Consider the following 72,089-nt stretch of genomic DNA (forward strand, 5'->3'; position numbering starts at 1 on the left):
TCAGCAGGTATCTGGAACCTCAAAACAGAGCTGATATGCTCCTTCCAAATATTGGGGAGATTAAGGCTTTCAAACAATGTCTTGCAAAGGAGCAGGATGAGGTCATTTGGGGGACTTTGCCATCTTAGCAAATTGGAAATCATACAAAGTTAACTGGAGCTCAGGGACTTTTCATCAAGCAAGTGATGCTTCTGAAGCTCCTTTGTCTCCTTCAGATCCCCCTCTAACCACAATTAATGAACTTCAGTGGCGCGGCATGCCACCATTCTCACATGGGGAGCACACAAACACTGCAATGTAGCCTCTCAACTAAGCTTCAGGCTATTTCTGAAGATATAGAAAGAACCCCAAACTTCACATCCCGTCAGACACAAAGTCCTCACTCTGCTCGGGTGCATGACACGAGCTGTGCCCAGTTTGTATCTCTGCAGCCCTCACCCTTCCAAAAATACGTTAAAAGAGGCCACAGTTCATAAAAAAAAGTTACCAAGCCCTGTTTTAAAGGAAGATTATTCCTTTCTTTTGAGCCTTTCCCTCCTTCTTCAAGACACAACAGGCCTGAATTTGCTGAATCTAAAGCAGGAAATGTGGGTGCAGGATCCCTCATCACACAAGGTACTTTTTCCTTGGTGAATTAAAAGTATCAGATCGACACTACACCTGAGTTTGCCTTTGTTTTATAGAGACAGGGACTTTACAGTAATGGTCTTGTAGCTTCAGAAGTCCCGTTTGATGCTAACTGTTATAGTAGTAGTAGTAGTAGTAGTAGTAATACTTTATTAAAGTTATATATTGCCCAACTCCCAGTGACTCTGAGCAGTTAACAACTTGTTTAAAACACTAAAAGCAAGAGACAAAAATGAAGAGTAGAGATGGCAAGGATGACAAAAACCGGATGGGAACGAAGGAAAGCACCGTTAAGGCCAAAGGCTTGGGCGAAGAACCAGATCTTCACAGCTCTTCTAAACAACAACAAAGTGGGGGCCATTCAAATCTCATGGGGAACCTCATTCCAGAGGGTAGGGGCTGCTACAGAGAAGGTGTGCTTCCAAGGTCCCAATAGATGGCATTATTTAATCAAAGGAACCCAGAGTGCCCCAACCATGCCAGATCAAATCGGCTGGGCATATCTATGGGAGACAGGTGGTCCCTCAAGTAACCCGGCCCTATGCCATGTATGTTAAGTTTTCGATACTCGCTTTTTAAAAAAAGTTTTTGATTTCCATCCACTTTCAGTCATTTCCATTTTGGTTATCGATTCAGAGAACTTAATTCATGTGACTATTTTAAAAGGATTCATTGTGAACTTGGGGCCTGGAAATAATTTAACCACTGTTTTTTTACCAATGGAGACAAAATTATGGAAATGAGGTTGTTTGCTCTATTTGTAGCTGGAATTTTAAGAACTTGCCTAAGAAATAGGGTAAAAGTCCAAGAACATACATCTGAGAGATATGTGTTATGTTCTCTGAGGCAGGGGGCATCTTAAAGCAAAGCATATCTGTCACCAGGATCCAAAAAAAAAAAGAGAATTGCATGCAATGGACAATTTGAGAATGATAAACCAAGTTGAAGTCTAGTAGAGAAGTCAAACTAAAGAGGGTATATTCTGAACATGGACAAGGATGAAGTTCATTTCTGTTTTCTGTTTCCACTGCTGAGAGGTCCTGTAAGAACTTACTTTATTATTACTTCTAAGATTATAGATTACTATGTACCAGCAAATAATATGGGAGAAAAATAAGTTCTGAATAATACTATTTTCTTTCAAAAAGAAAATACGACAAATAGCAAACTTCCCCCATTCAAAACAACTGATGAAGAAGAACTGAACATGCTATTATATTCGATTACATTGCTACCCATACCATTTTCCAGAAATCTTGGCTACCCCAACTGAGACAATCAAGATGAAATTCCTGGCTTTAGTTACTCCTTGACAGCAACTTTTTGGATTTATTTGGGAAGTTCCAAATACATGCCAGTAATGTACGTGGGAGAGGGGAAAAGTGGCTTCGATCTCTTTTGATTTGGAAATTTCTCTTCTGCAGAACTTTTTCCACCTGGGTCTGTGAGAGACAATACCCCACCTCACCCCACATGCGGTTTGAAGGCAGAATAGAACCCGTGCAAAAGAAAGGAAAGTTGGGAGAAACATCTTCCAATGTGGAATTTCAAATAAATAAATTAGTGTGTTTTGCTGGCTGCCAGATTGATCTGGAGTTCTGAAAGAGTTAACAAAGAGAGAATAAAAGAGTTGGGGGGGAGGGAGAGAAATGTTTGAGCTGACACTTCATCTGGGGAGGCGGATCCTCCTGAATCCTGATTGGCCTCAAGTTCCATCCCAAAACTCCACCACCCCCTCTTTTTTCCCTTTTCCTCCCCCCCCCTCCCAATTCTCCTCCTCCTGCTCTCTGCTCCCTTGGGAGGAGAATGCAGAATAGTGAGCGAGATCAAAAATAAACCTCTTATGTCAAAGCAGAGGAAAGAAAGTATAAATACCGAGCTCTTTGCAGCTTGCTCTGGAAGGAGCTACTCAGGGAGAGCAAGACCGCTTCCAAGGAAGAAGAGGGAGGGGAGGTAAACCCAAAGAGAGAATGAGAGAGAGAAATTAGAATCCCCCAAGCCTCTTTCAGCTCTGTGTGCTTTTCCCAACTGGACAACTTGCCTTGCTGGTGCTGCTGTTTCTTGTCTGATCTTGTGACAGCTGGTTTGCAAAGGTCCAAGAGGCCCTGAGGAAGCTGAGTTGCTGAAGAAACCCCACAATCACGGTTAAGGCAGAAAGAGGATTTTTCACCCCTGCTGCCTTTGCACCCTGGGCAACTTTGCTGCTAACTCAGCTGAGCCCATCTCTCCCCCCCCCCGACTAACCTCTTCCTTGTTCTGTCTCTCTCTTTAATTCCAAGTCTTCCTCCTAAGATTAGGTTTTGCAGATTTGCACCCTACTCCAACCCAGCTGGGCATTGGCTTCTCCAGTGAATCTCCATCTCTCTCCCTCAACTTGTCTTCTGCTCCTTCTCCAGCTTCTAGCATCTATGCCACTTCCTCTTCAGCAGCAATCCTTCGCTAGCTGGTTGGCAGCTCTCTTTTCTGTGTTCCCCTTATTGCTGCTTCAAAATGCCTGGACATTCTCTCTCCAGAATAGCGACATTCAGGATGTGGTGCCAGTCTGGAAGGCTATGCCTCTGGGCAGCGAAAGACAGGTTTCCTTCTCCATCATGGCCTTTGGGAAAGTGCTCCTACTGCAGCTGGAACCCGATGCCAGCTTCTTAGCCCCTGGGCTGAAGATTCAGCATGTTGGTAGAAAGGAACCTGTTGGGTTCTTTGCAGAGAAAGATGAGGAGAATGTCAGGCTCAGAAGATGCTTCTACTCAGGGACTGTTAACTCACAGCCAGCCTCCCTAGTGGCTGTCAGCTTGTGTCAGGGCATCCATGGCTCCTTCTTTGTGGATGGAGACAAGTACGTCATCCAGCCCCAAAATCATGGAAGGGGGGATCCTCTGATGCAAGTTCATCAGCTCCAGAAGAGAAGCTGGTCAAAAGAAGCTGCCCAGGACAGACTAGGAGGGGAAGACCAGCTGGAACCAAACAGCACCACCATCAACAGAGCTAAGCGGTTCACCTCCCAGGCTCGTTATGTGGAGACTTTGCTGGTGGCTGATACCTCCATGGTCCAGTTCTATGGGCATGATCTGACGGTAAGATGCTCTTCTACTCCTCCATATCTTTCAAGGCTTAAAACTAATGCATCTCAGGCAGTGCATGGAAACTGTTTAGACCAATAAGCAGGGCATTCTTGTTGCATGATGTAGCAAACTTGATGAAGTGCAGCAGCATGTTAGAGCAGTTGTAAGGACTCCAGCTCCTGGAATGTCCAGTTCAAATCACATTGGTCTTTAATTCACAAGGCAGCTCTGTATGCACTGTCCTCTTTTTTTGTCTTCAGTCTCCCTTCTGCCCTATGGGGGTAATGATCAGTTTGATCCACATTATATAGAGCAATTTTAACAACTGACGAGAGAGCGCCTGTGATTCTCCAAATGCAAAAGTACTATGTAGTAGTACAAAAGAGAAAGGGATAAGAGGACCAGAGCAAAGGTACGGACAGGGTCATTGCAGGACAAATATCATGTCTTTAAGCCTGCCTTTTATAGAAGAGCAGAATTATGTATTAACCAAGACTTGGAGTAGCCACAGAACGATGCCTCCCATGTGCTGTAAAACCTAGCCACATTTTCTTCACAGTATGATGTCATTGCATCCTGCATTCCCCGTCCTCTGATTGACATCCATGGATGAGGCCAAGAGACATTGTAGATAAAGTCACATATGCTCCTACATGTTACAAGAGAGGGCTTAACACCTAGATGTTATTTTTTTGGCAGCAATCCTAGGTCTCCAGTAACACTGAGTTCCAGCCTGGCTTTGGAAATTGGCTACTGTCTCAGCAGGTTGGCAGAGGAAAGAGATCTGCGTTTTAGCCAATCCCTACAGGCATTCTGATTTGGCCTCCTACTCATTGTCCCTGGGGAATGGTCTAATAGAAGTTGAAAGCCAGCGTGTTCTGTAGGAGCAAGATGGGAGTCTCCTTTCTGTGTGTTCTCTAAACCTACTTTAAAAAACAACAACTACCTTTTAATTACTTTCCTTTAAAAACAGGAGGCGTTTTATATTTCTGGAGTCTGTATGATTGCACATTAATATAATACTGTCCAGTAAAATGTAATGTTGAATACTTTGGATTTCCTATGCTCATGGACCTCAAACTCGTAACGGTGCTCTGCACCAAACTGTTGACAAAATAGCTATAAAACAATTTAATACGATAGGCATGAATGTGTCATATTTAATCTTAACTGTCTTCTGAATGATTGCAAGATCTATCATATCGGACAGAAGTTTAGGGTTCTCTTGCTCAGTCCTTGGCGCAATGGCAACATTGCTTAGCTTGTCTGGGAAGCAAGACTGTCTAGCCACCTCACTGTATGATAACTTTCAAGTCCTGGAGAGTATGTTTTGCTCTGTGTGTGTGTGTGTGTGTGTGCGCACGCGCGTGCGTGCGTGTGTGAGAGAGAGAGAGAGAGAGAGAGAGAGAGAAGAAATTATCCTCCTTTTTTCAGCTCCCTGAAGAAAATACTAAAACCTAAGTAATTCCATGCCGGGCTCCATGAAAATTGAACTCAAATTTACTAGTTCTAATTGGAAAGTATTCAGCCTGGAATCTATGTCCAATGAATGCTCTGATTGCTGGGTTTCAGTGGATAAATTAATCTGTTAAGAACATCATATTAGAAGAAAGAGAGAAACAGTTTAGGGCAAAGTCTTCTAAGTGCATTTGTGAAATTTATTTGCTTTGCTTAACTTCAGTTAAAAGATTTCACGATGGAATTAGTTTAGGTGGTGGTGGTGGTGGTGGACATGATTAACTAGCAAAAAGTATAAATAAAAAGACCACCAGAAGGCTATTTGCATTGCCTTTCAGTTTAGCAATGCAAATAGTGTTTGGTGCATTCAAGGGTTTTGTTGTAACTCTGCCCTCCCACTTGACTACTATCTTAGGACATGCATCTTCTTTAGAGAAATCGATTTGTGCACGACCTGGGATGATCAACATATGATCTCAAAACTAAGCATGTATACAGACTGCATGCACAAATCATATAATGGATGAAACAGCATTTTAAGTATGAACATTTATTACACAAAGGCAATGAAACTTGGCCTTTTATGTAGTATTCACATGAGAATTGCTGTACTAAGAACAACTCACTATGGATTTCCCCCCACACCCATCCTTGAATTAGCACAAAACAACGTGACTCTCTCCACTGCCAATTCCCATTCTGCTTTTATTATGTTTGTTTTGAGTCACCACCAAATGTTGGCTTGTTCAACAAACAATGGCCAAATAAACCATTATTTGGCTCAGTGTGTGATGCCCCTTGCTGATTAAACTCAAAGTTCCTTAGCTTCCTCTTAGCTGATGTCATATTCCTTCAGACCATTCAAACTAGCCTATCAAGCAATTTAATTAATCCATTAATTAAGATTACCAAGTCTTTCAGTAGTTATACACACACTGATGCATATTTAAATATTTAAAATATACCTACAAACAATGGATGGAAGCATTCAGATCCATTAAGATATATAAATGCACCCATGTAGAACTCAAGCGGCTGCCATTTTGCACAAGTAAGCAAACAAAATGGACAATTCTTGCCACCCATTTTCAGGTTTCAGATGACCCACAGCCTGAACAGAGACCTCCATTCCACAAAGGGAGAATGATCTTGGGATCTGGAAGCACTCCCATGTGAGTGACCCTCTATAAACCAGTGCATTGGGTAGTTAACAATGCACATTTGAAACTCAAGAGAGTTTTTTTTTTCTCCTGTCTCCGACTCTGAAAACTAAATATGCTCTTCTAGTTATTTGCAACAGGAATACTCAGCATCTGATGCATCCTTGCTAAGAAATTCACTGTTCTTTAGGACAGGCCATTTTCCACTGAAATCCCTGCAGCTCAGCTGAATGTTTCACTACAATGCTGGAAGGTAATTTCTACAGACAGCAACTACAGACAGGTCCCCCCCCCCCCCCGTTTTCTGCCAAACAGCTGTTGACTCCAAGACTGCGACAGCTTTCCATCCTTAATCTGCACATTGACTTTAAGTTTTTTGATGGAAGTAGTGTGCAGTGTGCCTGCAGATGGTTACCTCTTCTCCTTCCCACTTTATGCCTACCCATTGAATACCGCTGGGGACGTGCCTCTCCTTTAGAGAAACAGAGGATCTGCACTTGATCTGGGATGCTGTGTGTATGAGCAAAACACCTTTCTCTCCCCACCTGTGCCACTGCAGCTCTTAAATTTAAAGAGTAGGGTTCCCCCCGCCCAAGTAGCAGTACCAAGCTACTCTGAAAATATAAGCCAATTTTTAAAATTTCCTTCCAGAACCTATGAAACTCTATCTTCTAGACCAGTGTTTCTCAACCTTGGGAAACTGGTTGTCTGGGGAATTCTGGGAGTTGAAGTCTACACATCTTAAAGTTCCCAAGGTTGAGAAACACTGGTCTAGACTGAGAGTTTAATATAGCATTAGAGCTACACTGCTCTGCCAAAAGATCTCTCTTTCCTTTATTCCCATGCATCTTAAGCTGGCTCTTGGGTAAAATGAGACTGAGCAGCAGGATTCATTGCTTCCTTAATTATTTTTTAAAAACGATTTGCTAAGTACATTATCCTAGCTAAGGCTTGGTTGTAAACTCTTGGTGGCCTGCCACATCTTTTCTCTGGCCGCCATTAGACTTTAACAGGTGTCTCAGTCACAGCCAGAAATCCAGCGAGGATTGCTTTCCCCGCTATAGAAATGCAATAATGCAGAAAGTAGCTGTTTCACCTGATATATGCAGTTTCTTATAAGAGAGGTTCTAGAAGCATTCCTGTCCTTTATCAGAAAGTATGCCCCATATCACACAAAAAGGTCTCCCCTCATTTTATCCTTGCAACAACATCCTTATGGTTGGGCAGAGAGAACGAATGACAGGCACTAAGTTCACCCACTAACTTTGCACACTCAGGTGGAGGCTAGGTCCTGGAACATCACAACTCCAGCACCAACTCCTTAATCACAACACCAAACATTTAAATTGAATATTCTTGTCCCCTTTTTTATTTATTTATTTATTATTTGTCATATTTATATAGCTGCCCATCTCACACAAGGTGACAGTTAAAAAGAATAAATACATAAAAACAATTACAAATAAAAAACTGTAAAACACACAAAATAGGAGGGGATAAAATTAATAAGGGAGCCATCGTAAAAAAAAAGTTTTTTGTTTTGTTTTGTTTTAGGTTTTAGTGGTTTTAGTTGCATAGAAAAATGTGAGACTCATTTGGGAGAGGAAAATCAGAGGGAGTCTAATAGCCCCTTTTCTGACATACCAATCTGCAGCTCCCAAAAGCTTATGCCTTTTAATAATATTGGTTTGTTGGAAAAGGAGCTACTGGACTCCCTCTGATTTTTTGCTACATACACTACAGCACAGTTCTGCTGCAGCGTCTATAATAACACACACATGAATGCTTGCTTTAAAGTATTGTATTGATTTATCATGTTTTTTTTTTTCACTTGTTAGATTTATTCCATCTTTTGTTCAGGTGCTCAGGGTGCTGTACTTTGGATTCTCCTTTCCTGTTTTTCCCCAAAACAACAATCCTGTAAGATAGGTTGGACTGAAGAAAAAATAGTGGCCTAAAGCAGGGTTCCTCAACCTTAGCAACTTTAAGATGGGTGGAGGTTCCTTGGATGAGGGTGGACTAGAACCTAGGTTTTCCCAGTCCCCCTAACCATTCTAGCCACAGGTTCTTAGACTGAGATAGAGGGACTGGCCTGAATCCCCAGTAAGTCTCCATGGCTCGGGGGAACACTAACCTGGGTTTCTCTACTCCTATTCCAACACCTTCACCGCTATATCACACTTCCTCAGTTTCTTCCTTTCCTTTCTTCCAAGAGGGTCAAGGCACAGTGTCTTCTTCCTCCACTTTTCCCCCACTCTTCCCTTCATCCTTGCAGCTATCCAAGGGAGATATGAGAAAGTGGCCTGGTTCACATGTTACACTACTCCACTGGCAGGGATTGACACATGGTACTAAGGCATGGTTTATTGACTAAGCCACAATGGACCACATTCTCATAACTCAATAAATCATAAATTGTGATTTCAAAAGATGGTGCCTGGGTTCACACAATACCCTGTTATGGCTGAGTTCACCCATTATTTCAGCCTTAAGCTGGGTGCTTTGTTTTTGACTTAGCGTGTTGCATGAACCTAGACAACTGTGTCTCAGTGCTATGTATATCTTGTTCTACAAGCATGATTTTTAAAAATCCAGGATTAGCATTAGCTGAGAGAGATATGAATCCTGGATTGGGACCTTCTTACCATTATGTCATCCTATCTCGTAAGTGTGCATTTTCCCTACAACATAGCATTATGATCATCCCTTGAGGAAAAGGAACATTCTTATCAAATGTATTATTTCTACAACAGTCCAGCCTTTGCTATGCTTGTCAAATTTCCCAGAGTAACCATTGTCCCTAATAGTTATAGAAGATAAACTGAATGAGCATTCATAGATTTTTCATTCACAAATGTACTAATGGTTTCTATAGAGAAAAATACAGTTTTGTCATTCTCCAGTGACTAAAAATATATACAAGTGAAAGAAACATTGAGTCAGAAGGACCTGTGTTTATTCATGACTTTGTATTATCTTGTAGTCCCATTTTGATTACTAAACATTGAAAAGGCCAAGAGGGACATTGTTTGCAAAATATTTTTCTACCACTGTAATAGAAGAGAGCTGTAAAATGGTTCCATCACTCACAAAGAAGATGATATAAGGAGAATTAGAAGCTGTGGAAGAAAGCAACTGATCCTATTTTGTCCTTGCACAAACATTTTTGACATGAAAATGTATCCACAAGATTCCTTTCCCATGAATAACAGTCTACCATAACTGTTCCCACCACCATAACCACTGAGGACATACTAGCTGCTGATTTTACTGTGCAGGACTAGTCACAGGACGTTTCCCTTATGGACATCAAGAAGAAATGTTTGGCAAATTACCTTTCAGAATAATTTTGTAAATAAATCCATGACTTATGTGTGGAAGTTCCTCTGAAACTTCCAAATACAACAGCTCACTGAACCTAATTGTAAGTAGGCATACATAGGGTTCTGTGATTAGTATTCATATATCTTGCACAGCTGTATTTATAGAAGAGCTGTCACAAGGAATCAGTCCATTTTCTTCTAAAAAAATCAAGATATATGGCAAATAATTAGGGAGAGGGAATTGCTGATCTTAATTTAGATCACAGCTTGAGTCTGACTGCTGTGGAAAATCCTCAGAGATAACCAAAATCAAGAATATCTAGATTCATCCAAGTATTTATTGGCTTGCTTTGTTTGCCAATATCTTGTTGGATGTGAGAGTCACTCTTATTATGTGAGATAGTCATTTCAGATGGCAAAATCTAGGAGGTAGCAGTAGTACAGATTTTTGTTTTGTTTTGTTTTGAGTGCCTTCGAGTCAGTCTTGACTCCTGGCAACTGCCTGGACAAGTCCCTGCAGTTTTCTTGGCAAGGTTTTCAGAAGTGGTTTGCCCTTGCCTCCTTCCTAGGGTTGAGAGAGAGTGACTGGCCCAAGGTCATCCAGCTGGCTTTGTGCCTAAGGCACAGTTAGAACTCACAGTCTCCCAGTTTCTAGCCCACTGCCTTAACCAAACAATGTTGGAGGAAAATGTCATGGGACACACATCCTAGTTTTTCCCCTGTAAGATAGCATACTGATTTAGGAGTGAGAAAGACACTGTCTCAGTTGGCTTTTGTGCAGTGAATGTGGGCAGGCTGCCACCTCACCCATCACAGGCAGAAAAATATCTCATGCACACCCTAGTCGATATTTCTTTTTCCTTCTGAAAGATAATGGCATCTTGAACCTTATTCTGCATTCTTTGAGCAACCAGCTGCTCATAATTAATCCATACATTAAGATGCATAATTTTTACGGACTGACTTCTTCCAGTTCTTGCTTCTCTCCACTGTTAGTCAAAAAGTGAAGCTGCCTCCCCAGAGAGGAAACACATCACCATAAAGAGACAGAAGAGGATATTCAAATTTGGATATACTAATTGAGGTATAGAGCTGAAATATATAAATAATTATGATAATCAAAATGGTTTGTAGGGAATTACCATGTCAGTCTGTTGCAACAAACCCACACTACATCACCCCATAATGGAAAAGTTTACCAGGTGAGCTATGCACATTCTCTTAAAATTGCTGTCCAGGTGCTAAAATCCAACAAGAAGCTTCAACCTCTCAACATTCTTGGCCCTGATTATTCTCTTTGATCAGTAAACTGCCTGAGATTGGACAATCCTTCAAAGCAGAGGGCTGTCCTCTGGAAAATAGGAGACATGGCCACCCAGGACAGGATTCTTCTTAGCTTCCTCTTCTATGGTCTGCCTAATGTTAAACAGCTGCCACCATCTGCCTTTGTAGTGCCTACTGGCAGAGCAACTATTAATTATGAAGCACTCTGGTATGAAAAACACAATTCAGAAATGAGCATTGTTGTTCTGAAGGCCAACCATTAAAAGAAAACTTAGAAGAAATTTCCAAGCACCAGAGAAAAGCAGGCCAGCACAACATTAATTTGTCCTATCATATGTCTTCAACAGCGAAAATTTCAGATATTCTATGAAGATTTATAATACAGGATAACCATTTTTGAGAACCAGTTTTCGTGCCTTAAACACAAAAGCCAGTGGGTGATCTTGGGCCAGTCGCTCCCTCTCAGCCCTAGGGAGAAGGCAATGGAAACTACTTCCAAGAATGTTGCCTAGAAGACCACATGGATTTATCTGAGTAGTTTCCAGGAGTCACTCTGAGTCAAAGGCAAACCTTCCCTTCCCTTCCCTTCCCTTCCCTTCCCTTCCCTTCCCTTCCCTTCCCTTCCCTTCCCTTCCCTTCCCTTCCCTTCCCTTCCCTTATCCACCATTACCCCTTTCCCCCTAATAAGAGTTCAATAGGTTGGCTACATCAAACATTCTTATGGGAAATTTCCCCAGCTAGATTATCATACCAAATCCACATCCACTATAATGTGAAGTCAGCCAATGGGGCCTGAAAAATAGCACCAGCATAACAGGATGGCAAGAGCATCATGTGCAGCATGTGTGAGCCAGATATATGTTGCCACAATGGAGGGAGATGGATGGGATAAGGGCTCAGATTGTTTTTAATTGTTATTCATGTGTCTCACCATTCCTGTGAGGAGCTCAGGTCAGAAGATATGCAGGGTGTCTCTTTCATATCTCCCTCCTAACTATTCTGGCTTAGTCTAGACTCATTGATTAACTTTAAGATCTCAACATGAACTTCATAACAATTATACATGATACCAGTTTTGTACTATCTATACAGCTTTCCCCCAGCTGATGAAATTTTGAAAGTCTCTATTGGAGAAACGTCTTCCCCCCCCCCCCAAGCTTCCATTCTTAAAGTTCTTTGAGGAAAGGAAGTGATTCTCAAACAATTTAAGTCTGTTGTGTAGATAATATGCCCACTGAGTCTTCAGCCCTCATGGAGAACAAAGGACAAAGTCAGTGGGGGCAATACCAGACAGAAAATGATTAAGGGATGAAAATGAAACAGGGAAGAAAAAGAACACTAGAAGAATCAATGGAGAAGACCTTTTTTTTTTTTTTAAGGCAGAGAGAAAAGTGGGGAAGGGACTAAGGAAAATGAAGAAAGTAGGCACAATCTCAGGAAGACAGAGGGCAAGCTGGCTAATGGAGAAAACACTGCAGACCTTCTAAGTGTTTCCTGCTCCAATGCTGTGCTCAAGGAAATTCCTGGCTTGCGCTTCAGACTGCCAGAGGAGGTGCTGCATTTGAGGTGGAAGCCAAGATCTTGCAGGAACTACCTGAACTTTGAGAGATATTTCTGGTAAACAGTACAGGCTGCTTGTGTTCCTCCATACCCTTCCCCAAGACAAGTGACTCGGAAGAAGCCAAAATGTTATTAGCAGCAAGGCAGAGACTGTTCCAGAACTGCAGTTCTACTCAACTTGGGGTGATCACTGTGGTCTGGCTTGACCCCAGGCTCCAGCTGACTAAGGAGCATATCTACCACAAACCATCCACAGAGATTTCACTACTTCCTGTGGCTTGCTTCGCATGTCCTGGTGTTCATTTAAAACATCTTAGTTGTGCTCTTGCAATGAGCCAGTAGTACTTTTTCAAATATACTACATTTATATACAGTATTAAGATACAGGATTTCTTAATATGCCCAGCTGGTACAGCTGTTGAAAATATGTTCTTCTCGTAGACGTACTGCATGTTGCACTTTTATTTCTTTATAATTTTTATTAGAAGTTTTCACAGAAATAAAAGATAAACATGAAATAATATAAAGTAAGATTAAGGAAAAGAAAATGGAAAGTGTGAGGTGAGAAATTAAGAAAAGCGATTCAGAAATACAAATAGAAAATGTTTTTCTGTTATTATTTTAAAAGCAATAAAAATAAATAAAAAAAGAAATGCAAATAGAAAAAAGATATATAAAGAAGTGACTTCCTATCTTTTTTTCAGCAGTTACAAACTTATCCTCTCTCCTCCCTCATTAAAGTTACATCATAATTCACTTCTTCCCATATTCAACTCTTTTTAATCAGCCAATCCATAAATCACCAATTCATTTTTTTCCAATTTCAGCAAAAAGTCCAGAAGAGGTTTCCAGTCTTTAGTAAAAGTACTGGTCTTGTCCCTGACCAAACAGGTCAATTTTACCATTTCTGCAAATTCCATCATCTTCACAATCCATTCCTCTGTTGTGAGAATTTCAGTATTTTCCATTGTTGTGTGACATATATTGTAATTTTGAAGTGTACACTGAAAATGTTTACAGCTTCGATTGATCCTGATTTTTTGGAAATGAATCCTATAGAAATCTGCTTGGGGCTAATCTCCTGGAGCCAACTGCTGAGCAAGAATGGGGCAAGCAGGGGTCAGTGAAAAGAAAACTGCTACCAAATGTCTGAACTGACATCTTGTAGTGGGCTTTTGGGATTAAGTTGAAGTTCATATGAAATTATTCCAAAGGCTGCATAGAAATCTAGGGGTCCAGGCTGTGCATATCTGCTAGTTAATGGATGCGTTTTCAGGCACTGTATCTTCGGCTGCATCAAACGTATAGAAACAAACACTGGCTTTTTCTGATCAGCCAAGATCACCTAGGTTCTGCCCCCTGAGCTTCTGAATTCAACAGACATCTAATCAGATAAACTCCCAAGCCATCTAGGGAGGGGAAATGTAAAACATGGAAGAGAAAATAGTTGCAAATGGAAAATCAGTATTAGATTCAGATTTCCTATTTGCAGTTTCCTGCACCTTATATTTTATATAAAATAAATTATATTTGCCTATTCACAAATCACTTGCAAGTATTTCTAGAACTTCATTGTTTTGTGTTCTTCCTTAAAAAAAATCTAATGACTTCTTAAGTTTAAAAACTGCCTTAGGGGAGCAGTTGGCTTGCTTCTTCAATGTTACAAAAAAGCAGACGCTGTGTGAATGAAGATACGACGCTGCTGGGAAGATTGTACATCTGGGTAACCAATGCAACTGAGCAGCTCTGATTGCAAGTGCTTCTATACCTGATACAGGTCCTTCCCAGCTCTACTACTTGTCTATTCACTGGAGATGCCACCAATTGCCTCTCTCACTTTATGCATGCAAAATATGTCCCTATCACTGAGCTCAAACCACATGCATATTTATATGGAATATTTCAGGGACCTGTCATCAAGCAAGCTCTAAATTTGTTGTGCAGAAGTGCCAAGCGGATTACTCCCACTCTGTTTACAGTGTGGTCCAACCAGATGCCAAGGATATGAGTGTAGTCAGGAAATTATAATTTGTGCAGAATCTCAACATTCAGGTGGAACTGAGTCAGTAGAATATTTTCATTGCTGTTAATACAACTGACATCTAACAATTAGACTATTTTTAATTTGATTACAAGTCTAGATCAAAGAAAATAATGCACACAATGGTGGGGGGGGGCATGTTTCAAGAAAGTGACTATTGTTTTACATTGTTGTCTTTTTTAAAGACCTATCAATGATAGACTGCAATCTAAATGAACATAAGGTTAATTGAAGGAAGCTGGGAAGATATTTCAGCTCAGTCCTAAATCACATTCTTTGGTGATTTAACACAGAAAGTCATAGATTCCAGACCTGCATCTCTAATTAAAGCCAGTGGCGACTGCAAAGACATCCACCAAGGATTTTCATGCCATTGCTGGTCAAACAGCTTCTTTTCCAAGTAGCATTGTTTGTTGTTTAGTCGTTAAGTCGTGTCCGACTCTTCGTGACCCCATGAACCATATTGCGCCAGGCCTTCCTGTCCTTCACTGCCTCCCTGAGTTTGCTCAGTTTCATGCTCATTGCTTCAGTGATGCTATCTAACCATCTCATCCTCTGTCGTCCTCTTCTCCTTTTGCCTTCAATCTTTCCCAGCATCAGGGTCTTCTCCAAAGAGATCTCTCTTCGCATTAGGTGGCCAAAATATCTGAGCTTGAGCTTCATTATCGATCCTTCCAATGAGCAATCAGGGTTGATTTCCTTTAAGATTGACTGGTTTGACCTCCTAGCAGTCCAGGGGACTCTCAAGAGTCTTCTCCAGCACCACAGTTCAAAGGCATCAATTCTTCGGCGCTCGGCCTTTTTATGGTCCAGCTCTCACAGCCATACATTACTACTGGAAAAACCATAGCTTTGACTATGCGGATCTTTGTCGGCAAGGTGACGTCTCTGCTTTTTAATATGCTATCTAGGCTTGCCATAGCTTTCCTCCCAAGGAGCAAGCGTCTTTTAATTTCATGGCTGCAGTCTCCGTCTGCGGTGATCTTGGAGCCCAAATAAATGAAGTCTGTTACTGCTTCCATTTCTACCCCTTCTATTTGCCAGGAATTGATGGGTCCAGATGCCATGATCTTAGTTTTTTTAATGTTGAGTTTCAAGCCAGCTTTTGCACTCTCCTCTTTCACCCTCATCAAGAGGCTCTTTAGTTCTTCTTCACTTTCTGCCATTAGGGTGGTATCGTCCGCATATCTGAGGTTGTTGATGATTCTCCCTGCAATCTTAATTCCGGCTTGTGATTCTTCCAGCCTGGCATTTCTCATGATGTACTCTGCATATAGGTTAAATAAGCAGGGTGACAGTATACAGCCTTGTCGTACACCTTTCCCTATTTTGAACCAATCGGTTGTTCCATGACCGGTTCTAACTGTTGCTTCTTGGCCCGCATACAGATTTCTCAGGAGACAGGTAAGGTGGTCTGGTATTCCCATCTCTTTAAGAATTTGCCACAGTTTGTTGTGATCCACACAATCAAAGGCTTTTGCATAGTCAATGAAGCAGAAGTAGATATTTTTCTGGAACTCTCGTGCTTTCTCCATGATCCAGCGAATGTTGGCGATTTGATCTCTAGTTCCTCTGCCTCTTCGAAACCCAGCTTGTACATCCGGTAGTTCTCGGTTCATATATTGCTGAAGCCTAGCTTGTAGGATTTTGAGCATAACCTTGAGCAAACCAGGTTTTCTCATTGTGAGGTCAGATTAAGTTTTTTGTTTGCCTGGCAAAAGAGCAGAAAAAAGGAGCATAGGCAGATATCAGATGGGCCCCCAAACAAGGCTGGGTTCTCAACCTTCTTTAAGTAGAGGCTTGTTTCTTTCCAGGCCTCCTTTCCATCTTCTTCCATTTCATTTATAGCAGCAGAAAGGGACGAGAAGTTAGAGCATTTCCAGTCAGAAAAGGAGATCAGGAAATGGAAAAAAACAAAAAAAAGATCACCTTCCTTTTCAGTGAGAAAAGAAGGTCAGCTTTGTGACTTGGCTTCCTTCTGCTAGGCTAGGTAGAGGTTTTGGTCAAAGAGAAAAGGAGACAGAATAGCCACTCTGTTGACCTGTGAAGACACTTACCCTTTCTCTGAAGAAGTGTTTCAGTCCTTTATCTCAGGATTTCTTCATATAGTGGCTAAACCACAACCTGGCCAACCACATTTTAGCAAACTATGTTGCATGAACCCATGGCAGTTTGTGGCTCAGTGTATTGTGCAAACCTAGAAAATGGTGTTAACCATGGGTGAGTCATGGAAATACAGTGTTTGGGAAGCTAGCTTGCTGTCGTTTGACAATCAAACTATGCAAGTCAGATGTACAGTATATTGGGTAGTGACTGCATAGACTGTGGACGCTTCCCTTGGTGCCTAGCAGGCTGACTGCCTTACCTAGCTAAAAGACTTTTCCTGAAATTCTTACCATTAATAATAAAATTAACAGAAATCTAATGTGATGGAAAGTGTCAACTTCTAGAATCAGCTTTATTTTCCAGGAAGCTTCCACATAAACTTCACAGGCATTCACAGAAAATGATCGGAAGGTAGTCTCCCTGCCTTCAAAAAAACACTGTGGTGAGTTTAGCATTCCAGGAAAGCTAAAACATGTGACGGGAAGTAACTTTATGAGTTTGCCATCTAATAATTGGGCAGTTTATGATTGATCATGCTCATCATTTTAATGAGAGCCATACTTGTTCTCAAAATTGGTCCCAAAAGAGTCTTTCTTTGGGTAAAGGTGCTAAATTTAGCTGTTTGTGTGAAGCACCAAGAGCCATCTGGTTTGGATCTATTTTTTTTCTTCCCCCAAACATATACCAGGCATGCATGTTCTCTCTCTCTCTCTCTCTCTCTCTCTCTCTCTCTCTCTCTCTCTCTCTCTCTCAATCTTCTCTCAGTTAAAAGATTCCATGTGGTTTGGGTTCTTGGTGACATCTACCAAGAATTATTAGAACGCAATGTTACATGCTAATAACATTACAAGCAGGTCTTGTACAAGCTGGACTTGAATCAAAGCCTCACTTCTTTGAATTCTCCAGGAGCTATGGCTCAGTCTCCAGGTCCATTATGCATCCCTATGGCTCTTGGATACAGGAGAGGACAACAACTATTCAGTCCATAATCTTTCTGGCCAGTCAGGTGATATCCAAGGACCAATCAGCTGCTACTGACTGGTATAAAGTTCCTACTTTTGCTGCTTTCCTTCAGTTTGGGTAGTTGTCAATGAAGGAAGTGCATTGTCTTTTTCATTTTCAGACCACAAGACTATCTGCTTATCACCTGACCAGAATATTCACTTATTTTGTGGGGCTCAGCACAGTGATGCATTTATTTTTGGCCTATATATCATTACAACCCATTTTCAGCTGACAGAGAGTACTGGCCATTCTAGAACAAGAAAGCAATTAAACTGCTTGGTTAATCATACTCTGCTGGATGGGCTGTTTGGCTTTCATAGGCATGGGGTAAGGGTTAAACCAGATAGCAGAGAAGATGGTTTTTATGGCTGCTCTTAAATCTCACCTGTGCAGCTTAATTAAAAAATGATGAAGTGTCAGAGGCACAAAAATCACAACGCAAACTGCCTGACAATAAAGTGGTTGTTTGCTATTTCTCAATACTTTTATCTGTTGTGTAACCAACTGCATTTTTGTCTCATGAACATGGTTCCATGAGCCAGTGCCAAAACAAGCTGGAATTCTGACTCACTGATAAGATGTTCACATCAGCCTTATACATAGTTGAAGTGTCTGACATATGAAGTCATCTCACTTCCATCTTCTTCACCCAATCAAAAGGATCTGGGGTGTAAACCCTTGAGAATTCACGCAAATGTTCTGGACAGAACTGTTCCATTCACAAATACCTCAGGCCGTGTTCCTCCCACACATTGTGCTCGATGCAGTACTTTTTATAGTGTTCTCGATAAGATACTTTGCTGTGATCCTTAGAAATGAGCTGTCCGAAGTCTGTTGCTGATTTGATTTGGGAGATCTGCTCTATGGAAGCCTACAGTATCCAGGATTTATTCCTTCGGACCAAGGACTATTAGGTTATTAATAGAGGGCCAATTTCTGTAACAGTATGTGTGCATGATTAAGAATTTTAAATTGGCCAGCTCTCAGCAAGAATGGAGGTGAAACTGAACACAAACACTTTGGAAACAGGATTGTATTTCATAATGCATTTTATATTCTAAGGGACTGCAAAAGAGTTATTAAAACAAAACAAAATATGGGCAGGTCAGTGTGACATTTGCTTCACTCGGAGAACACATGAGCCCAATTTCCTTACATTATTTATTTTGATTGTTTTTATGATTGTTCCCTCAATCAATTCTGGCTGGGCTTGGTGCTATATAATATGTTTCCAAGCTACAATACAAACAGCTTTGCTTGTGGGATGTTGGTGGCATGGGGACGGGGGGTATTACACTACTTATAGCCTGAGAAATAAAGCTAGGGAGTTCTCTCTCAGTGTAGTGAAACTGATTTAGGGATTATAACATTAATTAAATGATGATTGTCTTATGAAATTATTTAGAGAACAGGCAAAGGGCCAAGAAGGCAATGAGAGATAGAAGTTCCACCTCTGTTTTGTTTGCAGTTTCGGTGGTTATGAAAGTATAGATTTGTTTTCTTACGAAGAAAGAACAACTTAAATTTCTCTGTGTTCACAGCAAATTGGACTGAAAACAAACATTGAGGCAATCAGAACCAGCAACAAAAAATGTGGCTTTTATCACCTCCTACTTTTCCCACAATTATGAGATGTTTGCCATGAGCAAAAGTTCTACACAGAGCAGATACTCTGCTGTATTGCTTGTCACATGATTTCTAAGCACTGCAATACCTCCCATACAGTACAAAAGAAATTCCAATGTAAACATTCTTGAAGGAAATCATAACATTATAATTTTATTTGTTGGAAATACCTCTTGGTTTATTCCCTGCCTCTGTTGGGTTTTTCAGAATCATATCCTCACCTTAATGTCTGTAGCTGCTCAAATCTACAAACACCCCAGCCTGAAGAATTCTATCAACCTCGTGGTGGTGAAGGTATTGGTGGTGGAAAATAAAAAGGATGGACCAGAGGTGTCTGACAATGGAGGCCTGATGCTGCGGAACTTCTGTAACTGGCAACAATTCTTCAACCCTCCGAGTGACCGTCATCCAGAACACTATGACACTGCAATCCTGCTGACGAGACAGGTATATAGATGCACATGGGCTGATTTGTTCTGAGAGGCATTTTGAAGATGAACTGGTGGAAGAATGGAAAACCATTCCTATAAAACTCAACATTCATGTAGTTTCCATCTTACCTTTCTCAATCACAGGATTTCTGTGGTCATCAAACCTGCAGGACCCTTGGAGTGGCTGAGACTGGCACTATGTGTGACCCAAACAAAAGCTGTTCTGTGATAGAAGATGAAGGTCTCCAGGCAGCATACACCTTGGCCCATGAACTAGGTAGCTGCCATGCCTATGTTGATGGGTAGTCCATCATTGTACCAGAATCCACATCTGCCTTGTAGGAAAGTTATCCCTACATATCGTAGGTTGCATTCTCAAGATTGGCCCATAAACAAAGGATGATAGATTAAATAGCCTTCCAAGACGAAAGGTGCAAAAAAAAAATGAAGAACCTGGGGCCACCATTCCAAAATAACCTAAAACCTTGTGTCTGGGTGTCAATACATATATTAAAAAATCAGATGTGGCTGCATAGTAATAGTTATATCTTTCCAAGAAGAATATATGTGTTGTAGCTCCAGCATCATGATTTACAATTTTCTGGGAAAGCAGCTGCGTGTAGCTTTCAAAACCAATATAAATATAAAACTCTTAGTTTTTATTATAATGGCATTTTGCTGCCAGAAGGAAGTGACTGCATGTTTCTGGTGCCCATTCTTGCATGGAAGAACTAGTTTAAGACATTGTACATTACTGTATTTGAATCAGAAACCACCCATTTCTCTTCCTTTTCAGGGCACGTGCTCAGCATGCCCCATGATGACTCCAAGAGCTGTGAGAGGCTCTTTGGGACACTAGGAAAACATCACATGATGGCTCCATTGTTTATTCATTTAAACAAGACTTTGCCTTGGTCCCCCTGCAGTGCCATGTATATCACAGAATTCCTGGATGGAGGGCATGGTACATATCCTTATTTATATAATCATGCTAAGTTATGGCTTGTTTTATAATGTCAGGTAAGTTTCAAACCTTGCAAACAGGATAATGTTCATGCTTCAAAGCACCTTTTTGGAATCAAATTTGAAACACGCAAAGCTGGACTATATTTCTGTAAGTCAGTTTTTTATGAGCGAAGGAACGCATAGCTTTAAGCCTCTGATATATTAAATAAGTTTTTGGCGAAATAGCACTGATTAAAAAATCAGTTGTTTGTTACCTTCATTATAAAATAACCTTTTAACTGTATCTAATGCAAATCAATGCCAACTGTCTTATAATTACATTATTTTCTCTGCTGCAAAATTTCATAGAGGTCTATTTTTAAAGATTCTAAATTAAGTGCAGCATACTTCTTGAAACATGTGTATAGAACTGCAGCATCTGGATACATGTGTACTCAAACAAGGGTCCAGAGTTGCAGATCTTTTACAAACTTAATACATAAACTCTTAAAAAACAAAACAAAAAAAGGTTGGATCTCTTTTACAGTTTTGCTAGCCTGAGCAGATATATTACAATAGTTTACATCAGACTGGAGGCTCCTTGAGATGGAATGGGAGGGAGGGAGGGAGGGAGGGGGAGAGAGAGAGAGAGAGATCTGCTCATCTCACCACAGTAACTCTGAGCAGAGTACAAAGATTAAAACAATAGCTATGACCGATTTCTGATTTATGGACTTCTTTAAAGGCCTATGGAAAGTTGGCTGAGACAGTCTTTCTACTTTTTCTCTTTTACCAGGTAACTGTCTACTTGATGAACCAGCCCAACCTATTGCTCTCCCAACTGACCTTCCAGGCCAAATACCATTGTATAACCTAGACCAGCAGTGTCAGCAAATATTTGGCAAAGAGTTCCAACACTGCCCAAATGCCACACAGGAAGTAATCTGCTCCCAGCTCTGGTGCAAGTTGGAAACTGGGGAGCAACTGTGCCACACCAAAAATGGCAGCTTGCCCTGGGCTGATGGGACACCCTGTGGGTCAGGGAAAATGTGTTTGGATAGCCACTGTGTGGCACAACATACAGTGATGCCCAAGGTAATCTTACAGTGAGATATAGACCACCTATCCCTAATAAGGTAGAAATAGCACATGAAGAGCAATGATAGTGTTTATTTGGTTGGGATTGGGTTTGATAAAAGCATCTGTAATGGACTAAAATCAGATATGAAGAACCAGCAAAGAGAAGATATACAAAACTTGTTTTCTTCTGCTATTTCAAAGTCCTATGCAGTAAGAGACACAACACAAAAATGGGAGGACAGAGGAAAACTATGCCTGTTACTCTCCGGCTGATAGGTTAGGATCAGAACAGTCTTCCAGTTGCTACAAAGTTCTTCATCAAAGGCAGGGAATAGACTCTCTTGGGGATCTTTGGTCTCCTTGCAGTTACCAGAGATGTGTTCTTCTCTCTCTGCGTGTAGTCCTAAGGCAACCACTACAGTAATTGGAGCAAAGCAAAGCATTTTTACTGCTCCTTCACCAGAGGCTGGATGGGATCAGGCTATTTTTCCTGTTGCTTTAATATTTTCCTGGGAGATTAGTGTCTCAGTGATCTCTAAAATAAGCCATAATCCAACCCTTTATGTCTTGCAGCCTGCTGTGGATGGAAATTGGGGTTCCTGGAGCTCATGGGGTCCATGTTCCAGGACATGTGGTGGAGGGGTGCATTTCTCTTACAGAGATTGTGACAACCCAGTGCCTAAAAATGGAGGCAAATACTGTGAAGGACAAAGAGTCCAATATGAGTCTTGCAACAGTGAGGAATGCTCCCCAAATGGTAATCTCCTCTTTTATAGCAACATTTGCTTCCAGCAGGAAGTGTTAGAATTTTTTAATAATATGGGCTTGTGCAGAAATGAATCAATAACCTGGGAACTGGATATCTGGTAGAGCAGTCTGAATTTTTACACCCCTCACCTTGGCACCCAGGGTGACAATGTAGCCATTAATGTTTTTTTTATCACCCATCAAGTTCTCTGTCCTATGTCATTATACTGTTTTAAATTAAAATAATCTAAAACATGAGGAGGAAGCTAGTTCTGTTGCAAAGCAAGTCACCAACCTTAAGCATAGCCAGTATTTCCAACAAAGCCTCTCTGCCCCACATTGACCCCAAAAGCATTTTTAGAAAATAAAAGGGTTGAGGGAGAGGTAGGTGTAGCCTGGAGCTTGGTTTGCCTTGTGATGTATGGCTAGCATTACCATGATTGTCATTTTGTGAGAATACACTAATGTGCTCTGGCCTGAAAGGATTTTGGACCCTTGCTCTATACCATAAACATGTATCAGTTTTATGCAACTTCAGCTGCCATGGTTCCCCTATTTCCTAGTGAATTCTGGGCATTATAGTTTAGAGAGGGCTCAGAGAGGGTCCTTTACAGTTCCTAATGCCACCCCTCCACAAAAACTGCCATTCTTAGTGTTTCCTGGGAAAAGAAACTGGCTATTAGCTACATGGCTCATTTATATCCTTAAAGGTTTTCTATGAACATGACTAAAACAGCTGTTGACACCACGGAAGCCCACATCTGCTCAGCTCCCTCATTTTTTCTTGGAGCTGGGGAAAAGACAAAAGGGAACCCACGTATGCTTAAGCCACAGCTAAAGCATAGATCCAGGCCTCTGCTTTTCTAGTCCTGGGATGGAGCTGCATCAGGTAGCTGTGCAGGCACAATGTCTCATGTGGAAAAGCAGAATTGGGAGGGCTATAGTATGCGACAGCTGTACTCAGCATAGCCTGGGTGTGGGGCATGAATTAAGGGCATACTGCACATCTACACAGTAGAATGAGTTGCACTGGAGCTGTAATGTCCAATAGATGCATTCCCAGGTAGGCAAATAATTTAGGATGGAAATGAACTTATAATAGACCCAACACAAGTTGCAGGCTCTTAAATGGGTACCTGCACTACTTTCAGGTCAGAGAAAAGAAATCAGAACTTCTGCAAATCACTGGCTTGAAACTGAAACATGGAAAACAAGATTCCACATTCTCCATGTTGCCACTTTCATGTGGACTCCTTTTCTTTTCATTGTAGACAAAAGCTTCCGAGAGCAACAGTGTGAAAAATATGACAGGTACAACTTCACCGACTTGAATGGAAATTTGCTAGAATGGGTTCCTATGTATGCTGGAGTGTCTCCTCGAGATCGTTGCAAGCTGATCTGCCGGGCTAAAAGGGGGAATGAATTCAAAGTATTTGAGACCAAAGTAAGAGTTCTGTTTATGCGTCCACACCATTTCCACTGATTTCAAAAGCTCTTGGACACTAAAAGTTTTCCAAATTTCCCTCTGGCTAGTGTGGACATAAATACAACCATATTCTCCTAGCTGGGAAAAAAAACAGTGTTTCCTATAAAATTGGGGAAAATCTATATATGGCTTGAGGCATGGATGAAAAACCCTATCCATCAGAATTATTATATGAATCAACTGCATTTGCACACACTTACCAAACTTACAGAAAAATCTGAATGAATCCACACGTGCCTAAATCCATATGTATGAGAATTTCATAGTGCAAAATGTCCAAAAGTTATCATGTATCAAATGCATATAATGTAATATTGTTGATACAATATTAAAACTCACTTTCCAAAAGCATACAGATTAGGAACAGTAATAACACAAACAATGAATATGATTGAAATGTAAATGAAAATATCCATAAACTGATGTAGAAATAGAAGCATAAAGAAATTATCATTGGTAAAACAAGAATTGACCAGAACTGAAACTGATAAGTTAGCCCATTCTCCAAGTTTGTAAGGAGGTATCTGTAAGAAATATGTTTCTTAACAGAATGTCTTTCCAGCCACCAGAAATACACTAAAGATTAATAGAAGGTAGATTGACAATCAGTCTTCATTTTACTCTTCTTTTCTTTTTATATCAGGTGATTGACGGGACAATATGTGCACCTGATACACTGTCTGTCTGTGTACATGGTCAGTGCATTAAGGCTGGTTGTGATCATATTATTGGGTCTCCCAAGAAACTAGACAAGTGTGGAGTTTGTGGTGGCAACTGCTCAACTTGCAGAAAAATATCTGGCTCACTCAACAAATCCAAGTAAGAGAAGCACAAATGTTTGGCAAAGCTTGGTGCAAGAACATACAGTGCACAACTGTGAATCCAGTTTGAGCCGGGGACAGAGTTCTAATAGACACAAAAAATCCAGAAAATTTTTCAGCAATCTTTGGGATTAGAATCCTGAAGTCCTTCCTACAGCAGAGTGTGACCTTCTCCAAATTGCTATTGACTTTTCAATACTAATCTGGAAAAAGGTGGAAAAAAATAAATAACTAGGATTAATCATAGTAACCATATTTAATTAAACTGTATTCACATGTAATTGAAGTCCATTTTTCATTTTATCTTGGCCCCACCATTTGTGTGACCTGGCCTAATTACTTTTGGACCTGCGGCCCCTAGCATTCCATCAAAAACAAAGTGCCATCCTCAGTCCAAAAACAGTTGCACACTCTGGTAACACAGCAGAATATGATGAATAAGATGGTTTTATTTCACCCTCTTGAGAACTCTGGTATTTAACAATGTAGTGTGAGCATAGAGTATTTTCTCCTACAGTTCCTTAATTCCTGCACATGACTAGAGTCTTTAGGGTTCCCAAGGTCAGTTATAGTTAAAACATTTCAGCCTCTTGTGCTATCCAAGAGGAAATACAGGAACTAGATGCTTCTGGACATGGAGCAATATATGTTGTTCTACAGCAGATCTTTGTTCAAACTGTTGTTTAGCTGAAGTTAACACCCATTTCTCTCATCTCTGTAGGTTTGGGTATAACGACATTGTCACAATTCCTGCAGGGGCAACCAACATTGACATCAAACAACACAGCCGACGAGGAGTGAGGCATGATGGAAATTATTTAGCTCTGCGGACACTGGATGGCAAATACCTACTGAATGGAAACTTCACTGTTTCAGCTATGGAACAAGACATTTTTGTAAAGGGGACTGTCCTAAGGTACAGTGGCTCCCTTACCACCCTGGAACGCCTTCAAAGTTACCAGCGGCTCCCTGAATCCATTGTTGTTCAGGTGCTGACCGTTTCCAGTGAGATGTTCCTCCCCAAGGTATTTCCTTCTCCAAAGGTGAAATACACCTTTTTTATCCCCAAGGACATCCAATTCAGCAAGCAGAAGATCAAGGAGAAAAGTTTGGCCAACATCATCAAACCCTTGCTGACTTCCCAATGGGTTCTGGGAGACTGGTCTGAGTGCTCCAAATCCTGTAGTTCAGGTTGGCAAAGACGAACAGTAGAATGTTTGGATGTGGAAGGGCAGTTTTCATCAACCTGTGACAAGGCCCTCAAGCCTGAGGACATCAAGCCTTGCAGTGATCTTCCTTGCCCAATCTGGCAGATGGGACCATGGTCCCACTGTTCCCAAACATGTGGAGAGGGAGTGCGGACACGAAGTGCCTTGTGTATTGACTACCTAGGTAAACCAATTGCCTTAGAGAAATGCAATTCATCACAGCCCCCAGCAGCAACTACTCCCTGTCTGCTTCAAGAGTGCTGAAGTGAACTGAGGGGTGACATGTGATCTAAGAAGCATCTGTAACTTAGTCTAATTACTAACCTAACTCAAACCAGGCTTGGCATGTCCAAGCAAGGAAATAGTTTTAAAGGCAAATGGGCACTAATTGACTTGAAGAGGCCCTACTTCATATACCTGTTTGAAAGATTACAAGGCATTGATTACCACCCTCTCTCTCTTTTTCTTTTGTGCTTTGTTTTCCTCCAAATTGACATCTACCTCAGTGGGGAAAAAAATAGAATTTTTGATAAATCATATGACATTTTGGAAAAAAAAAAAGTTTGCAGGTCAATACTTGGTAACTAAGGGAAATTTGTGTCCTAAATTTCACCCAGCATCTTCATGGGTTGTATTCTAGAGACATTATTTAAGACGCTGTTATTCTTCAACTGTAAAGGTAATCTCCATGAACCACAATAATGTGCATCCTGCAGTGAACAAAATAGCTACAGTCTTTGGGGAGGGTGGGCATACAAGATTCCATCTTTGATATTGGCAAAAATAATTCAATCCTTGATTTAGTTGATGCAAATGTAAATCAGGGCTCATAGCCTGAACAAATCTATTCCATGGACTTTTATTGGGATTACGTGTAGGCTTATGCAATGTTTCTTCAAATATTATCATAAGAGCTTTGGAACTGCAATGGTTTGTTAGCTGGCTTAGTCTGCAATTGACCATGAAATCTTTATCAATAGTCCTACGTATGCCCTCCTGTTAGATGAGGATGTCATTCTACAATAGCACACCCATGCTGCCGTTCACTCCCTCCTCTTAGCATTGGGGATTCAAAATGGCAGATGCAATCCATGCTTCTCTTTGTGGCCATATATGTGGCCATTTTGGGAGCTTAGCAATATGAATGCCAGCATTGGAGGAAAGATAACTTTAAAAATATATTTGTAGGATATGACTCTAGATCCATTCTAATATTAGGGGTGAGTGCATGATTAATATTTCTCCTTCCCTCCAATTTTTTTTTGGGGGGGCACAATCTTAGAATCACTAAAGTTCACTAAAAATAAGTAGGATTTTTCTTGTACTTTCCTAAGATTATTTGATAATGTCATTAAGAAGTGTCCCTTGTCACTTGCAGATAAAACTCCTTCTTTGAAGCTGCAATTTGTAGATCAAGACATGAGGTCAGCAAACAAATGCTATGAATATTAACCAAGGCACATTTATCCAAATTATTGGGGCACTCCTGATCTGTTGCATAATGGAAACAAAGAATTTTCAGCAGCCTCTTGACTCTTGGCTTGGGTTAATCACAGTTTAGCATTTTCTCATCCACATAAACTCTTCATTACTTCTAGCCTATTATGTGTTTGTCAGCTTATGCATTTATCAAAAGGGTTATTTGAAAAAAAAATTATAACCTTTTTATCAGATTCCTTATTATTTGTGAACAGATGATCCAGTTTTAGTGTGAATCAAATGGATGTGTCAGTATTTACATTTATATCTCCAACCTCTCTGGACTTTTGTCTTCGGACTAGTTTTCAGACTAAAGTAACTTAAGGCTCACATATGTGAAACAAGGAATTGGTGCTTACTTACCATATTACCACTATTCTACAATGTGTAGCAAAGTATTTATCATTTTTTCTGATTCTGTTTTAGCCATTGTGCTCAAAATGATATTAACAAACCTAGTACTAAAACATCTGGTCTATATATTCTTGAAAGATGATGGTGCTCTGATTCTCCTAGATTAGCTTTTAGCATTTTCCGTGAAGAATTTTGAAAGTGCTGAAAAATACATTTCCTTTTTGCTCTTTAGCACTCCTTGCAACGTTCACTGTGTGTCTTCACTTGCTGTATCCACACTTTCAGTAGCTCTCATTCTGATTAGCTGCTTAGCATTCTAATGGGATTCTGTTTCCTGCATGATCCCTGATCATCTGTGTGATTTATTTAGGAAACAGTTTATTTTTTGTAAATAAACAAGGAATTCTGCCTTTAAAAACATTGTTCCAAAATAGCAACAATAACATAGTTCTTTCCACTCTTAAATTATGCTGATGAAATAAGGAATAGTTAAAGAGAAGCCAGATATTTTGGTGTGAAAAGGTAGCGAGTCTCCGTTTTGGGACAAAAACAACATCCTGGTCAGAGAGTGTGTTTAATGTTGCCTTGTTCCATAATTCCAACTGGTATATGGTCAACCCTAGCCATTAATTTGCATCTGTCTCTTACAGATAGATCTCAGTTCTACCTGGTGAAATACAAAGATACAAACACTTGCACAAGGTTCTTCTATTTCTTGCTGCATGCAAATAGCCAAAATTTTCTTCTTTAAAGACCACAATGGATAAGTAAGATGGTTCATTATATATTAATAGAATGGGGGAAAGAACATGCAGATTTTGATTCTAATAACTAGGTGTAGAAGAAGATAGGTTGCAGTCACTGTTAAGATTCTGCTGAACTTCCATCTGCATTTGAACTCCAAACTCAATATAACTGAGGAGGGACTGTCTGTCTGCCTTTCATCCAGGCCCAGTACATCCTCATTCATCTTCACTGAAATCGCTATCCTGTAATTGTCTCCTATTTGGCTATCTGCTATAGAGCAGGCAGATCTTCTTCCTGAGGCTGAACTCCTTCCTTCCCAACTAGGAGTCCTGCCAAAATCAAGCAGAATTGCCAAGGAATATCTCTGGCCCAGACTGTCTGGCCCTAAAGCAGACACCCAATCAGTGAACTTCTACCTTTTTAAGCAAGCTGTCTTTGATTTGCACTGGGGTCTGATGCTCCCTGGTAATGAGAGATATCTCAGAAAAGATCTCCAAGAATACTAAGATTCCCTGCTTTGAGATAGATTTGGAGCTAGAAGAGAGGGAATAATTTATTCAAGAAAGATCTTTCTTTCTCTGCTTTTCTCAGGTTCCTTCTGTATCCATCTAGCAGCTGTTTGTGTCTGATTACACTGTGTTTTTAAAACAAAACATTAATACAATTTATCTCTTTTCTTTCTTTCTTTCTTAAAAAACAACAATTCCTTGAGGATTTTGGAACATATTTTTTTCCTATCTTGCTGGAAAATTACCATTTGAAGCAGACAATGTTAGCACTCACTCATGAATATATCCACTCTAGGGAAAATGCCCCTAACTGTTTTTTCAAGCAGCAAACTGTGCATCTGTGGACTTGTAATGTTACTCTCCAGTTTTCTGCTTGATCAGTTCAGCATCAAGCAGTAGACACACTTCGTATTAATTGATAGTCAAGGGTGGGATTTGACCTGCCAGCTGAAATGGATTTCATTCTGCTATCTCTAGCAAGAGGTTAATGCAGGATCCTCATCCTCACGATGAAGTGCCTCATCTGGGGACTTAATATAGATGGGATGCTTGCTTACAATGACATCTGTGCCAAGGCAACATCAGCCATTCTGAGGCAAGAAAGAATATTTTGGCTTTTGCATTCAAAATGTGCATTATGAAGCAGAAAGTGGTAGGAATCTGGACCATAAAAGAGCCAGATTGAAATTTGTTATTTCTTTTATTGAAAAAGATTCCTGTAGTTAATATCTCTGGAATATAGAGTGGACTTCACAAAACCTAGCCTTGATGTGGTAGCTTACTATGTACAGAGAGTTTCTTTACATGGAGGGGATTAATTCCTTCCCCATCTACAGACAGAAAGAAGCATCAGTTTATTTTGTACAATGCTCAGAATACATTTTCAGGACTGCTGGGCAACCCATCAACAGAAAGTTGAAAGCAAATGAAGGCAGTGCTCTGCTGACTTATCCTATGGAAACCAGATATGAGCATCTTTCTGTACTACAAATTTAATTTTAAATATTAGTGTTGAAAATCATTAAGTATCTGGGCAACGGGTACAAGAAACAGAATACTTGGGAAATGGGAAAGGAATATCATGGCATTGCCTGGATGTTTGCTTTTGGGACTGACATTCTGTAAAAGCAGCACTGGCAACTTCAAGAAGGGTGTGCCAAAGGCAGAAGTGATGCTCTTTCTGAAAATAGGAACTTTTAAACAAAGCTGCACCCCATTGCATGCATATTTTAATGGAGAATCTTCAGCTCTAACTGCTTGGACTTAGAGCAAAGAGTGAAGCTTAGTTCCCTTATGCGAAGCCAAGAGGGGTTCTTTCAACATAGGATCTGTCTTTAAGTAAAGGACCTGACCCTTGGCCCACTTTCTGACAATAGAAAGGAAGCAGGCTTTGTTCTTCTTGAAGGAAGCAAGTTAATGACTACTTAGAGGGCACTGCACTGGAACAGCAACTACAGCCTAACACACAAACTTTCTCTCTCTCTCTCTCTCTCTCTCTCTCTCTCTCTCTCTCTCTCACACACACACACACACACACACATGGGTGTCTTGAGGAATGAGAGTCATGATGGAACAAAGAAGTTGTGTTGGCAAGTAGAGTCCCTAATTCTACTCTAATGTGGGTCAAATCTCATCTCATTAGATGGCCTTAGGTTGACTAGTGATTCCCAGATGCTGCAACATCAGCAGCATTTAAATTAGGGTTTACCAGATTTGGGCTGGAAGAATCCAGATGACCAGGAGATAGTAAAAAGTTGAGATTTTTTATAACTGTTGCCATCTAGTGGATGCCCAGAATTTTGCAACCCAAGTCCTATTCAGATCAACTATCATATTTTCTCTTTCTCTTTCCCTCTCTCTATTTTACAACAGTTTGTTAAAGTACACAACACCCTTTATTGCTTTTGCTAGAACAGTCTTATATCCTAGCCTGCTATAGAGATACTCTGCACTGACTCTTTCATTGGCCAGATTTTCAAAAGAGATTATTTCCCAACCCATCCTTTTAAAAAAATGATGGTGATGAATTTTAGGAACTTTTGACATGCAAAAGCACTGACCTAGGGGCCTTAAACCACTTCCAGATCCTCCAAGCATGGAAAAAAATGAGAAGACCATACAATACTTTGGGGCCAAGGAAAAGACTGGGAACTATAGATTCTATTTGTGGTAGGGAATGGAGGTAAGTTAAATCTTTGTCCCCAACTTGAACTGTACCTAGACAGAAAATCTCGGATGCTTCCCAGGGGGCTTCCAGTGAGGATCATGGTGAACTAGACATCTCTGAAGGAGCAGAGAAGACACTGCAGCACAGAACGGCAGCCAGAGGGTGAATGCTGACCAGCAAAATCTCTCCAGACAAAGGAGAGATCGTGAGATAGCCCACTTGCACTCTGGACAGTTGCTCCTCGTGCATAAACTGCAGGAACAGATGTTTTTGCAGTTGGCTTGTGAGTTGAACAGCTGGGAGTTGAAGGATTCTATCTAAGCTCACAGCTGTTAATGTAGCCTCTACTGACATAAAGTTCAGCTGAACTTCATTTCTTAATCACTTTTGGATTGAATTAATCTACAGCTAAAGACAGATTTTCTTTGTGGCAGGGTAAGATTCAACTTGGTGAGTTATCATTTTTTTCTGGATTACAAAGCAATAAAGGAAAAAAAGGTTTTAAAGACTTAAGAACTTTTGGCAAAAAGCTTAACAAGGAGATGTTGTAAGAAAGTTTAAAACAGATCAAGGGGACAGTTATTTTGAAAGATTTTTTTTAGTGAAAGTGCTTTTGAATAAATTGGAATTAAATTAGACAAATGAATCAGACCTTCGTGGGAATGTTTTTTGTTTATTATTAAAGAGTCCAGAAAATTAGTGGATTTTACAAAACAAAAGATAAGTATAATACGAGCAGACTGCGTTTTTGAACGTAACTATGGAGATATGGATTATGATGCTGACTGTAATTATGGTGCACCATTAGAGACTAAAGTATTAAAGGCACAGGAAGACAAAAGAGGGAAAAAATGGGGGGAAGCTTGCCTTTTCCTTTTCCCTTGTTTGAGACACTTTCACTTTTGGATTATAATATAATGGCACCTACTTGAAAAGCAGCAAGAATGGAAGGGAGGAGAACATCATTAGAGCAACCTGCAGAGAGAGGAATTACATCAGATTTGTGTCATAAAATGTTTAACCAACTCAGCAGTAGGTTAGCTGAAACACTTGATACTAAATTGACAGCTTTTAAAAAAAGAATGGATGAAAGACTTGTAAAAGTGAAAGAAGAGATGAAAGAAGAAGTTAAGAAGATAGAAAACTCTGTAAAACAAGTGCTTGGAGATGTAAAACAAATTAAGGACAAAGTGGATATTTTGGAGAGTAAGGCAGAAGTTATAGACAGAGAGTTGAAAAGAGAACTAGATAATCTGGTTCTGTTGGAATTGAGAGAGAAGGAATTTTGTGTAAGACTTAGAGCTATCCCAGAGGTTTCTGATGAAGATATTAGAGAAAAGATTATTCAACTCTTGGCAATTTTTTTTGGATTGGGAAGAGGAGGATACAGAAGCAGAAATTGATAACATTTATAGAATAAGTTCAAGATTTGTGAGAACAAGAAATGTTCCAAGGGATGTTTTGGTACACTTTGTCAGGAAGAAGACAAAGGATCAAGTTTTGCAGCAGCGTTTTAATACAAGACTGAAGATTGATAATGCAGATATAATTGTCCTTAAAGAAATTCTTATCCAAATTTTACGTTAAAAGAGGTGGTTTTTTTCCTACTGAAAGATTAAAGCAGAAAAAGATCCCATTTCGATGGGACAAACTGGAAGGTATGATTTTTTTACTTTTAAACAGCAGAGATTTTGATTCAGAGGATTTTAAAGATTAATATACAATTGAAACTAGAGGCTTTGCTTTTGGGACTGATAGACAAACAGTTGGAAAAAAGTAATGAAACTTTTGTTTTTATATGTGATAACCGCCGCAAGATTATTATATGCACAAAGATGGAAAGATTCAGTACGACCCACAATGGAGGAACAGTTGGTGAAGATGATGGAATTTGCCAAGTTGGCCAAATTGACTTCTTTGATCAGAGAAAAGACAATATCTCTGTTTGTTGTTGACTAGAAAGCCCTTACAGACTTTTTGCATGAAACAGAAAAAAAATTAACTTATGATTTATGGTTTTGATGATTAGAAAGAATAGATTATAGAAAAAAGAGAGTTATTTTGTAATCATAGAGCAAGAGGTAAATTTATAATTGTACTCATAACCGCTGTAAAGAAAATCAGAAGCTGCTACTTTGTATCCTTTTTCTTTCTTTGCTTTTGCACTTTTAGCTCTTTCTCTGATTTCTTTTTTCTTGTTACTCTATGTTAGTTTGTTATTTTTATCTTCTTATCTATCTATCTATCTGAAAAACTTGGATGTTTCTGGGTTCTGAGGTAAACTAAAGTAGATATTTGAAAAACTGGCACATGTCTCCTTATCAGATAGCTATCTATGTTTATTCATTTATACAAATTTAGGAGCCACTAAATGATTCTGGGCAGCTTACAATTAGAAGAAAAACAAATACAAAAATGGAAATAAGCATCTTCACTATGTAGGTCCAAAACTTTCAAGAGGCCCAATCTCCCCTTTCGCAAATTATAAAGAACTCCCAGAAAAGTCAAGAACATTTCTTACCCTGTGAAACTTGGAGGGAAAATAAGGCTCCTTATATCCTAGTTCCCTTCCTGAGCCAAACCACTAGACTTGCAACTTGCATTCTTTCAGTTATCTCAAAGAATCCTTGGATCTTCTCATCTGTTTGTGAAATAAAATATTAGCTTCAATTATCTTCCATTTGCTGCTGCTTCTTGCATGTAGAGCTATTTCTTACCTTGAGTATAAACTTTCTTTTCTTTCTAAAGCAAAGTATCATATTACCCACATACTACATTTTCCATTAAACAGATGATCCTAAACCACATCTTTTGGGAACTCAGAAAAACTTCCTGAGAGATGTGAATTTTCCCCCTTTAAGAAACCAGGGACTAACTTCAAAATTTGGATTGGTGCTCATTCCAGACAATTCAGAGCCATCCAGAAAGAATCAAATCTGAATTATTTGAACAAAGAAATGGAAAGAAGAGGTTACTACTTACAGTGGGATAAGATTAGATGAGGGTTTGCATTGCATAGAGTCCAATGGTGGGAATTCTAATTATAACATTCTGAGCTGTGGTTTCTTCATTAACAGAATGAGCCTAGCAATGTATTTTTTCTTATGCAGGAGCATGTCTTGCAAGGCAAATGCTGAATCAAAGCATAGTGGGTCTATTTCTTAATTTATGCATCTATCATTCACTTATAAAAAAATAAAGCAATCATAACTCTTTGGAGATTGGTAGAGAGGGAAGAGATATATAAGTGTCATCACTGGCTCTTGCCACAAGGCATTTGCCATGAGGGACTGGCTTTTTTTAATAGAAGTGCATTAAAAATCACTCCTACTCTTAAAATGTTGCATCTATCTACAATCTGGGTATGAAGGAAGTGAATTTCCAGTTGTCGTAACAAGATGCAGAATACTGTCATTTTTAAAAATTCATTCTCGTTTCTATCAATGTGTTTCCAAATTCAGAGGTTGTTGTGAGCATCTTTCTTCTCTCTGTTCGTAACTAACATCTTTTGGAATACATCTGACACTTTATCCAGACATTTTCTGAAGGCTGTATTAGAGATAGGTTTGCTGTCATAAACCTGTGCTATGCTACGAATAGCAGAGAATAACATCTCATCTGTCAGCACTGCTAACGTGGTCTGTTGTTAGGTTTTTCCTTTTACATGAAAATATACACCAGTCAGTGAGCTGCTGATTTTCAAACACAATTTAGTTCACTGTTCTGCCTATACTTTGTTGAGTTAAAGTAAAAATATATACAAATCTGTAAAATAAAAGCATGGTATGGTGGATGCCATTTGGTAAGCCACTATGACCTTCCTGCAAGAGGCATGGATCATTGCTGGTCAGTCACAAGTTTTTATTAGTTTTAATAGAAAGGATAGTTTCCTTCCTCTCATCCATATTTATATGCTCACTCATTATTTAATCATAGACTAAAGTCTAGAGGAATACTTTTGCTTTCGTAGGTATTTATTTCTCTTAGACTCCAACCTTGAAGGAGTGACAGTGGATTATAAATGATGTCACAAACTCCTGAGATGTTTCTTTTCCTACACTAGAATTCTCTGGTATGTACATTCCCAAAGAATCACTGTATACTACAAAGGACTATCTGTTGTGTTCATTTTCAGGTCACCTGTCATCTATTGGGATGACCCATCCCAAAGCAAGGAGCCCAGAATGTGCCCAACACTGTCCTCTTGTGGTTATGTATTGCAATGGAAAGAAAACTACCAGTGGCAATTTTAGATCCCAAAAGAAAATTTGCAATCTCCTGCATTAGATTTTCTAATTACTTATTTTCATTTGTCATAGAACAGATAAAAGAGAATTTAACAGCACTTCACAGAACCCAGTCTTTGCATGCCCACAGTCTTGATAACCAAATATACCAATTTCTATATTCTAAAAATCAGCCTGGAATATTAGGAAGATGTTTAACAAGCCTAAGCAATGTTGGATAGCTGAATAACAATATGTGTACAGTATCACAAACAACTGGTTTTACACATATTTATCATTCACCTAGAGGATAACAACTACAGCATTTCAGCTAAATTTCCAGTTTGAAGATATCAAACAGCTGCATGAATCAATCAATCCTATTTTAAGAACACAAGTAAGGAATGATATCACACAAAGACTGGATTCGCACATCACAGTAACATGGAGTTCATGATTGGGGTGGCACACAAATACCGTGAAATAAATAAAGTGGTCTGCTTTTGGATTAGTGTGTCGTCAGAACTCCACCCACTTGTGCCTTATTGGACAAATCATGATTTAGTAAACCATGGCTTAGAATGATGTATAAACCAGCTCAATATATCTTTTGGTATCAGTCTTCAAATAAATGGAAACCTCTGTTTTATAAGTCTTGTTGATCCAATGCTTCTCAATGGGAAGATGCAAAAGGTGGATCTATACTTCCAACTCCCAGGGGGGAAAAAAAAAAAAAGAATGTCTGAATTGAAGCAAAATCAGAATCTCCTTAGATGAAACATCTGGGACTTTAAGCTTGGATGTGATTACCAATTTCTTAAGGTTTTTCACACACCCCTCTTTCAATAAAGCAATCAGATCTGGACTGCAAAACTCCAGTGGGCCATTAGATGGCATCAAATATACAGAAAACTCTTAACTCTTAGTTGTCCAGAATTTTGCAGCCCAGATTTGGTAGCCCTATCTAAAACCATGCTGTATATTCTGCAGTTCAAATTCTCTACTAACTGCCATTGTACTTCCTGCCTGGGTCTGTAGCATACTTACCTTAGTTGCATTTTAAAATCCTTGTCTGACTTAGCTATTCTTTTCAAAAAGACATGTAGCATTTATGGTAATGTATGTAAAATAAGTTATATATAAGATTGATATGTATATAGTTTCCCTTCAGTGAAGGATTGTAGCATTGTACTGAGCCTCTTTTAAAAGATATTTATTTGTGTACAGTAACTGTTTGGGTAAGTGAGAGTGAAGGGGTAGTTATTACAAAAGGCTTGCCATCTCTCCCGCTTTCTCAGCTGCATTTTGTTTGAGGGAAGGGAAGATGAGAAATCTCACTCCCTTCTCCTGACTGCATAGTTGTATAAGTAATGTATCAGCACAGTTTGGCATGCAAAACTAAAAACCTAGTTTGAGTCAAGCTTTGCCGACAAAAATTAGCTAATTTTATTTAATGTTCTTTTATAAAAAACAAAAATCAACCTTACTTTCTCTTTCCTTTCCTTTAATCTTTAGAAACAGATAGCCAGATTGTAATACTAGCCTTTAGCTGTAAATAAAATACTTCCTTGGTTAAAACCTTTGTTTTGCTTCCTTTGTCTTGATTTGCAGTTGGGATGCACTCCAAATTTCTGTAGTTGTAAAAACATCAAACTTACATATACACCTTTTTTGTTTAAGGTAGAAATAGATGGTCTGTAGTAGAGTGGCACTAGGTAAATCAAGCTGCAATCAACTTTTCATTTCAAATGGGACAATCAACCCATCAAACTTGGTCCCTTGATCCCTCATTTGGGAAGGCAATAACAAAAATTACATGTGAGTGAGGCTGACATGTTCTACATCTTTGGTAGGGCTGGGATTTTTCTTTATTTTTCCTTTTTTTTTTTTTTGTAAAAAAACAATGCTAGCTTAAAACTATTTCAGGGCTACACTGCAACATTCGTGTCTCTCAAAAAAGCAGGAAATTGCACTTCAAATTTTGGGCAATCAAGCTATTGAAAGGACTTCAAGATTGGCAAAGAAAGCTTTAAGAACCACTTGTGGCCCTGGGGATGGGAGGACATTGCTCAATCCTGCTCCATACCAACATTGTACCACTCCAATTAGAACTGGAAAAATTTGATCTTTCTTTCTTTTTCTAACTTTCTTTCTTTCTTTCTTTCTTTCTTTCTTTCTTTCTTTCTTTCTCCTTCCTTCCTTCCTTCCTTCCTTCCTTCCTTCCTCTCTCTCTCCCCCCTTTCTTTCCCTCCCTCCCTCTTTCTTTCCCTCCCTCCCTTCCTTCCTTCCAGCTGACTACAGCAAGTCTTACCAAGAGACAGAATTTAGGAGGATAAATTGAATCAAGAAATAATGTCTAACACATACAGTGATTTTTTTTAAAAAAAAATGAGGGAATTTAATGTACATTCTATTTATTTTCAGACTTCAGGAACTATGCCTGTTTTATTAATATGGACACTTCGTATCAAATGAAATCTGCTTCTGTATTATGTCTGTTTCTGTTATTGATCCTTGGAGCAAATTAGTTTTATTTTCCAGATATGATATAATCTATTATTCTATTTATACATAAATCCTGAACCAAAGAAGTATCTAGCATTCAATGAGAAGATGGTAAAAATATAAGTAATATGTACAATACAAGAAAACAGATTTGGTCTTGAAAATTGGCTTTGTGTCTTCTTCAGATAACTGTTAAATAGCCAAGGAATTGCACCAATTTAAAGAAAAATCTGAGCAGAAAATATTTCAAAACAGAATAAGTTCATCTGAGTAGAGGAAGTTGATGTGCTGACCTGACTTGCGCATACTTTTTGGACTTCATCTTCCATCATCCTCAGCTAAGTATCCTAGCAAAGGATTTGGAATGTGTAACCTAAAACAAAAAAGGACGTTAGATCAACTATTCACTCTAATTTCTGCTAATAATGAAGTGGTTGATTATCAAACTAAGATTACAAAGGCCTAGGTTCCTATCTCCATGCAGCTACAAAGCAGTTGGGTCAGTTGGCTAGTCTAATCTATCTTAGTCTGCTGTTTTGTGAGTAACATTGAAAACAACAGAGTGAGGAACAGAAACTTACCCTCTTCCTAGAACTTCTCATGAGTATCATTATAATATGTAAAATAATTATAAAAAACTATAGCACAATTCATGCAACATATTCCAATATAAACACTTCAAATGACTAGAATCTCTGTATGCCTGTAGTTTTTTTCTCATATACACAAACTGGTTCGCTCACATCTTTAAAATAGCCCTGTTAACATTACAATATGACAGAACATAGATCTATAATGGCATATCACACATGAGAAATGAACAATTCATTTCTGGAATCATGATAAAAATACATAAATCAAGTAAACACAAAATTCTGGTCCAAGATAACCCTCTGTCATTAGGGGAAACCTGAAGAACGATGACACAGCCTCTTAAGCTTCTGGATTTGAATAAATTGCAGAATAACGAAGAGGTATATTTCAATAGAGATCATGAAAAGCTGCAGTTTTTGCATAGTACCCCTGTTAAGGCAGGCTGTTCATTATAGCAAAGAGGGCATTAGAAAAAGCTGAACCTGCATTCGAAGTAATTATTTTCTTGGCTAAGGATGACGCACAGTTGAAAAGATGCTGAAGCTCCAACTTTGGACTAGAGCTTCATCACTCACATTAACAGATTTTGACTTTAAAAGCTGTTGGATTGCACAACTAATGCCAAGGTTTCAAAGACAGTAAGAAGTGTTATCAGAGTAGGAATGGTGCATTCTGATATGACAACATTAGCAATTGCCCCAGAAAGAAGCCATGAATTCCAGGGTTACAGCAGGGATAGCAACCAGTATATTGCACTGGAAATGTAATCTTGCTTTCCCAGCAATGGACTGAGCCCAGAGGTTACATGTGATAACATTTTCCAAAAGAGTCATGTGTGAATCTATCTTGCAGAGAAACAAGGATCTTGTGTAAGACTTTGGCATCTGAAAGACTAAAGACATTTACGATGATGTCTATGAGCTACTATGCACTGCATTCATTTTATTAGATGTCATGGTAAAAATAAGTGAATCATAATTTTCTTCAGTTGTTGAACATAGCACCACTATATATTGGGCTCTGTAGAGGAAAATAAGGGAAGAAGACCTGAGTCCCAAGAAACATATAAAGTACACCTTTAAAATAAAAGAGACTGCATAAATGAAAAAGATGTCTAGATATATAAAAATGTAGGGGTAATGCCATAATATAAAGAATTGGCATTTATATTAACCATGCACAACAGGATGGAGAAGTTGGGGGAAACAGGAATAGGTGTCAAGGCATAGTATTAACTTCACTATTCCATTAAAACTAGCATTCTTAGGGTTTTGGTTCTAGAGTATTCAAAGCACTTCACATCTACCACTACAGGCCATGACTACATGCACAGCCAAATGAAGTCATAAGAACAGTGGTAAAATAGGTCCCACTGCTTCAAACTATAACTGGAGATTCACACTTTTAATGCCTTCCTACATTTAAGAGCCTCTTACAAAGGGAAAACTGGCATAGCAGGCAAAAGTTTAGATGGTCTATACCTCTTCCTTCTTATATTCATGGAGAAATGTTACCTAGGATCTTGCCTTGGTAAGGGTGTTCAATAGAGAATGATCAAAAGTGGTATGTCATATTCATAACAAAGTGGTACAGTCCTTACCACCTCTAAATTCTTCTGTTTCATCCTTCTGCAGATATTCATGCAAAGCGTCCATATTCATTCTTTCTTGAATCCAGTGAATGCTTCTGTTGCTGACATTGTCCTTAACTGACTAGTCTGCAACAGGTCTCTCTCTCAAATACAAGAACAGACAAATGTGCAATCAGAAGGTACATCCTATGGCATTTTCCAGAACCTTTTGAAACAATGATTTGATTTGTAACCTGAAGGGCCTTTTTGGCAGAAATGCTGATGCGGAGTTCTTTTAAGCTGGACTTTTGACGAAAAAAGAGAGCCTACATCTTAGAAGGATGGAAGGCCCAGCAAAAGTAAATAGGGAGAAAGGAAAAAAATATTTTCAGGCAAAGGGGATGATTCCTGTTATTGTCCTCCAGAAACCTGCTTTGAAGAATGAAAGCTCCACACACCCAAAATCAAAAATACATCCCAAACTTAGAAGCCTTGATGGCAGGAAGGGCAAAACCTGTGATGAACGGAAACAGCCTGGGTGGGGAGGAGAGGGAGAAGGATGCACAGAGCCAATCCATCACTGATCTAGCTTGTCAGCAGTCATCATGAAAAAATTAGTCATCTCTTTCAAACTATGATATCTGAAAGGCAGACACACCACGACAGCTATTGTGGAGCCAAGAGATAGAAATGGGCGCCCACCACTCATAGACAGGAAACTTGAGATTTCACAGCTAAGAATTCCCCAGGCCAGGATGGGTGAGTTACTCTGATAGGAATTGTTGACTGAATACTCCCTCCCAACGCATTTTTTTTAATTCAAGAGGGTATTTCTGGGAGATGCGCTACAAACATTTTCCTTTGCAAACTAAAGCCCAGAGTACTTTCAGGAAGCCATTGTGAAGTGCTACAAGCTGTGAAAAGTGATACAAAAACATTCTGATAAGCAACGGTGGGCTCCAGGCAGTGGCTGCAAAGTGATTGCCAACAAATGTTCTTGCAATCCTTTGAGAGCAACAACTTCTGATAAAGGCTCAGAGAAAGAGAGAGATAAGAAACTAGTAGCACAGATTGCAATTAAATAGAGTGAAGTGCAAAGCTGAAAACTTCTGCTGCAGTTGCATTGCCACAGGCGACACTGATATAGCTCTTCAAATTGAATTAATATGTAATGATGCCACAAACATCTGCATATATGAGGAGCAGCTGAGCATTATTCAGACAGAGGTATCTGACTCAGGTTGTACATGCTGGGGAAGGAGGCTGTAGCTCTCTCAGCTATCTTGATTCTTCTCAACCAGTGAGTTAGCAACAAGGATGTCTTGAAGCAAGCTGAGCTACCTGATCGTCTTACCCAATGTCCATTCCCAAATATTTCAGACACACCAAGTCTGAAAGGACACACACAAAAAAAACAACTAGTCTTGGCACACACTCAGCAGGCCACTGAATATGTTGCTGAATAATCAAGACAAAACACACACTGGGCCCACTACATGGCAGCATTTGAGAGGCAGCAGGCAGGCACCAGGGTGAACCCTAAGCAAGTACTGTAATAGCAAGTTATTGGAAAACAGAGCCTTGTGGAATGTGCAACTTGGCCCGTATTTATCACTTGAAAACTACCCTACTCCCTTCGGTGCTGGAGAACATTGTCCCAGTGCCAGTACTGAAGTAAGATTTAATTCAGGAGAGGACAACCTGAGGCCCTCAATTCTGGGATCATTAAGGCAGAAAACAAGTTCGGCCTGGCTCTCACACACCTTCACAACAGGTGTAAATATCCTTATAAATATACCTTTACAAATCTTTGCAATAACTAACCATTTATCCTTTATATACACAGATAATCAAGAGAGATATTTTTGTAACTATGCACAATATTCAAGAATCCTCTTTCACTGCTGAGTAGTAGCCAGAGTTGATAAAATGGGTCTTTGATGAAATGATAAAAAGATGACGTATCTAAGGAAACAAGAAATCAAAATCCCAGCTGGCACAGACAGCCACAGCTCCAATGCTATCAACGGTTATGTCATTTCAGGCCAGCTGCTAGGAAATCTTCATTTGAAGAGTTCAGGCAATGTTAATATGAGATGCCACCTTCTGCTGCTGTGGGGAAAAAGACTATCTGCTGTTTTTTAAGAGCAAATAAGGGGAGGCTTACATCAAGGGGCCTCTCATAATTAAACGTTCTTGGATGCAAAGATGACAAGCTTAGCTGAAACATATGTAATGCAGCTGCAGTGTTTACTTGCAATGAATAGGCAAGGGTTGCACAACTATTAGTTTCAGCTACTATAGGGTGATATATAACTCTCTGAGAAAGGAGTGTCACAGGAAATATGACTCTTTAATCATCCACCATGGGAAGGGGTGGGTGATACAGTGCAAATGCTGGCATTTCATACAAAAAAACTGATAGGTGATTACAGTTTTACTAAATATATTTTTATAAGTTATGATTGGGGAGAGGTAGGTAAAATTAAAAATGGGCATAAGAATGAATAAACATATTTATTCTGCTCTTCAAAAAAAAAAAAAGGACTGTTTGATAGATAAGGAAATAGACAAGATTAACAACCAACCCAGAGTTAAATTTACCAAAATAAAACTAACAGGCTTCGGTTAGGGTCAGGCTCTGTTTAGGATACCAAAGGTACAAGAACTGGCAATCAACCCAAATGGCCAGAATGCTGCAGGTACAGATAGTTCTCGACTTACAACCATTCGAAGTTAATGGTGCTGAAAAAATAGACTTACGACTAGTCCCTGAAGTTACAGCTGTTGCAGTGCCCCCACGGTCACATGATCAAAATTGGGGCACTTGTCAGCCCGCCTGCACTTACAACTACAAGGGTGCTTCAACTCCCCCCACCTACCTATCTCGCCCCAATCTCTGCCTTTTTGGCCGCCCTGCACCCTGCCTTGCTTTACCACTGCATCACTTAGCGACGGAAATTCTGGTTCCAATTGTGGTTGTAAGTGAAGGACTACCTTTATATGATAAAAAAATAAACAGATACTGAGAACGAAGATAACAAAGAGTGACAAAGAAGAGAACTTGTACCGAGGAGTAAGCTGTTAGACCAAGACATTCTTATTAGACTTAGTGGACAGCAATAAGTTTGGGGTTAGCTGACTGAATACTCAGAGAGAAAGAAACTAAACTTAAATGGTACGACCAAAGACTAAGCTTGGAATTCCCATCTTGCAATGGAAACAGCACCAGTGGCACAAGATATAGCCTATAACACTGGACACACATTTTTATTAGGGACACATGCAGGAAGAACCCAGCATGACTGCTTAAAGTCTTAACCATTGTGAGAAAGGATACCTTACATTCTAGCTAAAGTGGTAATTGGATGGTTTACCCTGTTTTCCACTGTACCCATGAATTCTTTTAAGACAAAGCAGTGAAACTTCCTCAAATTTTGACTGCAACATGTTCTCAGACACTATTCTTCTGAACTGGCTCCCACCAAAAGATCATTTAGTACATCTGTCTAAGAGGAAATGGGGCATGTAAATAATTACATAGAACATTCATTGCAGCTACAACTGTATCTTTCTCCTGGATCTATATAAAATGGAATCCACACATATTCATTTATTGACTTCACCCTTAAGCTACTGCCAAACTCTGAGCAAATGAAACAGTATTGGATGAGAAAACAGAACTAGGAATGTAAGTCCAGAAACGTAGCAAAGATGAGTGGGGCAGTTCACAGAACTGGCAGATCCTTCTCAACTGTACTGAATCAATGAGCCAATGAAACTGACTTGGAAGCATTCAAGTTGTCACAATGGGCTGAGTTAATCCAGCTGCAGGCCTAATACACATGTGCATATGCAAACAAAACCAGCTTGTTAATTTTTTTAGTGGAGTGTTTGAAACTTCTTTGACATTAATATATCCATCTAGAAGAACCTGGTTTCAAATGAGAAAATGCTAGTTTTGACATAAAATCCAGGCTTTCAAGACCTAAAAACTGCATAATTTAGACTGCCCCTTCAAGGTCTGCTGTCCTGTTTGGATTTTGCCGGGGGTGGGGGTATACAGGAAGATAGAACAATTGCAGCAACAGCAGAGCCTTTACTACTGCAGTCCCAAGATTACAGAACAGAGATGAGCAAATTGACCTCCCTTACATATTGCTGAAGGAAAACAGCATTTCAGACAGCCTTCCAAATCATGAAGGATGATCAGAACTGTATTTCAACATCAGCAGGCAAGATATTCCCTGCTCTCACTATAAAACAGCATTCTAGCAGAAAGTTGACAAATACACATCCTTCTTCCCTTGAAAACAAGCGCAGGACATAGCAGCTATGTTACAAGTTTTAGAATTGCTAACTTGCCTTTTGATTATTTAACTTGTAATCTAAATATATATTCTTTAGCTATAAAGTTCCACTATCTTATCCATAACCAAATGGAGAGATGTTTTAAATAACACACCTATTAGAAGTACTCCTACTCAGTAGAATGGAACTTATTTCTGCTTAAGTATCATTAGAACTGCATATGAACACTCCACACTATTACAGGTAGTCCTTGATTTACGACCATTCATTTAACAACCGTTCAAAGTTACAACACACTGAAAAAAGTGACTCACAACTGGTCCTCACACTTACGACCATCGCAGCATCCCCACGGTCATGTGATCAAAATTCGGGCACTTAGCAACTGGCACGTATTTACGACAGTTGCAGCGTCCCGGGGCCACGTGATTGCCATTTGCAACCTTCCCAGGGGGCTTCTGACAAGCAAAATCAATCGGAGAAACTGGATTCGCTTAACAATCACAGCAAAAAAGATCATAAAAGCAGGCACACCTTACTTATCAACCACATCACTTAGTGATGGAAGTTCTGGCCCCAATTGTGGTCATAAGTTTAGGGCTACCTGTATTGATAAATTGCTTTTACTCAATTTGACTGAGATAGTTTTGGAGCTGACATTTTGATCAGCTAGCTCTTTAATCACCTGTTCTCCATCCTAGCAAAGGAAGAACAGCTAGAGAACAACATACAAGATAAGCAACATTTCTTTTTCTTTCCATATAAAAGAAAGAACATACACTGTTTACATTTCCTGTGAAGTTCCAGTTACTTTATTCAAGCATATATTTGGATGATAGTCTCCATCTCCCACAATAGAGGAGCTATATTTGGAATAAATACATCTGGGACAGAAGATAAAATGGACCTATCAGTATATCAGCAACTGCAATGATCGTACTGCCTAATTTTGGACTTGCATGTTACAGTGGTTGAAGAAAAGACAGCTTAAAACAAATAATAAAAATAATCATTCTACCGTTTGTTTCAGGCAGTTGTATGGAAAAAGGCGACCATGACTGATCTTAAAAAGCAAAACAAAATTAAATTTGGTTAGTCCTTCCCTCGGAGACCACCACAAAATCCCAGGATGGCAAGCCAGGCTGAGAAGTAAAGAAAAATCCTACAGCACGGTAGCCAAACAGTTCAACGCCATTGCCAAGAAAGCAACGCCACGGATGTGCCCGTGAAGTCACCAGAGGAGATCAAATGCAAGGAGACGTCGCTTTTAAGGACAGAATGAACAACCGTTCCGAGGCTGCTGGTCATAATGGGGCTGCATTCTGAGGGAATTTGATCAGAAGCAGGACGGGGGTAGTCAGAAGGCAGCAACCGAAAGAGCCGCTGCCTCTCCTGAACGGCTTCGTACGTTAAACTCTGGCAAAATAAATGTATAGGGATTAGGGATTAGAGAGAGAAGGAAACAGGTAACATTAAAAGGCCAGGGACTACCTTGACTGACAGGGGCTGACAGGGGGGGGAAAACTCCCAAACCAAATCTTGGTAAGTCATGTATTGATTCTCTTCGCATGGCAACTGCTTTTCAGGCCCGGCTGTCCCGTTTTGTTTCTGTCTTCACTGTTTTCAACCGCGTTTTGGATTTTGTCAGCCGCCCAGAGTCTGCTGGAGAGGGCGGCCCCAACAAATGTGAGGAAATAAATAAAGAAATATGCAATGTACGCTCTATCCTGTAACTCATATATTCTAATACATCCTTAAAAGGAAGGAAAAACCCCTTTATTTTTTTTTTCCCACCTGCTTCATTCCACAGATTTTTAGCGCCTCAGGGAAAAAAAAACAACCCCCGCGAGCCCCTCCACCCGCCCCTGAGACGCGCCCCCACTCCCCGGAGGGATCGAGAGCGCGCGCCCCTCCTCCTGGCGGCCCCGCCTCCCCCTTTCTCGCGCCGATTCCCTCCCTTTCTCCTCAGCCGCCACCGCCGCGTTGCATTATGGGACACAAACAAAGTGCTCGGCTCGGCGGCTCGGCGTGAAAAGGAGAGGGCGGGGGAGGAGGAGGAGAGCCCAAGCGCCTGGGCCCCGCGCGCGCAGCCCTCGAGCGCGTCAGCGGCCCTGCGCTGCCACCGTCCTTCTCCTTCCCCGCCCCTCCTCCCCGCCCAGGCCGCGAGAGCGCCTGCGTCGGGGCGCGCGGGACTCGTTCTCCTCCTCCTTCGCGGCCCCCTCCTTTTTTCCCTCCTTCCCCCCCCCCCAGCAGAAGAAGCCGCGTCGGGGCGGCCGCCATGGCCCTGCGGGGGCCGAGCTGAGGAGCTGGGACGGGCCCAGAAAGGGAGAAGCTGGGCCTTGCGCTTGTTTACCGACCGACCTCCCCCTCGCCCCTCCCGCTCTCGGCCCGCCGGGCCCGGGAAAAGGAGGGCCTCGCCAAGAGCAGGTAATGGAGGCTGAGGGGAAGGAGGGAGGGAGGGAGGGAGGGAGAGGGGACCGTAGGCCCCGCCCCCTCGGCCCCGCCCCTTCCCTGAGCATCCCGGCCTCGGCCTCCCCCGTGGCGCTCCGTCCGCGCCTGCTGCCCCAGATCTTTCCAGGGTGCGGCGGGGGAGCCTCCTCTTAACATCCCCCCCGCCCTGGGATTGCTCGGGTGCCGGGTTTGCAATGTTATTACCTTGGGCATGAGGGGCTGCGGTGGGGAGGGGGTCTGTGGGGGGATCCTCCTAGTAGGAAGCTCCCAAAGCAAGGGGGGCAGGAAGTTCCCCGTTTGGGGAAGGCCTCGGTGGAGTCTGTGCCCCCAGGCGGAGGGTAAGCTCCCAAAATAGGTGTCCCTGGCCTGCGGGTTTTCCAGTTATTCCTTCAAAAAGCAGATATGTACAGTGACCGTACCCCCTTTATTATAAAAGACAGTCGTTTATTTCAGAAAGCTGTCCTTTAGATTTATTTAATTATTTTCTTGGTTTTGCTCTTGGATTTTCCTTTGTAAAGCAAAGTTATAAACCTAAGTATTATTTTTTTATCCTTATGGACCTCCTTCTGATTTGCCCTTTTCAGGTTTGTCCTATTTTCTAAGAAAATATGGTCACTGTACAGATATGGGATGCCATAGGTGCTGTTAAAAAGAGTTTGTCCTTACATGTTCAGGCTTAATACCTGGTACTAATTTCTCCCTTCCCCAAACCTGTTGTTTAGGTCTATCCTCAATATGTCTTGCTCTCCTTTCATTTTTGGTCTTCTATTTACGGGTCGGGGGTGACCCTTAATTTGCCTGGTGTTCTGTCCCCATCCTGTTTTCTGACTATGCATTATATACATTGGGTTGTTATGGTTCCCTCGGTCGTTTTTTGTTATGCTAACATGTGTCACTCTTACTGGTCCGGAATGCAGGTCTTGATCATTTACGGTGATGGTGGATTCTTACCCCGCTTAAATTTATGGGTCTCTTAGATTCTTTTAATTTAAAAATTTAAAACAAAACAAAGAGCTACAATCTTCTCTATTTCCAAGAATGGTTTGGGGCTCAGTATAGTCTGTGTATTGTTATTGGAAAATAAAAATGGTGGGTACAGTCTAGTGCTGTGTTTGAAGATGCGCTAACCAGCCCAGTAAAAAGTCAAGATAAGCTGGAATGGTAAAGCATCAGGAGGGAGAGTTAAAATACATGACCTTGCTAGCTTCCCTTCTGATGAAATTCACCAGGTCCAGAACTCACCATGACAGGCCTTTTGTCAATAGGAAAGCACCTAGCCCACCTTGGCTGATCTCAAAAAGTTAAACAGGGTCGGACCTGATTAGTACTTAGTGAGAGACTACCAAGTTCAAGCATCTTCAGCTAGATTGGGAAGTTGAGAAAGCATTGCTGAAGAAGGGAACCACTTCTTTATTGTTCCCAAGGAAACTACATGGGCATATCCATGTAGAATTAAGCTTGACTGTCCTTTTAGCCCTCTTATGGAAATTAATTTGTGAGGACACTCACAACAGTTTCAGTATACCCATCAGCCAAAAGTGTTATTTACCCACATGTTAAGCTAAAACAAACAAGCTATGCCGCAGCTTATTGTGTAAAAATCAAGCTTATACACATCATCAGAGCACATCACTCTTTGCTTCAGATCAGACTGGTAATAATGATTTTTATTATGGTCTTGGAATAATGATTTGTTCTTACCAAAAGGCAACGGATTACCAGTGTACTTCATTCTAGCCAAGGGGTTTATCCAGTAGATCTGTTCTAATACTGTAGACAAGATATAAATGAATACACTTATTTGCGTGCTAACTGAACAAAGCAATAAAACTGTCTGTTGTACTATTGGCGTTTTCTTTCGTAGGCATTGATTTGGTATTCACAATCAGAAATATAGAGGGTTTTACATTATTGTTGATTGAGGCTTATTTATTAGATGTGTATTCTGCTGAATCTATCGGACTCACAGTGGCTTACAACATTCACAGTAAAAAGAACATACAAAAATTACATTGAATTGGCTCTTGTTTATGCTGATAGGAAGTTCTGGATTTCTATATCACAGCATATTAGTCCCCTGTTTGTACTACTCCTGGATCACTTGCAGCTTAACAAAATATTGTCAAAAAGTATACCCACATTAAAACTATTCTTTATTTACTTTTCTTTTTCCAAGGATGCATCAGGTGGGCTAAAATATGTCATTTTCTTGAAGCAAGAGACAATTAAAGCACACTGAATATCTTATGATTTAGCTGAAAGGGAAGGAAATCTTTTTCTCTTCAAAAGTACAGCCCTTAAATCAGTAAAGACACATTTTCAAATAATAAAATTAGCTAAGAAATCAGTACATGATTGATTCTAACTTCTAGTTGAAAGACCAAAGGTTATATAGTTTAGAAGATAAAATAGTGTTATGCAGGTGAAAGTTTTAATTGACTTGCAGTAGATTCAGAATTCAAGATATGCCTGCTTCCTTGTTCTTCCTCTGTGGTTTTCAATAATGAGTAAATATAGCACAGAATACTTTTGAATGTTGGAATGATTTTTTTTTTTATCAGTGATTTAATTTCTGTATGGTAATGCATCTTATGACAAAAAAATTATTTGAAAGAGTCTCAATCCATGTTTGGTTTATTCTGCAACCTAGATGCTTTTCTTCTTTACAAGAGAAAAATGTTACTCTTATTCCAAGAAAGAAAAGTGCTATGTTTTTGACCTCACTAAAACGTTGTAGAGTAGATTTGACTAAAATATAGTTACTAGACAAAATTATGTCTAATAATCATAATTGTTTTAAGGGTTTGAATAGGATTTGTCTTTAAGCTAAGATCCTACTGGTTTAAAAAATATATTAAGTGCAAGGAGAAAGAGTAAACAAAGAAATAGTGTGCTGGACAACATACTGGCTAAAGAGAGAAAGCTATAAACTAGGAAATCCTTATTTTAAAACTTACTTTTCCTATATTCTTCCTAGGTGGCCTTAGGCAAGCCACACAATCAACATAAAAATCCTTTCTATAAGAGGGACTATATTGACTGCCTTTAGAGCAACCTTAGCCATAAAGGCCTGTTTTGGGGGTCTGCCATTTGTGTGCATGACTACCTCCACCCTGGGCATTAAAATGCAGTTGTTAACAGGGCCTCCTTGAGAAGTGTGAGCAGATTTTTTGGCAGCTGCTATGAAAGTACTCTATGGCTGATCATAGAGTCCTCTGAGAATGGCTGCTAAAACAGAGTGTACTGTTAACAGATATTTTGAGATGGATTGAGCGTGGAATCTTAAGGTTTGGAGCATCTTTTTAGTATTTTAACATCAACAGCAGTAATGAAGTAAGAGTAGCCTGGGAGAAATAGTTAAGCTTCTTTCTCTCCAATTATTTGCCCTCACATAAACATACAATCCTTTACATGTGATTTGTACAAACCTTAAACCATGCACATGAAGTTATTTAAACACTTGAAAGCACAGTACAGAAATATTATTTAAAAGCACTTTTATCATAGTACAAATGCATTTGAATAGCAGTTAAGTAGTTGGGCTGTTCTAAAGATCTGCCTTGTTAGTAATACCTATTCAAAGTTATTCTAGATGCCCTTAGCAAGAATGCAAAAGAGATTAATTATGCTCTTTATTCATGATGGATTTAATTAAATAGCTGGATACTTAGAATTGCATTAAGTACTTGATTTAATTGGCTTACTGCCTAGTAACTAAAAGCTGATTTCTGGTGAAATTCAGTGGCAGGTATTTAGTGCTCCAGTGTTTTGGATAAGTGACAATAAAAACTGTGTTTATTTTCAGAGAGAGATAGAATAGGTGACACAAGAACACATTCCTTTCTACAGAAAAGTTTCTTCCATATATGACTGGTGCAGAAGGTAGAAAGGCAACTGAACCAAACCAAAATGAAGAATTACCTCTACTTATCTCACTGTAGTTTCATAAGCTTCTTGCCTATGCCAAGCAATTACTACAGCAAATAGTTATTTAAAAGTGCATCTACTGATCTCAGCAAGCAACAGTGAAATTTTCCTGAACATTTTTACTTATAATTATGGTTTAATGTACTGAAGTTGTAGCAAAGTTAGGCAGCTTGCTCAGCACTTCAAAGTGAAGCCAATTTGCTTATTGCCAATATTGATTTATATATGCAGGCTTTCTTGGCAATGGATGCCAGATTTCAGTTCAGAAGAGTTGTTTTTATTTAGATTACTTGATTGTTACCTTCAACCTAAAAGTGAGCCCAATTGGCCTTTGAAACACCTTGAATATGTCACATTTAAAGTTTAATTTCTGGTGGTTATCAGTTGTACCTTTTTTCTTCCAATTTCTTCCCTTCCCTAGAGGCTACACACTTAAAAGAAACTAGATTTCTTTTTTATCTGGTTCACAGCAGCAGTTGGGGAATTATAGATTTTTTGCCTTTTATAAAGTACCATGTTTCTAGGCACTCTGGCCATTATAAGCAACATCTAGCAGAGTTGGCATGAAATAGCTACCATATTTGTTTTATTATCATACCAGTGACACATAAACAATATTCAGAAGCTTATCTGTTCACAAATAGGTCTAAAATGGGAAATTGGTAGTCCCATATTTAGATCTTTATGCTAAATACAAGAAGCTGTCTATGTGTGTTGGGGTAGTGTGAGCCCAGTAAAGTTATTTGTGGATGTGTGGGGATATGTTGTGTTGGGGGGGGGGCAGGAATTTCTGTATTGGTTTTTATGTTTTCTTACTGTTTTTATTGTTTTTCACTGTTTGTGATCCACCTAGGGTTATGCTGCATATGATGGGCAGCTATATAAATCTTTTTAAAAAATAATTAAGGATATGGGTATTCTGAGGGCAGGAAAGTCTTCCCCCTTCTAACCCTATAATTATTGAAAAGTTAATTATCTTGTTAATTCATGTAGTCCAGTTTAGTTTCACTGGGATAATATACCAAGATTTCTGAATCCATATTGTGTTGTGTTTACAGACTTGACTAGAAAACTCATAAAATTATTGGCAGTTATAATTTGATTTCTCTTCAGAGAGATAGATAAATCAAATCTTTATTATGGTCATACACAGCATAAGAGATAGATATAGAACATATTCATGCTTAGTAGTAAACCAAAGTTTTTGAATTGGTTTCTTGATCATAATTTCTTGAACAGGCCATAATAGATCAAGCATATGTTAACACAAAACTAAATCAGTACGGTATCTATATATGCAAAGCTCTGAGTAGCTTCACAGGTTAGAATTGTTACCTTACCATCCCCTATTAATTTGAACTGGAATTTGTTAGGTTCTAGGGCAGACAGAATTTTCAGTGCCTGTTTCTGGATGTATGTGAAGTAATATAGGATGATCTCTCAGCCTTAATCAACTTTTTAAAATTTAGAAATAGCTGTAAGTAGTTTTGCATAGCCTTGAGATAAGCTCCCTACAAAAACTCTTTCCAGGTAGCTTCAGTAAATAGAAATTGTTGATTAGCATTCACTCCATGTCTTTTCTATAGTTTAGGGCAATGAAGAAAGATAGGCTACTGCTAGAGGGAACATATAAACTCAGAACCTAAATAAATCTGCTTATTTAATCATTATTTTCATGTATTGATCTTTGTCTCTCCCCCCTTCCTCAGCAGCAGAATTACACATCTGTTGTGAACTTGCAATATTTTCAAAACAGTTGAGTTTGTGCTAGTCTAACAGTGTTAATCCTAAACCAGAAGCAATTTTTTTGTTTGAGGTAAACTGTCTGAAAATATTTAGCAGTATATGGTTCTATTCAGACAATTAACTCATTGTAAAGTTAAACCAGTGTAGAAAGGGTGAGAGCAGTACCAAATGCTTGTCTTGTTTAAACTTGAGCAAAATTCCAGGAAGTCAGTTCCTCTTACAGAAGTAGCTTATGTAACTAGAAGTTGATGGATTAGTGAAAACATACACACCTTGAACATTTCAACAGAACAACATGATAACAAATAATTATGTTCAACCTTGCTGGGGTGGGGAATTGGTATGGGAGAAGTACTGTTCTGGTTGAAAATTTAAAAGGAGCAGCATTAATGTTTAGGAAGTTGCTTCATGTGAGTGCTAATGAAGTAGCCCATTTCATGTGTGCTTTTCCTGGTGATTCAGAATATGTACAAATAAGTGCAGAATCTTTCATTATTATTTGAAATGAATGTTGGTGGATAGGTATACAATATTTGTGAAACTTGCTTTTTGTATTTATTGCAGTATAGACTATTTTAAATGAAAATACAGTAAATGTTATTGGGAAGCAAGCACATTAACATATTAAACCATTACCATTAACCATTAAACCATTGCAACATATAAAACCATAATCAAACATAATACTTTTAAACCACAGTGTAGGTTTGATTATGGTTTAATATGTTGTCATTTGCACTAAAACACTAATCATGTCTTACAATGTGTGAATCCACCCATTGTGACTTAGCATAACAGGAGAATCTAGCAATTATTTTTTGAGAGAGCCTTTAATCTTATACTGTCCTCCTTTGTAAAATGCCTACCCTATAGAACTGGTGTCAAAATTATTATCCTTTTGACACCAGATTAACATGTTTATTTATCTGGTCATTTATATGTTTAGTTTCTCCTTTTCTTTATTATTGCCTTTTAAATTGTTTTAAGATTGTAATTCTAACTTATTATACCTTAGAATTGTTTTACTATTTTTACCATTGTTTGTATTCTAGTCTATCTAATCCTTTAAAATATATGGATACACACAGACTTTAGCATACTTCTATAACAATTATCATTAAAATAAACCCCAGCTATAGAAGACTCAACATCAAGAACTTATCTTATTTTGACACATATCTAATTAGGAAATGGTGCATTTAAAATATAACGCATTAGAATGGATCAGGATAGCCATTTTGGATCTGTATTTAATTTACAAGAACCAGCATAGTATAATAGTTAAGTTGTTAGACTGGCACTGAGAAGACTCAGATTCTAGTCCATCCTCATCTACCGAAGGTCACTGGAGCAATCATTCTCTCATATGGTTGTTATTTGGGGAAAAATAACACCACCTTAAGCTCCTGAACGAAAAGGCAGGATATAACCCTAACAAATAGAAATGTGTCTACTGTTACTAAAACTCTTCACTCAAGTAATCTCACTGGGTGACTTGGGCCTGTCGCTCATTCTCAATGCAGTCTATCTCACAGGCATGTTGTGGGGAAAAACAGAAGGAGGTATAGTAGTGTTATATAGGTCACTTGAGTTCCTAAATGAAAGGTAGGATTATGTAAATAAATATGCCTAGGATTTGCCTGCTAGACTTGCTGAGCTCAGTGGGGATCATTTTTGTGTGTTGCATATGTGATTGTAGCCTGCCTCTTACAGTGTAGAAGAGTTAACTGTTTTGACTATCCCAACCATATCTTATATATTAAAAATTGTTTGAAGAACTGTGTGTATTTGTGTGCATGTGTACACACACACACACACACACACACACACAAACATTAAATCCACCTGACTTCAGTAGGCAGTATACTATGCAGACATGTAATATATATAAGCGACACCCCCCTTAAGACTTACTAGGATTGTATAGCTTTAAAAATATGACCATTCACACCTACACATTATCTTTCAGATAAGACCATCTTAAGAAAGTGACCTTAAATGCCCACTTCAGTATAAGGAGAAAGTTCTGCTATATTTAGAAATCCATGAGTATTACTGAAAGCAGCAGCAGTATCAGATGGAGCAATTAAATTCTTACAACACTTGAAAATGTACTGACTCACCTCATGTGATTTTATTATGTCAAAGAATATTATTGCAAATATTTTTTGACATAATGTCATAATGTTCTGAAATTACTGAAGAGAAATGTTTTTTTTTCCTGTATCACACTCAAGTTTGACCAATTAGTGAATAGGCAGGTGAGTTCTGACAGGATTAATTATTCTTGAGTCTGTGTTAGGTTGAATTCTAATATATATGGTTAATTAAGGATTTGAAGCTGTGGACTTAAATGTCTGAGTTTCTTACAGTCTGTGATACAGGGGAATCCAAGATTTAGCATAAAAGTCTTTGTTTACTATAACTTTCCAGAATATTACATATCAATATTTAACTGTTACAACTCAGTTTCAAATATTATGGCATTTTTCTAAAGTTTCCTGCAAATGCACAGTTGTACACAATTAATGATAATTGGAACATAATTAGGCCAAAATTTCTATTGCAGTGGAATAACCAGTAATTTACCAAGAATAATTTGACTGCAACAAACGTAAGCATTTAGTTCATGGTCCTATAAAATTCATAGAAGAATCAAACTGTATTTTTAGCTTAGCAATACTGCTCTGTATTTAGTTACAATATTTGCGCTAGTTGCAACCTTTGGAAAGTTTGCTTCAGTAAGTTTTACCATTGTTTAAACTCACTCCGGTGTGGCCTAGTCAGAGAGTACATTAAGCTATAGTTCTGACTAATGACAGCATCAAAGGAAGATGGGGAAGGAGCATTCACACCTGTGGTCAAGCAGCTTTTCTTCCCACAATAAGGATCATTAATACAGCCTTTATTTTACCTTGACGTGAACACAACATTTCAGTCTTTTATATCTTGTTTGAGATTATTGGCAAACAAGCAACATATTTTCACTAAGCTAACAACATAGAAATATTGTTTAACTGGTATTCTCTTAAGCACATATTAATGACATGTTTTACGATAAATTCCGAAAGATTTAGCTTTTTTACATAATTGAATATTATGTTACTGAAAAAACTTTTTTCACTGTGAACTTTTTTTCCCCCTCTTTCTAGGTCCATTTTGAATATTTGTTTTAGCAAGTATAAAAGTAAAATGGGCGTCAAAACATTTACCCACAGTTCCCCAGCTCACAGCCAGGAGATGCTTGGAAAGCTTAACATGCTACGTAACGATGGACATTTCTGTGACATCACCATTCGTGTCCAAGATAAAATCTTCAGAGCACACAAGGTAGTCCTGGCAGCGTGCAGTGACTTCTTCCGTTCCAAACTGGTTGGCCAAGCAGAAGATGACAGCCAAAGTGTACTTGACTTGCATCATGTGACAGTGACTGGCTTCTTGCCTCTTCTGGAATATGCATACACAGCAACATTGTCTATTAACACTGAAAATATTATTGACGTCTTGGCTGCAGCTAGCTATATGCAAATGTTCAGTGTTGCTAGCACCTGTTCTGAGTTTATGAAGTCAAGTATTTTATGGAACACCCCCAGTAGTCAGCAAGAAAAGGTACTAGATACAGGCCAGGAAAACAGTGCAAACTGCAATTTTACATCTCGGGATGGCAGTCTTTCTCCAGTTTCCTCAGAATGCAGCGTGGTAGAAAGAACCATTCCCGTCTGCAGAGAATCACGGCGGAAGCGTAAAAGCTACATTGTAATGTCACCAGAAAGTCCACTTAAATGTAACACCCAGACAAACTCCCCACAGGTTTTGAATACTTCAGCTTCCTATGCAGAGACTAGAAGTCATCCTGTGGATTCTTCCTTAGCTTTTCCTTGGACTTTCCCTTTTGGAATTGACCGAAGACTCCAATCAGAAAAGGTGAAGCAAGTAGAAAATTCTCGGACTCTAGAAGTGCCTGGTCCATCTGAAGCATCTAGAAGAATTTCAGATTATATGACATGTGAGAGCACAAAAACCAGCTCACCTCTGGTGATTGAAGAAGATGTGCGTGTAAAAGTGGAAAGGTTGAGTGATGAAGAAGTACATGAGGAAGTATCTCAGCCTGTTAGTGCATCCCAAAGTTCTTTGAGTGATCAGCAGACAGTTCCTGGAAGTGAACAAGTTCAGGAGGACCTTTTGATCAGTCCACAGTCATCTTCTATAGGTAGAATCACTTAAATCTATGTGTGTTTCATTGTTTCATTAGAGCTTGAGGTTATTTTATGTTCATTCTGAGTTTACAAGTGGTTCACAAGAAACACCAGTACCATATCATGTAAAGGTTGTATGAAGATGACCGTTTTCACTGTATTTCAGATGAAATGATTTGCCATATTCATGTAGTCCACAAGTGTTGAATTTTCTTTCTTGCAATTTGAAACTTTATTTGCAGTGCACAGAAATAATTGCTTTGATTTGTGATATATTAAACATTTTTCATAAGCCATTTTAGATACCTTCTGTAGAAAAACCAGGTAAAAGTAATAAACTGGACTAATCTAAACTAGAAGTCCTATTGAGTCAGTGGGCCTTATTTCCTAGCAAGTATGGCACTTTGCACAGCAGGGCAAGAGCAGAAGAGTTATTACCTCTGTTTTGAAGCTTCCTAGAAGGAAACACTTAAATCACAGAAGTTCAGTTACATTGCTGCTTTGAGGAAGCAGGAAAAAGTTCTAGTGGCAATACCTCAGTATAGTTATATTGCTATTTTTTGCATCATATTTTGTGTAGCTCTTATGTTAACAATGGATATTGGCTGCATTTCAGTTCAAATTAAATTGTTTCATCTATTTATGTTTTTGAGTGAGCAGTTGTGAATTTTTGAATAGAAAAAAAAGTGAACATTTTTTACAGTATTAACTTATTAGATGCCTCATATCTAAACTGCAGAAATGTGAAAGTGTGGTTTGTAAATTAATAAAAGAGGCAGAATTTATTTTCCTGCAGTCCTTAGAAGAAGGCTGGTTTATCAGACTAATGTAATCCAATCCATACTGTTCAGCACATGGAAGTAGGAGTTTAGGAAAGGAATTGCTAGTGACGTGTGATTAGTCATACAGATTTATTATTTGAGCAGAGTAACATAGACTTAATTGTATGAAATAAAGAAAAACAAAGAAATTTTTTTAATGACTTGTCAAAGAAACAGATGGCTAAAATCAATTGTCAAGAGGGAAAGTATGGTCTTTAAGAAAGCCTCTACCTACAGAACCTCCTAGAAAGCCATGTGAGTGCTCTAGACGTACATACACAGGATGTGGACATCTTGTGGCAATGAAAGTTCTGTATGCCCTGCACATATTCCCCACTCCACCTTGCAAGAATTGTATTTTAATTGTGCTTCTTTTTAATGACTTGTCTTCCTTTGTTACTGTATTTTTCTTGTCATTATAGTTGAGTGAGGAGTTGAATTAAATTAATATATGAGGAAAATATCTTCCGGTTCTGATTCAGGTTGTCCTATGAAAGTTCTAAGGAAACCCCAGTGATCTGGACCATAGTTCAATATTCACTTCTTTGCTACTTTTTTCCTGCTCATTAAATTTCTTGCTGGTTTTCTTAGGAACTACACGTGTCATCAGAAGGTCTGTTTTGAAGTCTTTGGAGGTAGAGTTCTAGATCCTTTTAGTTGCAATATCTGAAAGAGTTTTCCAACATACTTCCCTGGGGCACTAATTATGCCCATGGACATCTCCCTGCCTGCCTGACTTTGCATTAAAGTAAAATTTTAATTAAAAAGTGGGACATTTAAGGTTTCTAAGCAAAGGGCCAGTCTTAACTTCATTCTTAATTTCTAAGGATGTCTGTGGGCCTGAAATGGACCTTTAAGCTATTTTAGAAAACAAAATTGATAGGATCTGCTGCCCAGTTTTGTGTGCCTGCCTATTTAGAAAGAGAACAAATATAAAAAGGAGTAATATCGATTATCATGGGGTGGAGTGAGACTAGTGGGGATGAAGGTAGTATCCTAGTAAATCAAGGCTTGGTTTGTCTCTCGCAGCCATTTTGGCCATTCTTTGACTGGATAGCCCTGTTACAAGAGCATCCACAGCATTTCTCAAAATATCAAATGAGCCTACCAGGCCAGAAATGTTGGGGACCATTGTCCAGGTATAATGATTACTTATTTCACCACATTCTCATTCAAAGGTACATTACAGTAATTTTTTAAGTGTGATAATCATTTCTAGAGTACAAAACATGAGAAGATGCAGATAGAAAGCCATTAAAGACCACATTTCTTTTGTTTCTGATTAAAACACTGGTTTCCATCACTGCTTTGTGATTTACAGGAATAAATATAGAAGGCGTTTGCCAGAAATTCAAAACAATTTCTATAGAATATAATATAAATATTTTAATGCAGCGTGTTTACAAAACTAAAACAAATTTTGATGATTTCTACTTTGTTTTATTTATACATAATAAATATAAAAATAATAAATCTATAAATAAATTTCTAATTTATTAAATCATTAAAGTGTTGTTAGTAAGTAATTCTTCTAAATCAGCAATAGCCATCATAAAAAAAAAGTTGGCATATTAAGTAGAATTTCTTGATGGTTAATAAAAACATAATAGCCTGCTTCTTGAAGTTTTTTTCTCTTAAACTTCAGTGCATTAATCAGAACTATACAAAGGAGGAAAGGACTGCAGAAATCTAGCTATGGAGCTCAATGTTTTATCATAGCTTTTTAAAAGAAGATAATTTGTTAAGCAAAATCTTGGAACTATGTTCTCCCATTAGACAGCCTTCCAAAATACTTTTGATCAACAGACACGCTTATTTGTATGTATGATCAAAGGATTGTCTAATACACTGATAGTGTTGAATATATTGTTTACATACATTTCTGTATGGTAAAACTAATATATGGTGTCCCAAAATATTAAAAGGAAAACAAACGTGCATTTCAGATGTATGTGCCCAATTTGGATATCTTCCCTTACCTGAGCAGTACATCTCACTGAACATCTTAGGCTGCTATGTTTGTTACTATTTTAAAAAATCATTATTATTATTATTATTATTATTATTATTATTATTATTATATCAATTTATATAGCCACTCATCTCACCACAGGCAACTCTGGGTGGCGTACAACACAGCTAAAAACAATAAAATACATTAAAAATAAAACAAAATGAAACAGAATAAAAGGAAGTTAAAAATAAGGAAGCCACCTCACTAATTCCCCTGTCCCCTGGAGTCCCCAAGCCTGCTGGCATAACCAAGCCTTAAGGGACCTCCGGAAGCTCAACAATGATGAGCCCAGTCTCACTTCAGGGGGGAGAAGATTCCACAGCGCAGGCGCCACAGCAGAAAAGGCCCACCACCTGGGGCCTGCCAAATGTATCTCTGTACTTCCCTGGGCAATGAAACCCGTAACATGCCCTCTCTGCTGGATCTGGTAGGACAGGCGGATGAAATCGGGGAGAGGCAGTCCCTCAGATAGCCCAGTCCCATGCCATGAAGGGCTTTATAGGTCAACACCAGCACCTTGAATTGGACTTGGAAACAAACTCGTAACCAGTGCAGCTCACAAAGCAGAGGTGTAGCATGTGTTTTACTAGAAGCACACAGAACTGCTCGCACTGCTGCATTTTGCACCAGCTGAAGTTTCCAGATATTGTTCAAGGGCAGCCCCATGTAGAGCGCATTGCAGTAATCTAACTGGGAGGTGACCGGGCATGAGCGACTGTGAGTAGGTCCCTGTGATGACACAAGAAATGGACGCAACTGCTGCACAATACAAAGTTGTGCAAAGGCCCTTCTACCCACGACTAGAGAAGCAGAAGTTGTGGCTAGAAGGAGGACCCCCAGATTGTGCACAGGGTCTGTTTGGGGCAGTGCAACCCCATCCGGTACCAAAGATGGTGAAATCCTAGAACCAGAGGGGCTCGCAACCCAAAGTACAGTGAGTGGACCTTTGACATTAATTAAAAATCCAAGAAGCTTGGCATTTTTGTTTTATAATTTTCTATGTAGGGAGGTGAACAAAATGTTACTGTCCCTATTTCCTGATCAGTTTGGCTGAATGTGTCAAAAAGAGTGTGCAGGCTTTGGCTGTGTGTAGAGAGGCCCATGCAGTCAAAATCAGATGCTTGGTCAACTGGCAGATACGTCTGTGGAAAAATAGTCTGTAGATATAGGTCTAGTTGCCCTCACCGAATTTTCTCATTTGCATGAAGATCAAAGGGAGCAGTGGTGTCCCAGCTGCAAAGCTATCAATACAGAGGTGGGACAATCAAAATGTTTGATATTTATTTATTTATTTATGTATTTATCATATTTATATAGCCGCCCATCTCTCACAAGGTGACTCTGGAAGGTGTACAACATTTTAATGCTCTTTTGTTCATAATAGCTCTTTGTATTATTCTGTCTGAAGATGCAGGAACTTAAAAATGGTGTGAGTTCCAGTGTTGGCAGTTTCCTGGGATATCAGCTAGTTTTAGACAAGTTGCTGGTTGCATCAAAAAGTTCACTGATGAAAAGGGCTCCTTTGTCAGCAGTGTTTTATATTCAAGTCTGAAGAGTAACTGCAGTAAGAATCTAGCATCCTGAGTTTGCTTTTTCCCACTTCTCTCCTAATCCTTTTGGTTTTTCTACTATATCTTTTAGGAAGCTGTAACTGTGGATGGGGTTTGATTTATTTCAAATTTTTGTAGGATATTTGGGCCTTTTTTAATTTGCCGCATAAAAATGTTTCAAACGCTACAATGTATTTGAATACCATGTTAGGTTTATTAGAGAGGAAAATAGTGATCAGGACCTGTTTTGCTCTATTATATACATGCATGAACAGAAAAATCATCCACCAGCTTGTCACTCAGTGCCTTGGGAATTTTAGGCATCACTAGGGTGCACTTTATCTTCATTACATTACATTAAATGGGATGCCTTTTCCAGTGGAACTTTTAGATTGTCATTTGTTGGGATGCTTTAATTTGTCTTCCAGCATTTAGCAGAGGGTTGGACCTGTTGACCTAAATGGTCCCTTCCAACTCAGGTTTTATGATTTGAAAGTATATCTCCATCCACATTCTCTTGCAACATAATGTGCTGGCATCTCATTTATACATAATTAAAGCTCAGTAAAGGTTATATGATAATGTCTGCTAAAACTTTATAAATATTGTTAGGAATGCAACTGGAGATATACCTGTGCTATCTAGTCATTTTAATTTAGCTTTGACAATACCCTTAATATTTAAAATTTTTTAAAAATGCAAACATATGAAGCTGCCTTACAATATAAGGCTTTTGATTCATGCAGCAACATCTAGCTGAACTTCAGAAAAAACTAAGCAAAGACAAAACCTGATAGTCAATGGATTGGAGACCATGAGAAAATTCAAGGTGTTAAGTTAGACTGAGGGGTTTAAAAAAAAAAATCCTGGAGGAGAATATTGTTGCCAACATACTACATGGTCTTGGCTATGTACTGATCAGGATTCAAGCTTGACTCAAGGGAGCCTTTTCTTTTTTTAACATAATATAGTCATCTGTAACCAGCAGTAGTTTCCCAGGGCCTCACACAAGGATCTTTCCAATTCTACTACAGAGAATCCTTTAAATGAAGACACCTGGAACTGGAACCCACAATCATGTTTAGAGAACATTTGTCTCATTACTGAACAATGGGCCTTCTTTCCCTCGTTTCCTAAAGCAAAAAGGTGTCGATGGAGAACAACAGCATTACAGTAAAAAAAATAAGTCAGTGCCTTAAATTGATGCTAATTTCTTTTTCTTAAATATTAAACACTAAAAACAATCATACAGCCCTACTGATTTTTCAGTATCATACTGGATTTTACACCCACAGAATTTTGTAAATGTTCCAGTCATAACAGCTTTCAATTTTTAAACACATTTAAATACAAGGTATTTTAACAATTACAAGCAGTTTAAATAGCCTAATACTGATCTTGATCATATTGACTGAGAAATAAATCCCGGTGAATTAAGTGGGACTTCTAGATAAGTATGGTTCGGTTTGTAGACATGAGTTAAAAGCAAATCAACCAAGTCCTGATACCTTAAAAATAGTGACAGGGTTGTCTCTCCTAGAAAGCTGGATGTATATGGTTTAAGATCTCACGTAATCAGAATCCAAACATGGCATTTCTAAAGCCGCACTTGCCATGAACTAAGTAATCTTCAGGATATGGTTTCCATTAAAGGGCATGTTGTGTCATCAGCTCCTCTGCTGTACTATATTGAGGGAGTCTTGCAGTGCTCGCAGTTTGTCTGATAATCTAATAACATTTAACAAATCTTCCTCCTGTACCCTTTCTCTGTTTTGACTGTTTCTGATGATACTACAATCATTGAGTTATGAAGGAGCTTCAGTACAGATGAGTGGGAAACACAGTACTAACAAATGCTACACATTTAACTGACAGCAAATCCTGTTGCTTCCCATTAATTTTGCTTTAGAGACACTCTACTTCAGATGGGACTGTTTGGGGTGTATTGAGCTATAAGCAACACAGTGCTAATCTGGCACCAACATTGGGGAAAGGCTATGAAGGGGAACGTGAGCTTTAATTGTTTGAGTATTATTTGTTTCTGCCTCTGTGCATTGCACTATTTAGCCCATTTTGTGTCCTTCCCTAGGCATTGTTTAAACAATAAACTCGATTTGTAATCACAGTCCTGCCTCCACTTAACGTGTATCTAAACCTTTTTCCGATTGAAAAATCCCCTGAATCCAAATAGGCCAAATTTATTATAGTTTTCTTTATAAATTATGCAGAACACTTTACATCACTATCCTATTAGGTGATAATAGAATTTTTAAATATGCCAGCAAGATACACTGTGGTCCTGTTGTTAGTGAAAGAATTGCGAGGAGGATATGAAAAAAACATTACTATGGTTCCATTAAACTGTAACTTAATGTGTATGGTTTATTTAACTGCCCCTAGGTTCAATAGATGAAGGTGTCACTGAAGGATTACCAACACTACAGAGTACTTCTGGTGGGAATATTCATGTGGAAGATGATGATCGGTATGTATAAGTATAGTACACAAAGCATTCTGCAGGACAGCCTTCTTCACTCTGTCTCTTATGGCTTCCAGAATTTCCATTTGCCTTGCTACTAAGAGTTGCAGGAGACTCATGACATGGGCAATGCCAGGCTGGAAGAAATGGATTTATAGTACCTGAACTAAATCCATGTAGATAGATTGCTGGATTGAGTCTCCTAAGATGACGACAAATGTGTTATGCAGAAGCTGACGGACCTCCTTCAAATTTAAGCAGAGCTTCCCTGGAGAAATGCATGGCTTTCTGAACAAGGGAATTTAGAAGTCCATGAACAGAAGCTCTAACATTCACCATCCACTGCCTGAAAAATCTGTCGCCAGATTTTTTTACATTTTACATTCCTAAGCACAACTGCAAAAAAATTTCATGCAGTAATACTACTCAGAGCTTCCTACCTTGAGTCAGTCACTGTTTCTGACAACCTAAGTTCCTTTTCACGTACATGTTTTAGGGGATTCGGTTGGCTGACAGTGTAACAAATACATAGTTACAGAGTGGTTTAAGTGAAGATTAGCAGAACAGAATAAATCTGCATCTTTTTGTAGTCCACATTAGGGAGATAATTTGAATTAAGCAGAGTCTCACTTTTTAAAAATTGGAATGAACATCTGCCAAAAGGATTCAGAGGTAGAAGAGGTGTAATATGTTAGAAGCTTTGATGTGGCCAATAAGTGACTTTTTTGTAAAAAAGAAAAGAAAAAAAAGTAACATTAAAAGCTCAGCATGCCTACGGCAGCACCTGGGTTGTTTAAAGAGCACACTCCTCCTTCAAGCATTTCCTGGAATAGACATCACTCTATAACATCATGTGCCCGCAAAACATTTCTGACCTTTCCCAAAGTTGATACTTCAATATCATGCAAGTATCAGCTGTTGAAATTATTATTATAACCAGTATTTTATACCAGGTTCACTGTGACAGTATTTTAATTGCAAATCTTTATTTTCATACACTGGCCCTTCCCTTTCAACGAAACTTCCACTGTGTTTAAAATTACCCTTTAAAGAATTCAGTAATTTAATATAATTTAGTAGACTTAGATTTTTTATTATTGTTATTATCTTTTTGAGATGCATTTGTGCTGTATTTTGTATACTTGACCTTTTTCCTCTTGATCTGCTACTAAAAGAGTTATTATTTGCTTCTTCAGACTGGAGAATGTCCAATACCCTTACCAACTCTATATTGCTCCTACAACCAGCAGTACAGAGAGACCTAGCCCAAATGGTCCTGACAGACCTTTTCAATGTCCAACTTGTGGTGTTCGATTCACCCGTATTCAGAACTTAAAACAGCACATGCTCATTCACTCAGGTAAGGATATTTGTTGGTCTGCTTCCCAAAGGCATAGTTTGAACAGGAGCCTGTATGTATGTCTTGAAGCAATGTATAGCTGTGTGTTGCTGCCCACTGCAAGAATGCAGTAAAACTGAAGAATAAATCAGCTTTGATTTCTGGAAGGCTGAGGATTTAGATTGGAAACCAGAATGCTTCACATGAGTTTTTTCTAGAACTAAAAATATGGTAACAAATATACCGCACCTGATTTTAGTCTTTATGCATTTCTCTCATGTCATTGAATCCTGTCTTCATGCAAGATGGGAAGGATGTTCTGGATAAATATAATATTTTCTACTCTTAAAAAAAACAAAAAACAGGTGATATATATTTAACACAGAATGGGTAATATGGTTACTTCCAGATAAATGTGCCATGGTGTCCACTTATCTCCCCCAGTAGGCCTCTATATGTTCCTCAGATTTATACTTCATTCTTTTATACTTGATCATTGATAACTTTTAATGTATTTATTTACTTTGGTTTATACATCGCTCCATTTACGAAGACTCTTGAGTGGCTTACAACCCACTGATACAAGTTGGAATAAAATTAACAAAATCCATTAAGAAATTACAACCAACACGATGTGCCACCACTGGGGGTAACATAGTTTTCATTCGTCCTTGTGCTGAAGAGATGTGCTTTCACAGCTCTTCAGAAATGTAATAGGGGGATGGTGGTCTGGAGATCCTTTATTTGATACACAGTTATAAGATTTGAATTCTTAGCTTTGGGGAAATTGCATCTAGCACTTGAAAGTTTTGGCAGAATTACCCTCCTGTTTTTAGAAGTTTCAGATAATAGCCTCTGTGTAAATTGGAAGACTTGTTGCCATTAGGAGGGCCTGGAATTTTATTCATGATGCTTTTCAGTTGTGAAGATGTTCTGCTTATTCCTCCCGCAGGCATTAAACCATTTCAGTGTGACCGCTGTGGGAAAAAGTTCACCCGGGCTTATTCGCTAAAGATGCATCGCCTGAAGCACGAAGGTAAACGCTGTTTCCGGTGCCAGATATGTAGTGCCACTTTCACTTCCTTCGGGGAATATAAACACCACATGCGGGTTTCCCGGCACATTATCCGCAAGCCTCGGATTTACGAGTGCAAAACATGTGGCGCCATGTTCACCAACTCTGGAAATTTAATCGTTCATCTGAGGAGTCTGAACCATGAAGCGTCAGAGCTAGCAAACTACTTCCAGAGCAGGTGAGGTGCACAAAAAGAAAAAGAAAAAAAAACTATTAGGGAAACGTACTTTTTTTCCTAAACCATCTTTTACTACTTTCACGGCAGCCTATAGTATCCTTTTTCATCAGGTTGCCAGGTTTATTGCAGTCCCATGTGGAACTCAAGTCTTCTCCAGCATGGCGCCCTCAAGATGTGTGGGATTACATTTTGTGTAATCCAAAGCCAATTTGGCTAAAGGTGATGTTGGTTGGGAACTAAAGGAATTGTAGTCCAGCACATTTGGAGAACACCATGTTGCAGGCAGGATGCAGTGGCCCTGCCCTGTGCCAGTGTTTTGGAATATATGACATTCATCTGTCGGTAGAGATACAGATTTCAGGTAATCAAAATAATAAGCTGCTTTTAGACTGCTTTGCATCAATACTTTATTTTCCTGTCCATGTGAAAAAATAGCAGTGCTGGCAATAATGTTCCTTTCTTGCTTTTCTTTTTACAATTGCTCTATAATGACGACATCCAAAAGCAATAAAGCAGCATTTATATGGCGAATATAGTTTGAAAACCCTAGTTATACTTAAATCCTACCTTTATGAAGAAGAATGAAATGCAGCTAACCTGAAATAGGTAGTCGTACCAGTTTTAGAAAGAAAGAACACCACCGATGTTGACCTTTGTAGACGTTTAGTCCTTTGAAAGCAGAACATTAACTTAAAATTGCTTTATTTTTCCTGGATTATATTCAGTAGAACTGAAAACCTGCCAATCATAGAAACATTTCTGTGAGCACTTTTCCTTGCTTATTTTTAATTTATCAATTCTGTATTAAATTGCCACCCAACCTCAAATTTTATTCTTTTCCGAAGGAGGCTTTTGGTTGGTTGGTTGGTTCAGAAGCTTTCCAATTGTTTATATATACCGTGTAGATCTAACAGGCATCACTGATTCAAAATGCTAGTGTGTGTTTTTGTTTAAATCAGACAATTCTCATTTCTTAGCAAAGTAGATCTGTTTCACTTAGCTGTAACACTGCAGTTAGCACCAACCTGTGTCTGGCTGACAAGTAACCTCTCCCCAACCTTTGACCTCCCTTCCAGTGACTTCCTAGTACCGGACTACTTAAACCAAGAACACGAAGAGACTCTTGGCCAGTATGAGCTAGGAGAGCATGGATTTGAAAGCAGCTCTTCTGTCCAAATGCCGGTTATTTCACAGGTCTCATCAACACAGAACTGCGAAAGCACTTTCCCGCTGGGGCCTCTGGGTGGGTTGTTAGAAAAGGAAGAAGACCTGCCCGAGCAGCCGAAGACCATCGCAAGCGCCGAGGCGAGCCGAGAGGAGCCCCCGAAGCCTGGGCTCTCGTCTATTACTATCGAATAAGTCAAATGTTTGGTTTCCTTTTTTGTCTTTTTGGAAAGTGCCTGTGTTTGGTCTTGTACATTTTAATTTAATTTTCAGGAGGGGGTGGAGTGAATGTACCCCTTTTCATTTTATAAGCTATGCTGTTAAAGCTATAAACTGCAACAGATGTTACACTATTCTTCACATCTAAATGGTCACTTGTACGGAAACATTTTAAGGCTGAAATGCAGAGGAAGATTTGGTCAGAATAAGAGGATTAAATTTGAAGAACAGCCAAGCACACCCAAGGTCTAAAATTAGGCCTGATAACTTTTGGCATTGCTTTGCCACCCTAATTTTGCAGTACTTCTCATAAGGAAAAAGGTATTGATGGCTGTCGAAGACTTGTTTTGACTACGAGCAGTTAAGTAACTAGTGTGGTAGACATTTGATTTTTTTTTTTAGTTAGAAGGAATCACTTTTAGTTTTTCACTTCATTAGCATGCACATTGTAACCGTTTTTAAAACTGGATGATTCACTGGCTTTGGCAAAATGGGGGGGGGGAGGGCTGTGCAGTTACGCTCACCTGTGCTGGGCCATGCCTTCTTAGAATCTTCTCATGCAAATGGCCTTATCCAGACTTCCTTTTCTGAAGTAGAGCCATCAGGAAATCCTAATTAACATTTAGGAAATTGGGATGCTAGGAAAGTATGACGAGAAGTGAGTTTACAAAAGTCAAAAATGCCTTTGCGCATTAATGTGCTTTTTTCAAGTTATGCCTGAATGTGTGCTATTTACTGCAATTTATTAGCCTGTTTTTAAGTAAAACAAGCCATTTATTTTCCTTTAGAGGCCGAGTTTCAAATCAGTGAGAGTTGTTTACAAAAGACCTGATTGCAATGATGAAATGTTCCTATTCTAAATCATTTTTATACCCTTGCCAAGCTGGTTTCATAAAAGCCATTACTCTGACTGCAAGCACAGGTCCAACAAACAGTCACCAGAAAGAGTTGCCATATTATTTTCCCCTAAAAAGATTCTAAAGAGAAGAAAGGGCATTTTCAGGCCAGCAGTTTTGGTTTTGTCACCAGCGTCTTATTGGTAAGTCTAAAAATATATATTTTATTCCCCCTCATTTGGATTTGTTTAAACCATCTTTGTTATTTTTTTTTTAAGTATGAGATTTATCAGAGGACATAAGTGATTTGAATTTCATGTTATCAGACTGAGGATAAAATAGAATATAATAAATGGGGGAAATGTTTAAAGAACTGCAAAAGCACTGATATTTATGCAGTGGTGACTGAAGTTTGTGGAAAACTTTGAAAGTAATAGTTTTGTTAATAGCAAATCCACCAAATCCAAGGAGACTGTTTCTTGCACTTCTCTGCAACTTCTTAAAGGGCTTGATAGAATTATTAACAAAGATTACACTTAGAGTATTTTATGAGATAGGCATAGGTTTTTCTTCCAATTAATTTTAATAAAAAAATCAAGTCACTCTTCCGGACTGGTAAACAAAATGTTTTTAGTAAAGGAATTTTCAGGTTGGAATATTTCAGAATATTTATTAAGTAAAATAAAACTCATATAAGGAAAGAGGACATTGGCTATACTATACATACAAGAATTTTACTATTCTAGTAATTCCTCTAGGAACTAAACCATTTATTTTCTTCCATATATGTAGGATAAACCCTGTTTAGTCACACATTTCATTGAGAGAGTCATTTTACTAAAATACACAGCTTTGGGGCAGGGGGTGAGAGTCACACTTTGGCATATTTACTGGGCTCCAGACAAAGTAGATGGGTCTAAAAGAAATGCGGTAAATATTAAGAAGCACTGTTGAAGGGGGCTCTGAGGATCGCAAATTGGGCTCCTCAGATCTAAAGGGAATAGGAAGCCAGTTAGCTTAATCAAATAGACTTTACGCGTAATCTAGCAAGTATTGTGTACTTATCTAACCTTGATCCACAGGGACTTTTTTCTACCTGCACGGTGCATTTTATCTCCCATAAGGTCTGTGATTAGGAGCAACTTGTTAGTGCAGATTGATATGTCCACATGCACATGATGTAAATTTAAAATACATTTCCAAAATTGCCTGCTTTCTGAAAATAACACTAAAACAAACGTTTTTGAAGAGATATCTTCGAGGTCAGATTTTTATTTGCTTCCTGAAATGTAAACATAGTTAAACGTTTGTGTAATTCCTGTTCTACCATGTTGTGTTACAGCACAAAAAATCCATATCTTGATATATTTTCAGGAATTTATAGTCTCAACCCAGCAGGGGATTTGTTCACTTATCTCTCACCCTCAAAGAGAAACCTTTCCTTACGTAAGCATTTCCTATCTGTAGAGCTACCTGTCAATTAAAAAAGTAATTTTTCAAGTTTCCCTCCTTTGACTAAACATATGAAAGTGGCCAGGATGTCAGACATACTTCAGTTAGCAGCAGTCAAAGTGAAGCACGCAAGCAAGGGAAGGTATTCAGAGTCTAAAAGCAGAGGCGTATCAAGTCTTCAGCAATGCACACGTTTAACTTGAAAATATAAACCCTGCTCTATGCACAACCTATTTTAAGTAAGGAGTGTGGCAAACTGTCCAACTCATGGAGTACATCTAGCCCCCATGGTAATCTTGTTGAAGCCCTGAACGTTTGGATTCTGGCCAGCACTGGCAGCAAATTATGTTCTCCACAACAACACACTCTTGATCAATTCATTATGGCTGGCCTTCACCCTTCCCTTCCAGCTTGAATTTTCAAGGAGAATCTTTGCATCCCATCTAGATGTTGCTACTGTCTTCCTTGCAGAGAACTGTCATATAATAATTTCCAAATAGCTCAGTGGTGACCTTAACAAGCAACAAGGTTTTCATGGAATAGAACTTGTCTTGATTTAATTTTTTCTCAAGATATTAGAGTTTTTTTCATTTGTGGACAGTGCATGTTAATAACGTTGGGTTCATTTAGGTGACGCAGTCCCTTAAAGTTGCTAAGATACATGGTTGACTGTTCAGGTTATCCATGTGTAAAAGGATCTCCATCTATAGTGTGGTGCCCCAAAAGTCAAGGTATGCAATTCAACCTTTTGTTTCAATGAATTGGGAGAGAGGCTTATATCCCCATGGAAAACATCTATTCCCAAATTCAGTTTGAAAAGGGTAATTAGTCCTATTTTCTGACTTTTCCCATGGGCGAAACCTGCATGCTTACACCGAGGATAGAAACATGCGTGCTCATGGCAGACAATTCCATATTTTCTCCAAGCTGTTATAACAAAATATCCATTTTTGGATTGCAAATATTCTTATCACCAGCTTCTTATAACTATTTTTTTTTTAATCAGTTGATCTTTTTCCTCAGACTGACCAATTTTTGCTCCCAGTTCTAATGCAAATACAATAGTCAACAGTGTCTTTAAGAATAGTTCTAGTTTTGGCACTTATCATTAGTCTGGAAAGTGTAAATGTGATTTTTTTTTTTTTAAAGTAACCAGTGCCGGTGTAGCAAAATATATAAATATATATATTATATTTTATAAAACTATAGTCCCTAGGCCCCAGGTCCCCAAAGAGATTAAAATTGTATTTTTTTAACAATGAATTTGCAAAATTTTGAATAATGGCTTTGGCCTGTTTGTTTGCTTTTTGTTTTGTGGGGAGAGGGTTACTAAATTTTTTTTCACCAGCCTGAAGATGGCAGAGGGCTAAATCTGAATCCTTGCATCTTAAAGTCTATAGAACATGGCAACCAGGAGTGTTGGATGGCATTCAATGCAAACAAGCCATTTTTTATTTTTTATTTTGGTGTTGTTGCTTTTCTGCAGAAGACAAGGCTTACTTTTCTGATCCTAATAAAGGCAGAATGAAACATTGTTCAGTCCCTGATCTCAGATTACTGTATGGAGTTAAAAAAAAAAAAAAAAAAGTTCCTGCTTAGGTCCTCCCATACTTTGCAAGTCGTCATTGGCTGGGAAGTAGGGTGACACCATACCTGATCAGTAACACACAGCTGGTATTTTAAAAGATGCCATTATTTTTTAAAAGGCAAAATGCACCGTTGTGAAGTTGGTTGTTTTTCTTTAAATTCTCTGTACGGTAATAAAGTACTTCAGCTGCTTTCTGGAGAGTTTGGAGACCCCTGAAATGGGTGGCACTGTTGTTTGATTTGATCTATGATGCTGCATGCTGCTGGTTTATTCTGACTACAGCCCTAGTGAGTGTATTTCCTGACTCCACATGTGCAGTACTGTCTTGTCTCTGGGCCGTTGCAGAAACCTTAAAGGGGAGGGGATAAAGCTGGAGTTAGAAGAGTGACTCAATTCCTCAAGGGCCATTCCAGCAAAAACTTTATTAGCCTTCCCCTTTAACTGTGCCAGTCCTTGGTCACCAGACACATCTCATTCAGCTTTCTTTTTTTCTTTCTTTTTCCCTGTCTGTGCTGACCACAGCTAAGCTTTTTGGCATGTTGATTGACTTAATGGGAAGACAAATGTTTTTGGGTTTGTTTGTTTGTTTTTTTTTAATGTTGAAATACACTTTACATTTTATATA

At 39.0% G+C, this 72,089-nt stretch overlaps 2 protein-coding genes across 3 annotated transcripts; both read left to right on the forward strand.

The window, feature by feature from the left end:
* Nucleotides 1–2,421: 2,421 nt before the first annotated feature.
* On the forward strand, nucleotides 2,422–37,031 carry ADAMTS8 (ADAM metallopeptidase with thrombospondin type 1 motif 8). The gene is made up of 9 exons (XM_088139033.1): nucleotides 2,422–3,698; nucleotides 19,457–19,696; nucleotides 19,825–19,957; nucleotides 20,477–20,644; nucleotides 21,422–21,720; nucleotides 22,279–22,462; nucleotides 23,724–23,896; nucleotides 24,582–24,757; nucleotides 25,481–37,031. Exons 1-9 carry the CDS (start codon nucleotides 3,036–3,038, stop codon nucleotides 26,229–26,231), a joined length of 2,787 nt encoding a protein of 928 aa, XP_087995159.1. The 5' UTR covers nucleotides 2,422–3,035; the 3' UTR covers nucleotides 26,232–37,031.
* Nucleotides 37,032–46,447: 9,416 nt separating this feature from the next.
* On the forward strand, nucleotides 46,448–71,024 carry ZBTB44 (zinc finger and BTB domain containing 44). Of its 2 annotated transcripts, XM_088139034.1 has the most exons (6): nucleotides 46,720–46,856; nucleotides 55,706–56,763; nucleotides 63,535–63,619; nucleotides 64,810–64,973; nucleotides 65,905–66,205; nucleotides 67,282–71,024. In XM_088139034.1, exons 2-6 carry the CDS (start codon nucleotides 55,746–55,748, stop codon nucleotides 67,562–67,564), a joined length of 1,851 nt encoding a protein of 616 aa, XP_087995160.1. In that variant the 5' UTR covers nucleotides 46,720–46,856; nucleotides 55,706–55,745; the 3' UTR covers nucleotides 67,565–71,024. The 2 variants fall into 2 exon arrangements, with proteins under 2 accessions (XP_087995161.1, XP_087995160.1); XM_088139035.1 differs by lacking the exon at nucleotides 55,706–56,763 and having other exon boundaries at nucleotides 46,448–46,856.
* Nucleotides 71,025–72,089: the final 1,065 nt, after the last annotated feature.

Source organism: Python bivittatus, unplaced genomic scaffold (assembly GCF_059951505.1).
Source record: "Python bivittatus isolate LINGU-HERP-01145 unplaced genomic scaffold, Pbiv_v1 ctg000320_np1212, whole genome shotgun sequence".
Classification (NCBI taxonomy): domain Eukaryota; kingdom Metazoa; phylum Chordata; class Lepidosauria; order Squamata; family Pythonidae; genus Python; species Python bivittatus.

Bases quoted from the DNA above. Each gene is read 5' to 3' on its own strand.
- ADAMTS8 (XM_088139033.1), top strand. From the start codon at position 3,036: ATGCCACTTCCTCTTCAGCAGCAATCCTTCGCTAGCTGGTTGGCAGCT. The intron at 23,897-24,581 runs GTAAGAGTTCTG...TTTTTATATCAG, and splicing joins TCAAAGTATTTGAGACCAAA to GTGATTGACGGGACAATATG. The intron at 24,758-25,480 runs GTAAGAGAAGCA...TCATCTCTGTAG, and splicing joins GGCTCACTCAACAAATCCAA to GTTTGGGTATAACGACATTG.
- ZBTB44 (XM_088139034.1), top strand. From the start codon at position 55,746: ATGGGCGTCAAAACATTTACCCACAGTTCCCCAGCTCACAGCCAGGAG. The intron at 56,764-63,534 runs GTAGAATCACTT...AACTGCCCCTAG, and splicing joins TCCACAGTCATCTTCTATAG to GTTCAATAGATGAAGGTGTC. The intron at 64,974-65,904 runs GTAAGGATATTT...TTCCTCCCGCAG, and splicing joins GCACATGCTCATTCACTCAG to GCATTAAACCATTTCAGTGT.